Source organism: Hevea brasiliensis, chromosome 1, assembly GCF_030052815.1.
Source record: "Hevea brasiliensis isolate MT/VB/25A 57/8 chromosome 1, ASM3005281v1, whole genome shotgun sequence".
NCBI classification, from domain to species: Eukaryota; Viridiplantae; Streptophyta; class Magnoliopsida; order Malpighiales; family Euphorbiaceae; genus Hevea; species Hevea brasiliensis.
The window spans coordinates 110319333-110381731 of NC_079493.1; the positions used below are offsets into that span (position 1 = coordinate 110319333).

At 36.1% G+C, this 62399-nt stretch overlaps 1 protein-coding gene across 3 annotated transcripts; it reads right to left on the reverse strand.

The window, feature by feature from the left end:
- Positions 1-11187: 11187 nt before the first annotated feature.
- LOC110647781 (protein CHROMATIN REMODELING 35) lies at positions 11188-18537 on the reverse strand. Of its 3 annotated transcripts, none has more exons than XM_021801760.2 (7): positions 18315-18537; positions 18150-18212; positions 17231-17673; positions 16260-16445; positions 14541-14699; positions 11522-13272; positions 11188-11432 (listed from the first exon to the last, which is right to left on the reverse strand). In XM_021801760.2, exons 2-7 carry the CDS (start codon positions 18184-18186, stop codon positions 11429-11431), a joined length of 2580 nt encoding a protein of 859 aa, XP_021657452.2. In that variant the 5' UTR covers positions 18187-18212; positions 18315-18537; the 3' UTR covers positions 11188-11428. The 3 variants fall into 3 exon arrangements, with proteins under 3 accessions (XP_021657452.2, XP_021657451.2, XP_021657453.2); XM_021801759.2 differs by having other exon boundaries at positions 17231-17676; positions 18315-18518; XM_021801761.2 differs by having other exon boundaries at positions 17231-17540; positions 18315-18517.
- Positions 18538-62399: the final 43862 nt, after the last annotated feature.

Here is a 62399-nt window from a genome sequence, read left to right on the forward strand (position 1 = left end):
AAGAATACTGAGGTACGTCAAAGGTACTATCAATTTTGGACTTATGTACAAGAAAGTGGGAGCCTACAGGATTATTGGTTATTGAGATGCTGACTATGAAAGCGACTATGATACAAAACAGTTTAGTACTAGCAACGTATTCACTACTGGATCAATTGCAGTATCATGGTGTAGTAAAAGGCAACCTGTAATATCATTATTAACTACCGAAGCTAAGTATAAAGCAATAGCAATGGCATCTCAAGAAAGTACATGGCTACTACAATTGATGAATGATCTACATCAGGTTATTGATTATTTTGTGGTGCTCCATTATGATAATCAATCTGCTCTATGCCTAGCGGAGAATCTGGCGTTCCATGCTAGAGCAAAGCAAATAGAGGTACACTATCACTTTGTTTGAGTAAAGGTGCTACAAGGAGAGATTGAGCTACACTTGATTAAGACACAAGACTAAGTTGCTGACATATTCATAAAGAGTTTAAGCCCTATCAAATTTGACGAGTTTCGATAACAACTTGGTATGAAAAGGAGAGTCGGTGCTGAGGGGGAGTATTAAAGGAGTTCATCACTGCCTTTCAAGTTCCAAGAGATTCTTCAAGAGCCTACAAAAACCTGGTGTGTTACAGAAGCTTCATCACTGCCTCTCTTCCTCCAGAGAATTCTACAAAGTTGTAGAGTTATCAAGAATGTAGGAGAAGCATCGTCACCGCCATACCAGAAGCTTCATTGAAGCTCCTTCACCTACTTCAAATTATGCACAAATCACTTTAGTTGCCAACCTATTGCTACTATAAATAGGCGAATGTGTGTGCAGGTGGTAAGTATGAGTGAATGTGTGCAAAGTTTGAGTGAGAGTGACTAGTGTGTGAAGTGTGAGTGTAAATAAGTGGTGTGAGTGTTTTGAGTGAAAGTAGCATGCACATGTGTGAGTGAAGAAAGTAAGTGTGTACTATGGTGTGGTGAGATACACCAAAGTTTATGCGTGAGTGAGTTGTAAATTTCAGTTTAGTCCTTCCTAACAAAAAGTTTTCTTCACTCAAGTCCTTCTCAATTTTGGGCTTCCTATTTCTTTTGCTCCCAATTTTTCCAACATTAAATACCACATTGATACAATGCTTTAAAGTTCAAATGCCATGGAAGAGAGGAATATGATATTCAATCTAGGCTCTCTTCTCTTCTCTTTTCTCCTCTTTACAACCTTTTCCCTTTCACCATTTCCTTAGCTTAAGGGTGGATTTTTTTTGTCTATTAACCACTTTCTCTCTTTCCTTTTCTCTTAAAATTTTTTATGAATAAGTGTTTTTACCTAAATCTGACTCAAAGCTCTCTTATCTACTTTATGAGTGAGTTTATCTTCGCTTCAAAGAGTAAATATAGAGCTTATAAAGTAGGAGAATACCTTCCAATAAGAGATTTGAATCACAACTCATTGGTATTAATTTTAAGGTGCTACTAGAGATCTGATTAGACTCTACTTCCTCCTGTGTGTATTCAGAGTAAAACAATGTTCTCACTAAGTGACGTTCATACGTTACTGATTGTGGACTGTGCCCATTTCCTAGCTTTAGTTGAGTTGTAATTATATTTTTTTTTTCTTATTTTCTTTATTGTTCTTAATGTTTATATGTTATATCTCATGTAATTTTCTCCAATAGACAAAAAAATAAAAAGATAATTGTTTGTGCCATTTCCTTAAAGATCACATACTTTCCTACACATTAAACTCATCAAAGGCTTTGAAGAGAGAGAGAGAGAAAGTGTCACACCTTACCCCTCTGTAAGGCATAACATGTTCCCGTAGAATACCTAATGAACTACCGAACTTCACCTACCGATAACTCATTAAGTACCCTACAAGGGATTTTAAAACAATTTTCTTATTTTTTATAAGTGGTGAGCATTTTCTAATAAGTATTTAAAACATTTAGTTAAAATTAAAACTAGTTAATATTTTTGGTCCATTTTATTTTTTCGCAAATTTTATAAAAATTTTGACAGAGTTCTGTCTGTATTTTGAGAAACCAGTTCTTCAAATACCTGTAAAAAAAACACTTCTAAAAATGTTTTCTCAACAACTACTTCAATTTCACAATCAAACTCAATCCATTTCAACAACTCCATAATCATTTCAATCAATTTCTCAAGTTCAAAATTTAATAATCCTCAAAATACTAGCAATACATTTCATTCAAATTAAATAAAATAGTTCCACTCATATTTCATTAGAGACAAAACAATTTATATACATCCTTGCAAAATTTACATCAAAAGAAATACAAACTAAACTTTATTACAAACTTCATACAAATTTTGTACAAGCTGCTCAAGACCCATTTACATGTCCATACAATTATATGCAATACATACATCAAAAGAAATATTTACAGTTAGGGTATAAATTATACCCGATGACTTCAAGCTGATAGCTCCTCACACCTCAACAGCTCAGTCTGCTGCTCCTCTAGTCTCTAAATCTATGACAGTAATAAAAGTTATCGCTGAGTACTAGGACTCAGTGGTGCACAACATACTAAAATAATCTTTATGCAGAAATAAAATCACATTTATTCAAAATTTGAACTGAGCATGCGAGTTAAACACAAAACATAATTTATGAGATTTTAATCCCAAACAATTTCATTTTGAATTATCAAATCACATTTCATAAAACCCACAGTTAGTTTATGCCATTCGAAACAAATAGAATCTCAATAGCCAGAGACTAAAGAGAAATCACATCACAAGGCTAGCTAGCTCAAATATATGGATATCCATTCACATCCTCTTCTACTGGCACACCTCAACACTTCTCCAGAGAAGGAATCAAAATTTGAAACTAATTACCCCCACTAGTCGTGCTATTGAGGTGTTCAAATATATGGTCATGACACTGTGGTTTCAAAACTTATCTTAACAATTTGCTAAACATTATCATTTCAAATATACACAGTAACTTTCACAATTTAAATCAAAACATCATAAATAGGGTCACAATACTTTCAACAATTCAAAGCAAAAGTAAAATGCATATTTCATTCACTTAATTAATAAATTTTAAAGCATAGTGATGTTGTGCACAAACCTCAAACGAATCGCCTCTTGGCATTGACTAGGTTCCTCGGGTTCTTTTCCGGTATTTTTTTCAACTGAAACACACAATTTCACAGTGTTTCAGTACCATAACTTAGCATAAATCCAAAAATAAATTTAACTTCACTTTTACCTAGCTCTAATGTGCTAAACTCGACGTTCTTGAAATTTTGTGTTTCGGGTTACTATTCACTATACTATTCAAGTCAAATTGTTGACTTTCTAAGGCTTAATAGGTATGGGAACTCCAACTTCACTCACATACCACATTTTGGTCACTAAATTTGTTGGTTTTGGTCATTTTCTCAAAACTTAGGTCTTTTAGGCAAAATTGCCAATTTTCAATTTTGGAGTCCTAAGTTGCACTGTTTCATTGGTCACTTTACTGTTGAAATTTGGCAAAACTTTCTTCACAGAAAATGTTTCCTAATGTCTTAAGTTTGTTCTCCTTTTTGAATCACCCCAATTGGAGTTTTTTAGCTCAAGTTATGGCATTTGAACCATGGCTGCCAGATTGGACACAACCCAGAATTCTGGGTAATTTTCTGGTGCTGGCAGATTTGAGTCACCAATTTAGGGTGGCTAAATGACTTGGTTCATGGCATAATTTGGGTTTGTGTTCTTCATGAAAGTTTTAGGTTTATATCTCATCTAACCACTGGTAAAATTTCAGGTCATTTAGACCTTCCTAGCTCAAGTTATGATCCAAATACAATTACTGTTCATGTGTACTGTTCATACTGCAGATTTTCAAGTTTGGTCAGTTTGTTCACTAGGTTTTGGTCACTTTTTGGGCATGCTTCCTAAATGAAAATTGAGTCATTTAGTGCCTATTTTCAGTCCCAATTGGTCTCATACCAATTGGACTTGTAAAATTTCATTTTTGGTCCCTCAAAGTTGACTTTTGGTCATGGTGCATACCCAATCCGAATTTGGCTTTGATTCAAACACTTCTAACACACTTAATTAGGTCACAAATGACAAATTCTTTCCTTAAACTATGTCAAAGACATCTTTTAGCACTTCTTCACATTTTTGGTCCCTAAACCCTAATGTTCAAAACCCTAATTTACCAACCTTATGCATTTAACTACCTTCAAAGCTTTTAATCCTAACCATTCAACTAACTAAAGTTTCTAAACCCATTCAAACCATTCAAATCATGTAAATCACACTCCCTAGCATGCTGGCTGAAATTTCATTATATTCCTAAATATGTTGTTTTTATTTTATTTTCAACAATACTAGTTCACTTAAAGTGCAAATTCATGAATATAAGGAGAATTGAGAGGATTCTTGACTAACCTTTCTCTTTGAAATTCAACCACCCAAAACCTTCACTTTTCTTTCAAAATTTCTTGATCAATCTTCTTTTCTAGTTTCCCAAATAAGATTTAATCAACAAAATTAGGGAATTTATGGGAGATTTTTAGGGTTTATGGAGCTTGAAATCAAGCTTCAATGGTGGATTTTGAGAGAGAGGTGAGAGGTGACGGGCGTGGGAGAAGAAACCAATTTTTTTTGTTCTTTTCTTTTTTTTTTTTTTTATGTCTTAGGAAGACCATAATTCTAATTAAATAAATTTTTAATTAAAATACTTATGGCATCATGCATGTGTCACCGCATGATGTCATTACCTTTTTAACTTTTTTATTTTTCTTTTTTTTTCTTTTTATTTTTTTATTAGTTCTTTAATTTAATTCCCGACTCTGAAATTTTTTTTTCTCCAATTTTATTTGACAGTCAGGTCAAGAGTCAGCTCTCAGGGTCAATTGACCAAATTGCCCCTCGTCGGTTCATCCTGGTTTGCAATTAATTTCATATTTCTTCCGGCTCTCTAACCTAATTATTTGACTAGCTTAACAGTTTTTTTTCATGATTGTCTCTTTTCCACTGTGTTTATAAGGGTCCTAAGGACCGCGGCGTCACATTTCCATCGCTCAAATTTGAGTTTAAAATGGCTTCAGATGCTTCTCGAGAAGGTCACCCATCGCTGTGACTCTCGGCTCGTTTAACTTCTTATGTTCTGTTTTTCTTGTTTATACTTAACTAATTGGACATTACTAATTATTTGTGTTTATGGTTTATCTAGTTGTCTTAAGTATGGTTCTAATCCCCTTAATTGCCCGGACCGACTTCGGTCACCGGAGCAGTGAAATATACCAGGCTATACAAATAGGGGTGTTACACACACACACAGAGAGAGAGAGAGAGAGAGAGAGAGAGAGAGAGAGAGAGAGAGAGAGAACTCATCAAGGGACTAGCTATATATGGGCCAAGAGGAGCACTAGGCTCCTCTGAATTTTTAAAATTTTTTAGAAGTATAGTGATAATTTCTCAAAAAATTAATAATTTTTATTATTGTCATACAAATTTTATAAGACACTAGCCCCATAAAATTTTAATAAGAAATTTAAAAAATTTTAGGAGTACAGACATAGCAGCAGTTTCTCAAAAATTAATATTTTATATAGGGCTATGCACGGTTCCTAGGGGTTCCGAACCGAACCAAAAAACCATACTAAACTGAACCAAAACCGAAAAAGAACCATTATATAAGAACTGAACTATACTGAATTGAACTTAATTTACTATTTTAGTGCAATTTTGGTTCTTCATGAAGAACTAAATCGGAACCATACTGGAACCAAACTGAACCGAAATGAAACCGAAGAATCGATTTTATATATATGTTTTTTTTAATATTTTTTAGATATATTATACAATTTTAACAAAATTATATACTTTTATATGCAAAAAAAATATATATATAACCTAATTTATGAAGTGACTTAAAATTATATTAGCTATCTTAGTTTTAATTTTATTTTAATTATAAAAACTCTATCATAACTATCTTTAACTTTTTTTATCTCATGACTTTCTTACAAATAGAACAATATGTTAAATTATAATATTTTTATTGATTAAGAAATAAAAATAGTATAATCTTTGTTTAATTAAAAATAATTTAGAATTCAATTTTTTAAATAATTAAGATAAATTAAACCTTATTAATCTAATAATAATTTAAAAACTTTTATATTAAACTTTTTACATTATAATATAAATACCCATATTAACATTGTAATATAACAAGCTTTAGGTTAAGTTTTTATATTATAATTTAAAAAGATTTCTATTGTAAAAATAGCATTTTATGCATATTTTACTTTTTTAGTAAAACTACGTCGTATTGAGAACTCACAATTCACAAATAAACCTAAACATATCTGTCTTATTCTTATTCTCTTATCTCATAGCCTCTTTCTTCAGCAGCCGCCTTCCATTTGTGTTTTAAAGATCCCACAAAGACTTCCATCAGTCTCTCTCCCAAGTCTCAACCTCAACCTCCCTTCTTAGATCTTACGCGGCCCAACCCACAAGTGACAACCTCTCTGTCACCACTTTGCTAGCCAAGTGTCCATTTATCTCACTTCTACTGTCGAATCTACGACCCTCAACCTGCAAGCTCTCTGTTATTGCCACTCGCCAGCCTAACATCATAGGTGAGTTAAGGAAATCTATTCCATCAAGTGGAGGGTTTTATTTTAGGCAGAATTAATTGAAGGACTTAAGAGAATTTAGAACTATTTGTATGCAATTTTTATGTCAAAAGCATATTGGATGATTGGCAATACATGCCTTCTATTTATGAGTAACCATAATATTGTCCTTTATGATATGTTGTTTATGGCTTAATGAAATTCCTATCTTAGGAAAAAAAAATGCATGCCTTCTATTTTGGTTTGTGGTGGCCACTGTACATATTATGGTTGTCAATTTATGAATATCCTATAGTAAATATTGTTTGCAATCACTATCAGTACATGTCATATTACTTGATCTGTTCATGTTTTGGTTAGAACCTAAGTTTAGGTTTCCTGTATGTATGTATGTGTATATATATATATATATATAATCGTTTTTCATCCCTATTTTTTTTAATAATAATTATTAAAGTAACTGATTTTGAAATAATAAATACAAGTTGTCCTTAAGAAAATGATATTGACATAAAAGAAACCACCATAAAGGAGAATGTTTTACTTATGATATCTTTTTGGACTTGATATTATTAAACTAAAATTTTAAAAGTATTATAAATATAATATAATTTCAATTATTATACATAATCATTACTATGAATGAAGAAGGAATGACATGGACTTCTTTAATTTATTTGGAATTCAATTTTCAAATGTCTTGTTCATATTAATATATTTAGTATTATATTTATTGAACACTGAATTTAAAAATAAATGATTTTCCACTTTTCAAATTTTCCTTAGAAAATGAAGGGAAACAATTCGAAAAAATTAAAAAGGGCTGCCAGTCCATCCTTGGATGGATCCTTGGATGGAGACATTGGAAGTACGAATCTACATCAAACACTTATGCCTGCTTCAACTTCAAGTACTAGCAGGTCCTTATCCAAGGATTCTCAATGTGCATTTTCTACATCAAGCAAGCCACCAATGCTTCCATCTCAAACTCCATTGGATGTGGATGAAAATGAAAATGTGCACCAACCAAATGCAAATGAAACTAATGAAGGTAACATAACACAATCTGCTGCACTTCTTAAGTTGAAATGTAAGAGTGGGGTTTGGGTTCACTTTGAGAAATTGATTAATTCTGAGGGTAGTGAGTTTGGTAGGGCTCAATGCATATGGTGTAAAGGAGATCTAAACTGTAAGAGTGAAAGTGGCACTTCGGGAATGTGGAAGCATTTGAGGGAATCTTGTAAAAAGTACCCATATAAAAAAGATTTAAATAAAGAAAAGTCTCAAAGAACCTTGTCTTTCCATAAGGGTTCTAGGGGTAAGGATGTTAAGTTGACTTCCTGGCAATTTGATCAAAATGCTTGTAGCGAGGCTTTAGTTAAGATGATAATCAAAGATGAACTTCTTTTTAGGTTTGTTGAGAAGGAAGGGTTTATAGAGTTCTTACAAGTTGCTGTGCCACAATTCAAAATTCCATCTAGATATACAATTGCAAGAGATTGCTATCAGTTGTTTATCTCTAAGAAGAAGAAGTTATCTGCATTTATTGCATCTCAATGTCAAAGGGTTTCTTTAACCACAGATACATGGACAAAACTTGTCTTACTTATGTTTAACTGCACATTTTATTGATTCTGAATGGAAAATGCAAAAATGCATCCTGAATTTCACTATTATTAAGAGTCATAAAGGGGTCAATATTGGTAATGCCATTTATTTTTGCATAGAAGAGTGGGGTTTGTCTAAGGTTATGTGCATCACTATTGATAATGCATCTTCTAATGATTCTGCTACTTCACAATTGAAGAAAGGGCTACTTAAGAAAAATGCATTTGTGTTGGGCAGGGATGAATTTCATATGAGATGTTGTGCTCATATCATTCAATTAGTTGTGAGGGTTGGACTTGACGCTGTGCAAGGATCTATTAAAAGGATTAAGGATGTGGTGAAAGATACAAGGAGCAATCCACAACGCTCTGAAATGTTTAAGAATTGTTGTCAATTGGCAGGACTCAAGTCTTAATGATCTTTGCAATTAGATTGCCCAACTAGATGGAATTTGACATATTTGATGTTGGAATCTGCATTAACATATCAGAAAGCCTTTGATAGATTAGAGCATATAAACAATTGATTTCAAGTTGAATTTAGGGATGAGTTGCCTAATGAATTTGATTGGCATAATGCTAGGATTCTTTGCAAATCCCTTAAGAAATTCTATGACGTCACTTGCAAGTTGTCTAGGTGTTTGTATTCCAAATCTAGCATTTACTTCCCTGAGATCATCAAAATTTTAAAGGGATTGCATAATTGTGAGAATAGTGGAGATGAGAGAGTAGTTGAAATGGGCAAGCAAATGAAGGCAAAGTTCAACAAATATTGGGGTCCATTAAACAAGATAAATGTGATGCTATTTGTAACAGTTGTCCTAGACCCTAGATACAAGTTGAATTATATTAAAGCCAAATACATTATTTATTATTCTGAAAGTGAGGCCAAACTCTAGGTTGATAGAGTGCTAAATGCTTTAAAAGAAATGCTGAAAGAATATATGAGTTCAAATGATCAAGCATGTATGGGTGATAGTGGTTCTGGTCAAAATGCTAATATTGAAATTTGTGATAATCCAATGATGGAAGAAGATGAAAACATTGATGATTACTTTATTCAAATGAAGAAGCAAAAGTTGGCTTCTGAATCTGTGTTGGATAGGTATTGGGAAAAACTTCCTGAGAAGTTCACTTTGGATTTTGATTTATTATTATGGCGTAAGGTGAATTTAGTAAGGTATTCAGTTTTATTTAAGGTTGCCAAGGATGTTCTAGCTATTCAGTGTTCGACTATGGCTTTTGAATCTGCATTTAGCATTGGAGGGAGGACTTTGGATCAATTTAGGAGTTCTTTGTTTCCAACTACTATAGAGGTCTTGATTTTTTACTAAGATTGGTTGAGAAGTATCCAACTTGAAGAATCGATTGAAGAGCTTGAAAGTCAGGAGTCAGGAATAATTACTGCAACAATTATTATATGATCTTAGTTATTCAATGTTTGAAATTTATTTTCTTTCGACTTATTTTCTTTTTTATGTAATGGAATTCAAAGATTATTCAAGATGCTAAAGTTATGGATATTATTATTCCAAGAACTACAGTGGATTGCTAAATATTCTGAGTTGTGAATTGACTTGATATTTTTTCAACCTTTAATTAATTCAAATTATTCATCTATTGACATATTTATTGTGTGAAAATAAAGATGACATCATATTGGAGCAAGGCTTGAAGAAGTTCTTTTTATGTGAAAAATGTAGCTATAAGAAATGTGGAGGCTAGTTGTTGTTTTTTTTTTTTCCGAAAAATGTGGGAGTGAAACTTTATAATACGTTTTTTTTTTTTAATTTTGATACTAATTTGCTGTTATTTTATAATTTGGAATATGGAAATATTAATGGGGCTTATTATAGATATTTATTATTATCATGTATTTTTATGTGAAAATTATTAGTTCAATTTTATGTTATATTATTGATATTTTATTTGGATATTGCTATTGTTATTTTAAGATTAATACAATAATTTGAATGTAGGAATCGGAACTGGAACTAGAAGTAGGATCGGAACCGAGAATAGAACCTAACCAAAATTAAATGCATTAAGAATCGAATCGAAACAAAACCAAAATTCAATTCCGATTTCGGTTCCAAAAAATCAAAAGAATTGACCTTCGGTTCCTATTTCAATTCCTGAAACCAAACCAGAATCAGAACCGTACACCCTTAATTTTATATTATTGCTTATTAGATTTGATTGGCCACTAGGTCCAATGTTTAAAAAATTTTTAAAGGTTTATTAATAATTTTATAAAAAAACTTTATATTTTTTAGTGTCCTATTTAAAGAATGACATTAACAATGAAAAGCAAATCCTTTAAAAATAAATGATAAAAAACATCATTGCATATTGATCTCTTAATCTTTATCAATTATATTTTACCATAATCACTAATTTTTATTCTTTAAAATTTAAATTATTAAATAAAATCTTCAAATGAAAGTCTGAACACAGCTTTTTTCATATTCTTTTCATTAATTTAAAATTTTAATGACTTCCTTCTCGTTGAAATCTCTCTATTACTATTGTTAAAATGTCTATATTGTTATAATTTCATCATACTTAAATTAAAAAAAAATCTTTCACAAAAACCATATCATTTATTTTATTTAATTTGTAATTTTAATCAAATTTATTTTCATGATTACTTTAAAAAAATTAAATTCAAAATAAATTTAATAATCTTTTTAATTTTAAATCATCAATATATTGTAAATTTAATAATTTCTAATATTAAATATTCATTATATTTTAATTAACAACAATTTCATTTAATTTTTATTAGTTTAGTTTTATTTTAAATATTTTATATTTATTTTATATATATTATTTTTATAAATTACGATCCCTCCTAAATTAAATTTCTACCTCCGTCGCGTAGGTCGTAGGCTAATATTTATAAAGATATTTAACTAAAACTTGTGAAAATTAGGCAAAACATATAAGTTACCGGTGAATCTAGGGTCAAGATTCTTAGCTTCAGTGTACATTCTTTCTTTCCAATTGGCTCCCAAGAAGAATAATTAAATTTGAACTTTACAGAATTTAACAAAATATTATTGATCCTACAAATATTTGACGTTTAGAAAACAAAAACAAAAACAAAAAATTTCTAAAATTTATCTCTTCACTGTTCTTCTATAGTTTGACTGTTAGCCCAAACTCAACATTTCATTCCTCTCTTATGTCCCCAGCGTGCAACTCATCACATTGCAGTTTTTATCTGAAATATAGAAAACAAATTCAAGGCAGAACAATTGAGAGATCTGTAAATGGGAATACAATAGAACAAGTATAGATGAGTGTGCTAACCTTTTGTACAGTTCCCTCACATCTTCACCCAATAGCGGGCTTTCCAAGAAGGGATCACCGCACTCTTTCAGGTCAACAGTCTCCACCTCAAAATCCTGATAACCACAGTACTCATTCCATTCAAACCACATTTTTGCAATAGCTTCCTTCCTGAAACAAGCACTATGATCTTCCTCTTCAGGTGAATCGGCAGCAACCAATCTATAAGCATAGACTTTCTTCTTTTGGCCTGGACGGAATGCACGCCCTATAGCTTGCCGAGTAACTGAAGGATTCAGATGAACATCCAAAATAAGAACGCGGGATGCCCCAACCAAAGAAATTCCCTCTCCACATGCCTTAATAGATCCAAAGAACACTTTTGCTTCGGTTGAATTGTTAAATCGTTCCATAGACCACTCCCGGTGATCAGAACTTGATTCACCGGAGATCACAAAAATTTCTCTTCCCAGCAACCAACCCTTCACTTTCACTGTCAGTCTCTCCAAAAATTTTAATGGTGTCAGATACTGACTGAAAACCAACAGCTTTTCCCCAGCTGAGTCACATAAGTTCAACATATTAAGAAAGAATTTTGATTTTGCTCCGTCTCTCACATTTAATTCCTCCAAAAACCCATCCATTTTATCATCAGTCAAGTCAGAATTTTCAGAGATATTGTACAAATTTGGGTGCATATAAACAGCACTCCCAACAGAACTTCTCTTGAATTTCCTAGCCCACTTCTTCTTCAATTTCTCAACTTCTTGCTTTTGTCTAGAACTAAGCTTGACCACTACGGTGAAATCAACAAGACCAGGGAGCTCATCCAAGAAATCTCCTTTGTAATAATGAAGGACCTTACTGGTCATCTCTCTAAGATCCTGTATGATACTCACTTTCCTTCTAAAATCTTGATCTTTCTGCAATGAGTGCTCAACCAAGTCAAAGAAAACTGTTTCCCCAGTTTTGAGATGCTTCTTCACCCCATGGAACTGTACCTTGCTCATAATACGCTTAACAATGGCCCGGGAAGTATCCAATCTCAGAAACTTTGGACGAACGAGATTCAATATATTGAATACCTCCTTGACATGATTTTGGTAAAGGGTGCCAGAAAGCACCACCTTCCGAGGTGTCTGCACCTTAGCAAGTGACTGCAGAACGTCAGTATTCTCATTCCTAGGAGTGTGACCTTCATCCAAAATCAGAATTGTAGGTCGCTTGAGCAATATTTCTTGACAACTAGCTGCAACCTTATTGTTTACATCATCACAAACAATAGAGGAGAATTGTTTGTACCCTAAGAAAAGGATACTCTTATGCTCCACCCACTGTTTCAAGACTTCCAGTTGCTGCATACGACTGTCTGCTTTCACACTATAAAAGTCATGCAGTGGAATATCCTCAACTTGCCATGTCTGAAACTCCTTTTTCCATGTGGCTAAAATTCCTTTTGGAAGCACCACTAGTGGTCTAGCATGTGGATATTTGGCTAGGAAACTTTGCATGAAACTGATGATCATGAATGTCTTTCCAGATCCAGGAGCATGGGCCATGATGCAGCCCCCAGGATTATCAACCACAAGGTTACTTCGAAGGAAATTGAAACCTTCCACCTGATGAGGTTTCATTTGCTTCATGTGCCTTGGATGAGCAGAGATGTCAGTCACCATCAAATCTTCCTCAGATAATTCAATTCCAACCATCTCATTTGAATCTCTGTCCTTGGCATTCCGAGACTCTGATGCATATGTTCGTGTACTCTTTTTCTGAAACGAGATGAAAAATCAAAGTCAAAAAAGAATTCCAGACAACCAGCAATTAGCTAAGACAACAAAATCCCAAGTACATGATATGTGCAAATGTTGCAACATACCAAACAATATATAAAATTGGTCAATAGAGAAAAAGGAAAAGAAAACATGCAAAAGTAATAATTCCAGAGAGCACAGGAATTTGACAAGGTTCCACTTAAAATCTACATTCATAGCAAAAATGATAAAACATTTCAACTACAAAATTGGGAGAACACAAAGAGAATGCAAAACACTTAGAAAATTGGGAGGACACAAGGCCAATCAAATGCTAATTACTGAAATACACCAAATTTCCCTCACTCACGAGCTTGATATTCCATGCTTTACTTTTGCTCATCATTGCCTTTAGTTGAGAGAATGTTTCTCATGTTACTTATATATGTTTATATGAAGTCAAGACTTGATCTCCAATGCCAAGATCTGGACTTTGCATTGAAGAACCTTGTCACTAAGTTGATGTGGTGAATACTTGAAGCATATTTCGTCAATTAGTTTGAGCATATTTGATCACAATTCCAGACATCAGTCAATGGCAAATTTAGATAAGTTCACATTTCAAAAGGCAACCAATAGATCATATTGTATGATGTAGTATAGCAATTTGATGAAGAAATTTATAATGACGAAAATAGAAACCAAACATGCTTACTGATATGCCCAGTTTTTTTTAAAAAAGCTATCTTGCCATACAGCAGGAATTTTTCTTTTTCAAAAAGCTCCTCATGGTATCACAAAGTGCCATACAATGCTTAAAAAAGTAAAGATATTAGGTTCAGTTAATAAGTAAAATATCTGAATGTCCACGCTGAAATCTCCAAGAAAAGCAAAGGTTATGTAAGGATAATTTGTTTAAAGAGCACAGTAAGACAACCCAAATTTGAAGCCCCAACCTATATTTGAATTCCTACCATAATCCCTTCATAGCCACCATAATGATTAGTCCAGTTTATTGCCTGCTCTGTGCATAAACAGACGACCTCATGCACTAGGGCCACTATTCGGTCTCAACTAGCATAGGATGCCTCCTTAACCAGGAAAAGTAATAATAATAAGAATAGAAACACAAAGAACAGAGTGTATTACTTAAATAACACAATTAACTTAGTACAGATGCATTACTTGGCATTTCAACTTCATATACGTGGATAAAACTCATCAAGATTGAGAACTAAAAGTATTGCATCATGAGATCAACAAGAATACAGAAATGATGACCTTACTTTGTTAAACTGAACCTCAATTATGGTCTCAATTCCTCTCTCAATAACCCCACAAATGCGACAAACATAACCAAGATCATCCTTCAAAACAAAAGAGTGATCACAATATTCTTCATCTTCTTGCATGTATTCATCAGATGACGAATATTCAGCAACATCCTACAAAAAACAGTGGAAAATCATATATGAAAACAAAAAGAACATTGAAAGGAATATTCTTCAAACCAAAATTTGAAATTACTAGTTCTGACAAACGAAAAAGAAGGTCTAAAACAAACAAATAAAGCAAAATTATCAAGAGTCATTAGTGAATTCTATCCCTTAAGCTAGGTGGTGTATAAAAATAATACAAATAAGAAAGGAACTTCTGCAACATGAATGATTCAAAGAATAAAATAAAAATGATGCAAACAGTAAGGGAACTCCATATGGGAATCCTATTAATGATTTGGCAGGCTATTGTTCACAGTTCAGTAGCTCAGGAATTTTTAATAATCAGGGGAATTAAGTAATAATTTTCTGGAATGGACTGAGCTAAATTTTCTTGGGTCCTTCATTTTGAGTCTTAGCACAGAGTCCTAAAACAAGTCTAGTAGTTAATTTTAGTTTTATATTTGGGGTTCAAGTCCTAAAAGGGTTAGGATTCATCTTAAGTCTATAAACACCTAAGCATGTAATGTTTTATTATTCAGTTTCCAGTGAATAAATTCCAGCAATATAACTTCTTTGAGCAGTGTGATGCAATTATAACCCAGAAAGTGTGAGGCTTTCTTGATAGGAGTGAGTCCTAGATCCTCCTACCACGAGGCTAAGAGTTTTGTCTTGCTTGCTTAATTTTCTCTTTAATTTAACCAGACCTGCCAAGTTACAATTTAAGCCATAATTCTTGAGTTCTAAAACCCCAGCCCTAATCTCTGAGAACAAAATTTCCCCTAGTCATTCTACACCGAAAGATCTATAAATCTTAGTATGAGTTTTAACTACTTTGAGCCAATATATTACTTTACCTTAACTGTTCATAGCTACTTCCATAATAATCAACTGGTCATTTACATTATTTTTCTTTTCACAATCAGATATTTAGATCACTACCTTTTGCTAAACTATCTTTTTCTCTTTTCTCTTAAATAAACAAGAAGTCAAGAAGAAAAGCCAAGAACATGCAACCCTATATATATATATAGAAGTGGCAAACAGGTTGGGTCAAGCAGGTTTTGGTCATTAAGGTTTCTAATCGGATCACCATACAAAAGGAATTTTTGAATTAGATTCAGGTCGATTTGCTGGTTGTGGGTCATTTCAGGCCACACTATCAATTTTTATCCAAAAAAGTTATTGATTTCATTTTCGGGTCAAAATTCGGGTTGAATGGGTCTGGTCATTTTGGGCTTTGTGTTGTGGGGTGACTTTTGGTCATGCAGATTGGGTCAAGACATATCTATATATATATGCGTGCGTGCGTGTTTCTAGAAGATCCAAGCTTAAATCTAAATAGTGATAAAATTTATAATGAAACCAGAATCTGCCTAGAAAACAGAACAACATGGAACCAAGCATTGAGTTAATAGAGTTAAGTTAGGAAACTTAAACATGAATCTGTTATATCATAGTTATATCCACTGTAGTCTGAGCTAGACCTTAAACATGATGGTCATGAAATAGTTACAGTCAATTACTTTTTCTTTTAAACCTCCAGTTTTGTTTCCCATAAATAAGTACCTTAGAACATTCCAATGCCAGTGACATTTCATTCCAAATATCTCCAAGACCATCATCTTCTCTTTTGGATAGATCATTATCATCAAACTCCTCTGCACCAACAAAAACACCTTTATCTGTCATCTTGGTTTCACCAGCCAAACTCACTAACTTTTCATGATTTTTTCTCTCAGCATAGGTCCGAATCTGAATACATATAAACCATTCAGATAAACCAAAAATGACATTAGAACAATTAAGTATAAAATCATAGTGAAAGAAATGAAATAAACACAATAAGAACAAAAGAAAATAAAACATGGTAGTGTCTATTTTTCCACCATTTGATACATGTGGTGTTTTATATAACCCACCTATCCTCTTCGAGGATGGTTCATCAGTTAAATTAAGGTGACTCCCTTCACAAGCAAGACAAGAAATCCTAGCCTCTTTACATGAAATGTCTCCCTAACTACCAGGCAATGTTAAGTAATGGAATCAAAAGACACCCTAAATGTAACTTGTCAAAATCCATTTACATTCACTGACACCTCAAAGAGGAAGCAGTTGTCTTAGAAAGCACCCATATAAATACTAATTTCTGCTCTTTACACATGCAGACAGCAGATGAGCAACTTAGTCAGCAAATCAAGAATCATCCACTTCCATACAAAGAAGACCAGCCATAGGATTCATCAATAGAGCACATCTTGTTGTAACACTATTAACAAAAAAAAAAATTATACATCAGACATGCATAGTTGCATACATGTTAATAGGATTAATTCTATAGATGTAGCCCTAAACAAAGTCGTATAGAGCCATAGAGGAAAATAACCTAAGTAGCAAACCCAGCTAGATTGGGATCAATACTTGTTGAATACATTTAATCTTTTTATCATTACTAATTAGTTGAGTTGTATTCGTCTTTTTAACATTAGTCGCATTTTCAAGCACACAACTTCAAAATTACATATGTAATAGGAACTTACTGGTGGGTCTGCAATTAATTGCCCGGTGGACCTTGGCAAGACAACCTCCTGGAAGGGATAAATCGACCTACGATCTCCATCATCTTCATCATCTGAATCCAAAATCACAACAGGTCTTGGGGTTGTTGGAGGATTGTTTGTAACACTCTCATCCTCCAAATCAATAACATTTTCTTGCGGCCTTGAAGCATCTTCACTGAGCTTCTCTTTCCCATCAAATAAGATAGTTGAAAGCATAGGATACTTCTTCAAATAAGGGCCGAGCACTTGAAGCCTCCGAGAAATGAGAGCTTCAATGTCACTTGTAACACTGCCATATTTACCAGAATCCAACTTATCTATGAAGCTAGATATGGCAAAAGGATCAGAATAATCAATAACGCTACCACATTTAACACCATCGTCAGATAGTTTTATCCTTTTGTGTCCCTTGGAAAATGACTCTGCTAACATCAAACACAGAATTACAATGGAAAGCAGTTACAAAATCGGATAGCTTAGTTAAACTGCTACATTTTTCTTACAACAAAGCACAAAGGAAAACAACAGTAAAAGGGAACATCAAAAGGGAACTAGTACACTCTGAACAATTTAAGAAGTTATAGATTTTACTCTGGTGATTGATTTAAATCAATCAACCACACAAATTAAGAAGTTAAACATCTACATTTTAGTATCTGTACAGAAATTAAAAAAAAAAGCACTTAATAACCACAAGTTAATATAAAAACAAAATTTTGCACCCAACTCCCAATTCCTTAAAAATTTTGAGTTCTTGGGAAAGGGCTACCACACCCTATTTGTACAACTAACAAAATAGGTGCATGCAAATGCTCCATCATCATGAAATCCCTAAATAACAAATAAACGCACACAACTTTTACACACGAAAACAGCAAGCGAGAGAAAGAGAAAGTACCACTAGGAATCTTGTGAACAGTCAAAGTAGTCTCCATTGACAACCCAAATCAAAGCTTTAAAACTACAAACAAAGAAACAAATTGAGCAAAACAAAACCAAATTCCAGCAAAACAAATTCGTAGAAAAAAAAAAAAAAAAACCATACTGATACAGTGATACTGACCACTGCAGACAACTCAAAACCACACCGAGAATCGAAAACCTAAATTCAATCGACAAGCGAACTCAGCGATTTTTGAAGCGTAATTAAATCACATTCGCATTTATCAATCTTTTCCTAATCAATCCTCTTTTCGTCGGTGAGTATGCTCTTTGTTGCCTCAGGAGTTTGGGACTTGGAGCTGATCGCAACAAAGCAACACTTGCTTGAATATTACCCATGCTTTTTCAACTGCATCTTGTAATAAGTGGAAGAGTTTAATTGGCTCAAGCAGCCATAATGAAACGTGGTCTAATAAACAGTTTCCACGTGGATAGACAGGTAATGGTAAAATAGTGCTCGGACGCAGTGAATGTTTGCTACAGCCTACAACACTTCTTCGTCACGCGAGGCGTCCCACATTTCTACAATTCTATGTTTGGATATCAGGACTACTCTGCTCTTGTTTCAGAGTGGAATAATGCTGCTCCTGTTCGAGAATATTGCACATATTTTATAATTTAATAACTTAATTATGTAAATTGAACTTGTTGCTTGTAAAAATATTCTGAGTATGAAGGTATTTTAACTCAAAAAATATGGTTTGAAATTTTGATAATTTATTTTTAAATAAAAAATATTGAAATTTATTTAATTAAAAATATAAATACGTTCAATTATCATATTATAATGATACTGAAAATAAATATATATTTTAAATATTTTATTTGTAATATTATTTTTAATATTTTTTTTATTTTAAGAGACTCCATTGTATCAGGTATGCATTAATTTTTTTTCAGTTTAATTTGATTTAAATTTTTTTTATACATTGAATTTTTTATAAAAAAAAATCAATGGAAATTATTAATTGTGATTAAAAAATCACAAATAACACAATATAATAAAACCCAAAATTTCACTCAAATAAAATAATAAATTACACAAACTCCAATTATTTCAAAAGAAAACAATTGTACAAAATCATTAAGCATAGAAACAGGGAAAGCCATAAGGGACAGAACAGACTTAATTAGAAAGGAAACAATTAAAACATATTTTTTAAAAAGGAAAGTAATAGAAGGAAAAATAAATGAAATTGTAAGGAAAATATAATCTTTATGGTAAAAAAATTATTATTTTCTTATAAAATTTTTTCCATGTAAAAAGGGAAAAACTTAATTAAAAAAAAATATTTAGAGCATATTTTGTAAAAAAGAAAGTAATGAAAGGAAAAGTAAATGAAATTGTAAGAAAAATAAAATTTTTATGGAAAAAATTATTATTATTTCCTTATAAATCTTTTTATATAAAAAAAAATCAACTCAACTCAACTAAACCTTTATCCCAAGAGTTTGTGATCGAGTATATGAATTCTCTTTATCCATTCTAAACGATTTTGGAGAAACCTTCAGAAATATATGATGCTTTTAAGTCATGTTATAATACTCTCCTCCAAGTCAGTTTAAGTTTATCCCTTTTTTTCTTTCTATCTACTAAGCTAATATGCTCTGTTTATCTAACCGGAGTTTCTGTAGAAAAAAAAAAAAAGAGAAAAAATAATTTATGTATTTTTCATATTTGAGGAAAAAAAGTTGATGAGATAAAATTATTATGTTTTTATTATTATGTTCACATTAAATAAATAAAATTATATTAAAAAGTAATTAAACTGAATAGTATGATATAATTTTATAGTTAAATAGCATGATAGATTATTTTTAATATAATTTCATAATTAAATAATTTTTATTTAATATAGTTATTTATAATTTAATTTTACTTATAGTAAAATATATACCAATTGAATAATAATTTATTCTCACATCAAATACATGTTTTGCTATATATATTTGAATAAATATTTTAATTATGCATACTTTTGATTTGAAATTAAAATTAAAATTAAAATAAAATAGTTTATAAAATTAAAAAATAAAATAAATTAAAAATTAATTTAGAGGAAAAAAACTTAAAAGGAAACTAGAAAAACTAACACTGTTTTCTTTTTTTTTTTTCTCAAATTGACTACAAAAATAAAATAATTCAAAATATTCTTTTCACATAAATACTCATAATTTTTTTTCTTTCTTTTGTAATAGGGGAATTTTAGACTTTTAATGTCATTTCTTCCTTTTTCCTTTCAACAGGTAATTGATTTTTCCTTCTTTTTTTTTTTTTCATTTCCTACCATTTTTCTCTCCTTTTTCCTCATTGCAAAAAAGGCCCTTAAACGAGAGGCCAGATCAACATCTGGACATGAGGATAAACTAACCTTTTGTTTTGGATCATAAGTAAAAAGACAATTTATGTAATTTTAATATAAATAATATATTTATTCTCATATTTTTGAATATAAGAAAATAAGAAAATTTGAATATAAAATAATAAGTAAAAAGACAATTTTTTATATTATTTAGATATATTATTAGAATATAAAAAAATATATAATTTTTCTCTTAAAAGAATAAAGGGAAAATAATTATTATATCCTCCTTTTTTATATTTAAAGACATTTATATAATTTTAATATAAATAATATATTTATTCTCATATTTTTCTCCATTTCACTTTAATTTGAAGATAAATGTTTTAGTCAATTAAAAGATTTGAAAAATAAAATTTTTCTTCTATTTTCTTCATTTTTTTCTCCTTTATCTCCTTTATTTAGTGTCTAAACGGTAAACTTTTGAGAAATAATCTTTATTTTTCCTTCACTCCATTTTCCTCAATGAAAAGAAGGGTAATTATTAATATAAAACTTGTTCGAGTAATGGGTAATGCAAAAATCTGAATATATCTCAAACTCAATTATATACTACTTAAACTCATCAAATTAGAGTCGGTCGAATAAATATAAAAAAATAGCTAATCTGTTACCATCACTGTGTTTGACATGGATTTTATGATAAAATATTATTTTTTACAAAAAAAAAAAATATTTTAAATATTGTTGAGAGAAATTGTGTTATTATTTTAATATTTTTATAAATTAAATATATTAAATTTAATTTTTAATATTCTAATTAACATATTTAAGTAAGTATTTTTTAATATCTAACTTTAATAATAATTTTAAAAGAAAACAAAACGAGGGAGGAATTTGATAAGGCCCATACAATGTCAATGCTAAACTTACCATGTGATGTCTACTAAGAGGAAGATTGTGATGACTGTGTAGGAATGCATATAATGATTAGAAGCAAATGCTTGCCCATCAATAATTTAGCCTCCAACCTTTATATGAAGTCAATTTAAGCCCTTACAATTTAATTTAAGCTAATTAAATCTAATTTTAACAATGTTAAATAATTATTGTTAAAACAAATTAATAAATTAGATTATCAATGAATAAAATATTTTTTTTATATTTAAAATATATTTTCAAGATTCTAAAATCTTAATCATTTAAAAAATAAAGAAAAGAGAAACAAAATAAACTCTAAATCTCTTGTGCTTCTTTCTTCCTATTATCCTTTTACTGTTCTTCATTTTCTTTCATCAAATTCTCCATGTTCAAAATCAACATTCTTCTCTATCAAATTAACCGTCATCGAATTTATCAAAAAGAAACTTTGTTTTACTCTTCAAAACCCTAATTTCACAAGTGAAAGAGTATGATAAGATCCACGATTGTTCATTTTGTTATTTTTAATATAACAGAGGGTGATTAAGGTAAGTAAAAAGTCAAATTGGTGTCCATCTATCAAACGGCTGATATATAGCTATGGTTCCTTAAGAGAGGCAAGTGACTCAGTGAATTGGGTCTAGTACCCTTGTCTCTCAGTTGTTTTGGAGTATCTTACAATTAAAGTTGGTTCATTTTATAGGTAGGATAATTTACTATTTTAATCCATAAGTTTTATTATTATTAACATTTGAATTCTTGCATTTTAAAAATAGATTATTTAATTTATTAGTGATATTGTCGTGAGTTTCTTTGACCATCTTGGTCATGATGTCAGCTTACAAAACAAACAATGGGTGAGGTCGACTGCTTATGACGAACTACTCCGATACTCAAGTTAATGGATTGCTTAGAGAAAGTGAGAGTAAAGATAATGGAACGATGTAATTAATTTAAGTAAAGTAAGTGTACCTAACTTATGGTACTATTATGGTATTTACATACAAAAACCTTTATAGCTGTTGTAGGTGGTACAGAGAATCTCATATTATTTGGTTGTGATATTGAGATTCTTGGTGAGTATGCCCATCATCATCTGAATGATCCTCGCTGATTACTTACTTGAGTTATTCGAGCTATTTAGCTAAATTTGACCATCGTTTGGATGGTCGTTGCTTGGTTAGATAACTAAGCCATCTAATGCTTAAGCCCATTGGCCAATTGTTTTTACCACTTTACTTCCTTAACCAATCCTCTTGACCTTTTCATTGTGCTTCTTAATTGCTTGATCAAACCAATTGACCTTTTGACTCTTGACTGAGCCATTCGATCATCTAACTCTTTGATCAAGCTATTTGACCATTTGACTTTCTAACCAAGCCATTTGACTAGGTTTTATGGATAAGTTATATCAATTAGTTTTACTTTTATTTAAAAAAATTATTAGTTTTACTTTTATCACATATTTAGATCATTTTTTTTCCATTTTAATAGTTAGTATTTAAAATTAATTATTATTTAATTCCCTAAATTAATTAATATTTAATTCCCTCTCTCTCTCTCTCTCTCTCTCTCTCTCTCTCTCTCTCTCTCTCTCTCTCTCTCTCTCTCTCAACCTTTCTCCCATTTTTGTCTCTTCCCCAGTTATGTTTGTCTCCCCCTCTCTTTTCTTTCCTATTTCCCTTGTCTCTCTCTCTCTCCTTCTCTATCCTATCAGGGAGAGACAAAAGATTAAGAGAGGGACAAAAAGAAATAAGGAGAGAGAGAGAGAGAGAGAGAGAGAAACCAACGAGAGAGAACAATAAGGGAGAAAGAAATTGGAGAGCCATATATAAATAAGAAAAAGAGGGAAAGAAATGCATAAAATGAGGATAGATTGGGAGAGGTGAGGAGAGATGGAAAGAAACTATAAATAATTTCTAAAAAATAATTATAATATTTATGAATTAAATAATAATAATTAATCTAACATACTAATAATATAAAATGAACAAAAAGACCTAAATGTGTAATGAAATACATAAACTAAAAGTAGTGAAGTGCCTTTATGAGTAGTAAGAATTTTTGGTGGGGTATGATTTCCTTCAATTAAAGGGAATTAGAAGATTTTAGGTTTATTCTTTTAATTTAAGATTTTGAATTCATATTATGATTTGGATATGTGTTATTTTTTTCTTTTTTTAATTGTGATTATTTTAATTTTTATTAATTTTTGTTGATATTCGTTTTTATTATTTTTAAATGGTAAATTTTTAAAATATTTATTTACTTTCAGGGGTCTCATATTTTTACTGTGATGGTCACTTAACAAATATTATAGTCACATGAGTTCACATGATAGGTGGGATTTAATTCACAGTAATTAAAATTTTGAAGACTTAATTGACTATAAATAAATATTTGGAACTAAATTAATAATTAGGCCAAACTTTAAAGACCAAAATGGGTCTGGATGCACAGCAAGGAATAAAAGTTAAGTGAAATTTTTGTAGGGAAAGAAAAATAAAATAAATCTTTGTGATTTTTTATAATTTTACCTCTATTTTTTTATTTTTACTTTTTTTAATAATTTCACTCCAATCTATAGAGACTGAATTAATTGCACCACACCGTTAACTTATTTATTAACGACAATTAATGAAGTTCCAATTAATTCATTATTGACCGTACAATTATTATAAAAAAAAATAAGATACAATTGTAAAAAAAGAATCAAAGTGTAATTATAAAAAAAAAGATATGGTTCAATTGTAAAAAAAAAAATAATTGTAATTAAAAAAAAATTTAAAAATTTCTTATTATAAAATTTCATACAAGGTTAGAATTAATTGAAATTAATTATTTTGCATGCATATTATGAAGATTATTTATTATTTTATTTTAGTAATATAAATTAATATATATTTTTATATTTTATATTTTCATAAGCATAATATAAAATTATGTTAATGATAAAAATTTTAATTAATTATAATTTTACTTTTAGGTGATAACAACTAAATAGGCCTATTAAAAGAATATTTTTTAAATTATTGAGATATATCAATAATAAAATGATAAATAAAGTAAAAAAATATATATTAACGTGACGATTTTTAAAATAACATTATTAAAATTTTTATACTTTAAAATAAAAAATATTTTTAAAAATAAATTTTTAAATAAATGTTTATATATATATTAATATAATTTTTATATAAATTTTTAATGATAAAAAATAATTCACTTCTTTACAATTATACCATTTCCTCTTTTTTAACAATTACACTCTAACCTTTTAATATTGAATTAAGTGTATCATGTCCTAAATAGCCCCATTAATGATAATTAATGTAAAGCCCTGAAAAATTTTAAAATTTATTTATAAACAAAAATTTAATATTTTAATTGTTATTTCTTTTAAACATATTTTATAAAATCTTTGAATGTGTATCATACTCTTATAATCAGAGATACGTATGCTCTACACTTGCCTCTTTAAGAGGATCCTGTGTATCAGAAATATCTTTGTTTTGACATTAAGGTGCGACGGTCCCATTATCACTTGTATAATGAACAAAAGGGCACAGCCAGAGAGTACCTATGAATAGGGAAGAGGCATAGCATGAGTTCATTCTATGAGTGGTAAGGGCTCCCGGCTTATCTTGGTATCAGAGCCTGGTTATGTTTGTATTATACATACTTCACTGGTGAGTAGGGGAGAACTTTTCCAACTCTGGTATTTTCTCTTAATCTTTGTATCGTTGTTTTCTGCCATCTTCTCTTACCTTGGTATATCGGCTGGAAACCAGTAACTGCTTAATTCCTTCCTAGAAGGTAGAGCGATCTCTGGCCACAATGCCACGTACCAAATATGGCTTGCCAAACACCTAACCCTGTTTCTGAAACTCATATCCAAACCCCTTCTCCCTCTGAGATTGTTAACCTCACCTCTTCTCTTTCTTTCTCTTCACCACTTCGAAGAACACTATCCTCCAGAATTGATAATCTCGTAGAAATATCCACTTTACCTGAAGATGCTCAGGTTGGAGAATCTCTCCTTCCTCTTCTCAGTCCATACAACATCTACAGACGATCTGGATCTTTAACCAGATCTATCAGATCTCTCATTTCATCTAGAAGATCTTTGTCAAAAGAATATGTTCAGGCCTCCAGGATGGATCAATGCTCTCTCCAGAGTTCATCTGCTGAACAATATGTGACTTTAGAAATCCCTCCTCAACTCATTCCTAGATGGAGACAAGAAGGGTTTTCTCATCTTCACTTTGGAGCTGTTCGACTTATCCTCAGTCTACATGGGAGACGAGGGATTCGATTCTGACCAGTGTCTCTCCTTGATACACGGTTCTTGCAGTATGAACATGCGGTTATAGGAACCTGCCTCACCACCTTACATGCTGGGAGTGTGGTGCTGACATTCTTCCCAAACTATAATCTCTCGCTAAGAGATCCACATCTTAGCACTGCCCTTAAAGTTCAGGTTCAACTCACTGGCGCCGCTCAGGTGACCTCTTCGATGATGGCCACCTTACACCATCAAATTATCTACAGATTACACGATCATGCTGTAGATCTCTCACAGCCATCTGTTTCCAATGATGCTCTGCTTGTATTAGCTGATACTGAGACCACCCCAACAATTGTCCAGATACCTAGGCAACTGCCTAGAAATGAGCTTGAACAGCTCATCCCAAAGGATTGGTTAACCAATTACGAAAGGCTTCATTCAACCTCTCAGCCTATCCAGATCACAGAATCTTCCTTCAGACGGAATCCTGATGGAACAGTACAAACTTCCTTCCAGCCACCACGGCATTCTACAGGATCTTTGCCTGTATTCCAGACCATGATGGTCCAGCCATTAGAGAAGGAACAAAATGACTATCCCATTGGAGCAGTAACACCAGACAATCATTACATCTATCCTCATAAAATAGATGGCCACTGCCCTTGGGATCTCCCAGGATCTGGAGCATGCGACGAAGATTGTGATTGTCGTGACAATTACTGGGAAAATGAGTATGATCATCCTCTGTCTGACAAAAATTGGAGGAAGCTCACCAAACAAACAAGAAGAGCCTCTTGCAAGCCACAACGAGTTCTCAGAAGAGACTATCCAGATAGTAGCCCATGGATTGGTATCCATGAGGAAACCAAGCAGAAGAAGCCTCTTCCCATCTATGAGCTTGCCCTTGAGATCATCAGAAAGGAAGAAAAGAAACTACCCCCTCTTAAACCAGTTTCTTCCCCTCCTCCTGCACTTCCTCTGGTACAACCCTGTATGATGTTCTCACCTACCTCTTATGAAGCAGATTTTCCTCCATTAGCACAACAGACTGACCAGCAGACTAAAATCTCCACCAGGCCTTTCATTCACTCAACTAAGGTTGATAGTGAAGGTCAGACAACCCCGATCACTCAAGCTGAAGAAGTTTTGAACTGGCAAACCAAGAATGCTGCTGTCCAGAATAAGGCACTACAACGTATTGATTCCAAGATTGACCAGGTCCTCACCAGGGCTCAGCATGTTGATCAAAAGATTGACTCTTTCACTGCTTTTGCCCAAAACATGTACAAGGACTTACAAAGCAGAATTACCCAGCTTGATAGAGATCTGAAGGCTTTGATCCAACAACGGAGATTTGGTGCAGAATTCAACCAAAAGGAACAGGAGATAAGAAGGCTGAAAAAACAGTTGGCCCAAGTTGAGGCAGACTTACATAAGCCCACAGAAGCTCCGGTCTCTTACAGCCCTTTCTTTGCTCAAACAACTCCTAATCCTTTTCTTCCTACTCCTGAACCTGCTTACTCCCCTTTTGGACCTTTTAACTATTCATATGAACCACCTCCAACATATCACCCGTCTCCTTTGTTCAAACCTGCTCCAACACCTGCCAGATATGAACAAAAGAGTCCATCTTCCTCAGAAGAATCCCATCCTCCAAAAAGAAAGATTGATAAAGGGAAGGACAAAATGTATCCTGATCCTCCTCCTCAGCATATGGTGTCCATACCCTCTGAGCCAGAACCAGAAGAAGATTCTTCTGATGACTTGTCTGATGACAGTGAGGACGGACGAATGGATATCACGACACTGCTCATGGCTGATCCTCAGCCAACAGCCTCCCAAACAGGTCCTTCACCAACCACAGATTCTACCAGTGGCACTACAGGCCCTACAGGACCTCCCCAAGACCCCCATGTTGAAATCCCAGATGATGAACCAATTCTAGACTTTGGACTACCAGGCGCTCCACAACAGCCCAGGCCCAGTTCAGGCCCATGGTTCACCTTAGATGATGTTCCCCCATCAAGGTGGAGAGATCGCCTTGCAGAATTTAAAGCTTGGCTTGATGTTCAAATGCTCCGGAAAGGTGCTGACTCCCACACTATACTCAGAGAATTCATCTCTCGAACTGTTGGCACATTGCAAGATTGGTTTTCCTCCATTGGAGAATATCAGAAAGCCCAATTTTGCCACCTGACTCCCTTACAAGCAATCAACGCTCTCTTTCTTTGAGTTTCTGAGATGCATCTTTATACTGAAGCGCTTAAGACAAGAGTTCTTTGATATGCGCCGCTGTTCTTTAAAAAGATCAGACATTGAGAGACACTACCAGCGCATGACTCAACGCTATTATCTGCTTAATGGATATAATGATGTCAACCTCAGGCATACCTATATTGCCTCATTGCCAGAAGCATTACAACCAGAACTCCACAGAAGTATTGTTGCTCCCAGAAGAGCAATGAATGCTATCACTATAGGGGAAATTCATCAAATGACTCTGGCCTGTCTTAACAACATGTGTGAACAACAGAAGTTGTTCAAAGATATCATTGACAACAGCAAAGCTTTGAAGAATGTATGCCAGAAGTCTCACCTTGCCATTAAATGCAAGGAAAAGAACTGTGAATGCAAACCAAAGAAGAAAGCACATTACAAGAAGCATCCCTCTGGATTCAAACCCCCTTTCAAGCAAAAGAAAGGAAGAAGGTCAGTAAGATACTTCCGAAAGAAAAGGACGGGTACAAAGAAGTATGACAGATGCTATATTTGTGGCAACCGAGGCCACTATGCCAAGAACTGCCCTAAGAACCCCAATAAGGCAGTTAAGCTATTACAACACATACAACAGGCTTCTCACATCTCCCTGGAGCATGATGATGTCGAATCCTTGTTCTCTGAACAGGATGAGCCCGATGAAGATACAGTCTTTGCCCTTGGAATGGACACTGGAACAGAAGAAGATTACTCAATCACTTCAGAAGAATCCAGTTCGGATACTGAAGCCCATTACCCGTCTTACCTGGCCCAACATATCCAATCTTCCCAATCCACTTATGGCCCAGACACTATTCCAATTCCTTTAGTCCCGATTCATATTCTTCCCAGTAAGTATGAACGGCCCATTATTGTCATTGGCTTCCTGGATACCGGGGCTCACAAAAGTATGATGAACCCAGCCATCTTACCCTCAGAATACTGGATCCCTCATGAAGAATACTTTAAGGCTGCAGATGGAAATGTTTTCAAAACTAGCCTTATCACTAAGCACCCAATTGGAATCCAGTTCTTCCCCACTTGTATCCTTTGGACTAAGGTCATCGGGTCGGATCTTCCTGACAAGGATTTGCTGATAGGCTTTGACTTGTATCAACAGGCGAAGCATTTGAAGATCCTCCCCACAGGATTGAAATATAAGAGAAATTTTCAGCCATTTACTTCTGTCCCAAGGTTATATTCTCTGGCTGATGCCTCAGCTGAATTCCAAGAGCACAAGGAGCTCCTTTTAAGGTCCTGTGCTGACTCCCATGCACATTTTTACCATCACAATCCCCTATGGAAAAACCCAGAATTCTTTGTCAGTCTTCCATTCAAACTCAATGAAGATATCAATCCGAAAAAGGCATCACACCCGGGAATGAATCCTACAGACTTGGCTTTAGCCCAAGAAGAGTGCAGACAGCTTCTCCAACAAGGCCTCATAGAACCCACTTCCTCCCAATGGGCCTGCCAGGCCTTTTATGTTGAAAAAAGATCGGAACGACTAAGAGGGAAGAAAAGGCTTGTCATAGATTACAAGCCTCTGAATCATTTCCTCCAAGATGACAAGTTCCCATTACCAAAGCCTGAAGCCTTGTTCACTCAACTACACGAAGCCCATATTTTCTCCAAGTTTGACCTTAAAGCCGGTTTTTGGCAATTGGGTATTAATCCCTCTGATAGGCCCAAGGCGCATACGCATTCCTACTGACCCAAGACCAATGGACAGTCCTTCCATTCGGCCTTAAGACGGCCCCATCAGTTTTCCAAAAGGCCATGACAAGGATATTCGAGCCCATACTGCATAGTGCTCTTATTTATATAGACGATATCCTTCTTTTCTCCAAAGATGTTACAACCCATAGGGCACTCCTCTCCACATTCCAACAATTGGTGGATTCCTATGGAATTATGCTATCAGAAAAGAAGAGCTCACTGGCCCAAACTGATATCGACTTCCTTGGAATGAGATTCAAGGATGGAAAATACCAACCGGGACCTCACATTGCAGAAGAATTACTGAAGTTTCCTGATAAGGACTTGACAGTAAAACAAATACAACAGTTCCTCGGGATTATCAATTACATCAGGAAGTTTATCCCGCATGTGGCCGCCCACACTTGCCAACTGTCAAAGATGCTTAAAAAGGATTCCCCACCATGGAGGGAAGAACAGACATGTGCAGTCAAAAAATTAAAAGAAGTGGCTTTAAACCCGCCACCACTAAAGATTCTCAGCATTGGACACTGCATCCTTCATACTGATGCTAGTGACACCCACTGGGGTGCAGTCCTCATCGAAGAAATTCAAGGAGAAAAGCATATATGCGGACATGCTAGTGGAGAATTCCCAGAACCTCAGAAACATTATCATTCAGTCTATAAAGAGATATTAGCTGTCAAAAATGGGATAAAGAAATTCGAATTTCATCTGATTGGCCACCACTTCACTGTGGTTATGGACAGCTCATCCTTCCTGTCGACACCATATTTTGGCCGATCCCCAAAATCAACAAGACTTTGAAACCGATCCCCAGCACTAGGTCTCCCTGGGCCAGCCAATGACATTTCCGACTTCTCTTCATTTTTCTTTACCAGATGACCATATTTCCGAGCTCTCCTTAAAAGGAATTGAATCAATGCTAAGTCCTAACATTCGTTAAAGCCCTGCCGATCTCTCAAATCATTTACCGATCTCTCAAACTCTTTGTCGAATTTAGGACCGTCGGGTATATCCCTGATCTCTGTTGATAAATGAAGTGAACTAGCATTAGATCTTTTCTTACCAGTTTTAGTGCCGATCTCCTTTTCGGAAGATTAAGAGCTAAGGTTTTGGTTCGGTTTAACGAGGGTTCCGATCTTAAGTTTTCAAGTTAAATTTTCAATTTTAATCAAGTCCCGTTCAGCATTTCTTCCCCACCGATCTAATGCTTATTGTGCTTTCCGATCTCTTATACTTAGATTAATAATTGCATTTTTGTCTTGCTGTGCTCATACAATCAAATACTCAGACAAACAATGGTTTAAAATTTTCCGATCACAACCCTTCATTGAACAAAGAGGCATTCCATTTCATTTCATAATTTGTACAAGTTATTCGGCTGGGGGATCACCCCCAGCCTGATTTACATTCTGCTCACTCTCTCTCTCACCCTCGGCTTCCTCCCCACTGTCCTCATCGTCGCCCTCAGGAGCCAGGTCGGCCATCCAGGAGAAGTCCTCTTCAGGGTAGCGCTTCTGGAGTTCGGCCAAGAGGTCCTTGTGAGCATTCACATAGGCTCCGGCTATCCCTGTCACCATCTCTTCATCCTTCTCTTTAAGCTCCTCATCCTTCGCCTTAAGCTCCTCGTCTTTCTCCTTAAGCTCCTCGATGAGTTGGGCGACCTGAGCAGCTTCGTTGGCGTGAAGCGCCTGGACTTCCCCAAGAGCACGGTCCCTCTCAGCCAAAATATGATTCTGTTCGGCCAGCCTGTCTTCATGGAACTTTGCCCGTCCCTCGACTTGAGATATATAATCCCGAGCGGATGAGAGTTGGGATCGGAGGGAAGCCACTTCCTCATTCTTCTTCCCGATCTCCTTACCCAGACGCTGAATCTTTTCCCGAACCATGGTCTGGTTCACCAGACACTCTACGTTTAGGCTCATGGATCGAGTCAAGATATCATCGAGACCATTCCGGGATAGCCTGTCCCGATCCTCCTGAAAGAAGATGGTAGACCCCAGGACTTTGGCAAAATCGGGGTTCTCTCTAACAGTCCGGTTATTCTTCAAGGAGTCGATCAGTATTTGAGCGCCACGAGAAGAGGTCCTCCCAGAAGCTTGAGTAGGCCCCCTTTCTGTGCTTGGAACAATTGGGAGAGGTGGAGGCTGCTCTTCCGTTCTAGGAGGAGATCGGACAGCTTCTGAGGTCGGCGGACCCGAAGGTTGAGGCGGGTCTCTTTGTATCTCCCCAGGCTCATGACCGGGTGTTTGAAGTCGTTCCGAACGCTTCATCTCCTTTATCTTCCGGGAGATCTCTCTTTCCTTCTTCCGTTTCCTAGAACCCTCACCACCCGCCATACCTGCACAAAGAAAAGGTTAGTGAGATCGCTAAGGTCGTGAGAACTGAGATATAGAAAATACCAATGCCGAGGTCAGAGAGCGGAAGTTCGCGGTCTTGGCCGGTGAGCAATTGAATAGTCCAATGGTGCAGCTCGGCAGTCACCGCATCCAAACAAGAATACTTTTGAGTGGCTGCTTGACTCTTGGATCCTTCACTATTAAACTTTCCTCGACTCAGGTAATGTGCTTGAGCAAGGGCCCCTGGTACCACAGCTACTGGGAAGTCCTCAGCGGCTCGGATCTTTGCTCCTCGGAATGAAGAAAGCGGTTCTTCCAATTCTTAAGGGATGAGGGCAGATCGGAAAAGAGCTCGCAATGAGGCTTCGCTGAAAGAACCAGTGTTCGTCATCCTTTGTGAGTTAGTGCATGCAGCTCAGCGAACACCTTAGCCGTAGGTCTGATTCCCTTAGCTCGGCATAGACCTCGGAAGGCTACCAAGATCCGCCACGAGTTGGGGTGAATTTGAACAATGCATGCTCGGTGAAGTTTTAAGACCTCCTTGTAGAAATCGTCTAGAGGGAACCTCAGACCGGCCTTTAACTGTTCCTCGTACACCATAACCATGTCATTCTCTTCAAAGGAGTGATCGACACGAAGATCGCCGTGGCACTTGATTAGCTCGTACGAATCAGGCCGAATATTATATTCTTGGCTAAACGATTGTAGATCGGATTCTCGAAGAACCGACGGTAGCTCGTCTATAGGGAGAGTCTCTCTCCCTGAAGAAGGTGCGAGCCTTGATGGTATGACCCGCCCCCGAGTTGGAGCGGAGGCCCTGGGAGGTTCTTGTTGAACGCTTGGCCCGACTGCCTCTTCTTCATCAGACGATGACCACGAGAACTGAATCGAAGGAGGGCTCGCCGCTCTCTGACCTTCGGCACCGTTCATTTTCAAAAGAAACAAAGAATTTAAATTAAAAAGAGGATCAAAGCCCTTACCGGAGTCTGATCGGCGTCGGAAGAAACTTGAGAAAACGAGAGAACTTTGAAGTTGTGAGCAGGGGATTGAAAATGAAATGAGAGAACAACTGGCTAACCCTCCCACCCCTATTTATACTAGTCCGAGCATTTAATGCTCGCGAGGTTCTAGGCAGCGCATCGATTGGTGGGACTCGACAGCTGTTCTGACACTTCTCTCAAATATCCGAATGTTCAGAGATGGGTTAATTGGAGATCGGCATAATAAGTTAAATATTTTGAATAAAGGATCAGTTAAGTGTCATTCAGGTAAAGAACCAGATCGGATAACCACATTAGAGATTGGAAAAATAGTCAATAAGATGATAACCGATAAAATAAAGTCTTTATTTTCAAAAGATCGGATTACATCATTTGGGCGATCTCTAGAGATCGGATTACACTAACATTGGATCACATCATTTCTGTGATCTCTAGAGATCGGATTGCATTGAAAATAAAATACATCATTTGGGCGATCTCTAGGGATCGGACTACAATAAAGGTCTAACTACATCATTTGGGCGATCTCTAGAGATCTGATTACATTTTAGGATTACATCATTTGGGCGATCTCTAGAGACCAGTGGAACATCCTATCTAAAGGACCTATGTCAAAGCCTAGTCTCGTGGCTGAATCAAAAGAGGTGTTCGATCAGGAGACCGGCTATTGACATCGGATAGATGTACAGCTCAGATGGGGTGACTATGACTCCCATGAAGATGAGAGACATCGTCACCGATGTTACCACTCGAAACCGACCCGCTGTCGGAACACCCAATGTGGAGGAAAGACGCTGTCGGAACACCCAATGCGATGACAAGCCGAATGAACTCAGTTGAGCGACTCGAGATTGGTACAACCAAGGTCCGCAATACAGATCGGTCAAATCCAGTCCTCTCACCATCGTCAGTAAAGGTCATTCGATCATCGGGATCGTGAATTTTCAGTCGGTGAGTAAAGAAGTTCATCGGAAAAAGATCAAAGCCACGATTATAGCGTAACTTCCACCGAGCAAATGAACAGGGAAAGTAAGAAAAGAAGAGAGGAAAATCAGATGAAAGAAATGTCTCTGTCGACAAGAGTATATATAGGGGAAAATGAGCATTTATTGCTGAGCAGAAAACGAAGCGAACGCTTCGGGAATCGAGGGACAATTAATACTTTGACCAGACCGGACCTGAAGAAGGGAAAAGATCGGAATAGTAGATCGGAAGGTGGGAGACCAGCATGAAAGGTCGGAAAGAACATGTGAAAGAGATCAGAAAGAGGAGGGATCGGTAGGCAAAAAGAATAAGACAAATTCCAATAACCGTCGTCAGAATCAGAGCCGAGGTAGTTAAGGCGTTGCAGACGAGATCTCCACCGCACGCCTAAGAATCGCCCGCAATGCTGACAGGTACCAGGGTATGTCATGACAGTTCTGTACATCCCAATCTCCACCGTTGATCCCACTTGTAAGGACAAACCCGGAACCCTTAGATCAAGAGAGAAGACGACAATACCAGCGTCTTTCGCTCTTAACCCTCGGATCGTTCCGGACAAGGAAATTTGGGACCGTCAGATGGAAAGAAGAAAAGGACAAATATTATGAAGAGTGATCTCAACCATTCATTTTGATTCTCTTTAATTCCTGAACCTCCGATCATGTCCTTCGAAATCTCGACCCTCCATCTCCCTCAAATAAATCCTGACCCTTCACGAAGAGCACCCGATTCCTATAAATACCTGCATAAAAACTGTTCAACGGACGGGCAAGAAAAATAGACAAGAGGCTGTTATTATAGCAGAGGAACTCTGAGATTTCATTTAGTTTACTACTCTGCTACTTAGAAGTGTCAATCAAAAAGACTTTTGAAACAAGTTTTCTGAAGTGTTTTTCTTGAAAAGATTCTGAATACTGGAACTCTACATTTCCAGTTTGTTCATTATCTGGTCACACTCTCACTTTCTGCCTTTTATCACCTCGGTTTTCATTGTCCAAGCTCAACTTCACTCCACTCAATTCTTTTCATCTTGATCTGATCGCATTTTAGCTAAATACCCTCTAGTTTACGAAGAAGACCACCCCCAGGCTAATCAGTCCACTGTCTTATCCCTGTTTGCCACCCTGTAACTATTTTAGTAGATCCGGCTCCTCACAGGTAAGAGTTCATACTGCTGTTTACGTTTATTTCCTGCACTTCCTTCGTTCTTCATACATCTGCAACTTTCTTCAAGATTATTTTGTACAAGAGAACCCAAGAAAAATGTTGTTGTAAGAGTTCATGCTACTGTTTTATTAAGTGTCTACGTTTATTTCCCGCATTTTCCTTGTTCTTCTCACATCTGCGATTTTCTTCAAGATCATTTCTGCACAAGCAATCCCAAAGAAAGTCACTCTCAAATCATCTTTTTAGTGATCAGTTCATTTTATTGATCTCCGTCATTTCTGAAAACAAGTTTTCTAACTCCTAGTAGTATGTAAATGGTTGGGTAAACGTAGGTAGCTGCAACTTAGAGGTCTCCTTTAAAAGAGAGGACCTGAATAACACGTCAGGAAGATAGCCAAACTATTAGGTTGACGTAAACAGCCATTTGACAAAAATGTCATAAATTGGAATAAAACCAAAGTAAACGAAACAGAATAGGTCGGGCATCAATAGATATTGGTAAAATGAATACATGGAAGGTCGGTAAATCAAGTCTAGTTTCCCCCATCTAGCCAAAAGGTATCGAGAAATCTTATCCCCAACCTCTTTAAATTTAAGGATCCTTATCCTTAGGTTCTTAGGACACCAAAATTCGGGAGATCGGAAAAATCCCTTTCAGGCTCCTTTCTAATTTAAAAGAGATCGGAGGAGAGTTCTTATCCGGTCTCAATCCAAAATTTTAATAACTATTAAAAAGAGATCGGAGGAGGGTTCTTATCCGGTCTCAACTCAAAATTCTAATAAACATTAAATAGGGATCGGAGGAGAGTTCTTATCCGGTCTCAACTCAGAACATTAATAAATAACTCTAAAGGAGATCGGAGGAGGGTTCTTATCCGGTCTCCCCTCAAAATTTTAATAAATAACTTAAAAGAGATCGGAGGAGGGTTCTTATCCGGTCTCCCCTCAAAATTTTAATAAACAACTTAAAAGAGATCGGAGGAGAGTTCTTATCCGATTCTCACACCCGTTCACTAAGGTTGTCTCATTTACTTATGTATCTGGGTGATCCAAATTTAGTGAAAAATCAAATATTCCTTCTACCAAAAGGATTAACATTGCCGTCTAAGCCCTCCTAACTAATTTATGAAGGATGCAGAATTAAATCTACTTACCCTTATTAAGGGACGAGGTGGGGTGCCTAACACCTTCCCCACCCGTTTACGGACCCCGAACTTAGAATCTCTGTTTTGAAGTGGTTTCATTTTTAATTTAACTTCTCAAATGGTTTTCTTTAGTTTCCCTCAAAACTAAGGTGGCGACTCCTCACTTTTTCCCACTTCGGTGAGTGATCGACCAGGCGACCGCAAAATCTATTGCGACACTTCCTAAAGGTTCTAGACTTCAAAAACAAGTCTCTTCCTGAACCACAATTACTGAGGCTTAAGGACTGGTTCGCCAAGTATAAATTCTCAGTTCAGCATATCAAAGGAAAACACAACTTGGTTCCTGACCTCCTATCCAGGCCCAAAAACCTCCACCTGATTCAGTATTTCTCCACACTTCCTTTGATCCTTATGGCATCATCCTCTTCCTCTCCACATACTCCTTCTCCAATGCACAATTTCCTGGTTCCTACTCCAGACAGTTTTCCTCCTGGATGCTCACCCAACCAGCCTATCACGAAGATGGCTAAGTTCGCAAGAGATCATCTGTTTCACTACCTGAGTGCAAGAAACACCCTAAGGGGATTACTCCCCTCCTCGACTGTCTTTATCCCTGACAACCCTTTCCTCACCTGTTTCAGTATCCAACCTGGCAGAGAACTCATCCTAGAAGAACTATGGCTCCTCTGGTGCATGGTTACACTCTATTCCATAGAACTGGAATTCCCGCTCATGGCCCTGTATCAGTATGTTATAAACAATACTAATAGGACTCTCCTGTCCAGGTTTCTAGAATGGTTCAAGCCCATTTCAGCATGGCGCTACAGCCTGAAACGCATCATAGACACCCATGGAATAGAAGACAGGCCCATTCTTTGCTCAACATCGAACCTTGTTCATTTTTCACAGGCCTTTCTCTAGAAGGCCCGATAGACTCCTCTGGACCCAGAATACTGAATATGAGTGGAGGACTTACGAAGGGTCAATTATTGACAAAGATGCCATGGGACCCTTGAGAAAGCAACTAGCTGAGTACCTGTGTGAAATCAACAGCTATTATTGCCTGGTGCCTCCCCATGTGAATTGTACATCACTTGGTCCCATCCGGTCTCTCACTGATGAGCCCATTGACTGGACCCATCCCATGTGGCAAAATTCCCAGGATCCAATTAACACAGAGTCACGAGATGCCATTCAGAGTGCTGACCCACCATCTCCTGTACACCGACAGTGGCCAAAGGACTTTTTTGGAATCGACTCTGATGACTCTGACTTTGACACCCTTAATCTGTCTGCCACTCCATGATAAAAGTTAAAAAGTTTGACAGTCAATAATGTAATAATGTAGCCGGGAGCCCTTACCACTCATAGAATGAACTCATGCTATGCCTCTTCCCTATCCATAGGTACTCTCTGGCTGTGCCCTTTTGTTCATTGTACAAGTGATAATGGGACCATCGCACCTTAATGTCAAAACAAAGATATTTCTGATACACAGGATCCTCTTAAAGAGGCAAGTGTAGAGCATACGTATCTCTGATTATAAGAGTATGATGCACATTCAAAGATTTTCAGGGAGAAGGAGAAGAGTTTAGAAAGCCATAGAAGAGAACTTCAGAGAATATTATTGAAAGAAAAACTGAGTCTGAACACAACTAAAGAGAGCAACTCCTTATATAGGCGAGGAGGCTCTTAACATTACAGGCAACCGGTTAGAAACTGGCTACCGACACTCTTAAAGCAACATAAAGAAAAGCAAATAAAGACAGATACATTATTACATTATTGACTGTCAAACTTTTTAACTTTTATCATGGAGTGGCAGACAGATTAAGGGTGTCAAAGTCAGAGTCATCAGAGTCGATTCCAAAAAAGTCCTTTGGCCATCGCTCGCGTACAGAGATGGTGGGTCGGCACTGAATGGCATCTCGTGACTCTGTGTCCATTGGATCTCGGAATCTTGCCACATGGGATGGGTCAGTCAATGGGCTCATCGGTGAGACAGGATGGGACCAAGTGATGTACAATTCACATGGGAGGCACCGTGCAATAGCTATTGATTTTACACAGTACTGGCTAGTTGCTTTCTCAGGGTCCATGGCATCTTTGTCAATAATTGACCCTTCGTAAGTCCTCCACTCATATTCATGCAGGTCGGAGGAGTCCATCGGGCCTTCTAGAGAAAGGCACGTGAAAAATAAACAAGGTTCGATGTTGGTGGCAGCAATGGGCACATCTTCTATTCGGGTGTCTATGATGCGTTTGTTTGTAGCGCCATGCTGAAATGGGCTTGAACCATTCTAGAAATCGACAGAGAGTCTGTTAGTATTGTTCATAACATGCCGACAGGCCATGAGCGGAATTCGATCCTATGGAATAGAGTGTAACCATGCACGGTAGAGCCATAGTTCTTCTAGGATGAGTTCTCTGCCGGGTTGGATCGAACAGTGAGAAAGGGTTGTCGTGATAAAGGCGAGAGGAGGAGTAATCCCCTTAGGGTGTTTCTTGCACTCGGTGTGAAACAGATGATCTCTTGCGAACTTAGCCATCTTCGTGATAGGTGGTTGGGTGAGCATCAGAGAAATCGTCGAGTAGGAACCAGAAATTGTGCATTGGAGAAGGAGTATGTGGAGAGGAAGAGATGATGCCATAAGGATCAAGAAGTGTGGAGAAAGATCGGTGGAGGTTTTGGGCTGGATAGGAGGTCAGAACCAAGTTGTGTTTTCTTTGATATCTGAATCGAGAATTTATACTTGCGAACCAGTCCTTAAGCCTCGCACTGTGGTTCAGAAGAGACTTGTTTTTGAAGTCTAGAACCTTGGGAAGGATGAGTCGTCCATAACCACTGTGAAGTGGTGGACAATCAGATGAAATTCGAATTTCTTTATCCCTTTTTTGACAGCTAATATCTCTTTATTGAATGAATGATAATGTTTCTGAGGTTAGGGAACTCTCCACTAGCATGTCGCATATATGCTTTTCTCTGAATTTCTTCGATGAAATTTGCACCCCAATGGGTGTCACTAGCATCGATCTGAAGGATGCGGTGTCCAATCTTGAGAATCTTTAGTGGTGGCGGGTTTAAAGCCACTTCTTTTAATTTTAGCGCACATGTCCGTTTCTTCCTCTATGGTGGGAATCCTTTTTAAGCATCTTTATCCCGCATGTGGCCGCCACACTTGCCAACCACAAAGATGCTTAAAAAGGATTCCCACCATGGAGGGAAGAATGTACATGTGCAATAAAAATTAAAAGAAGTGGCTTTAAACCCGCCACCACTAAAGATTCTCAAGATTGGACACCGCATCCTTCAGATCGATGCTAGTGACACCCATCAGGTGCATTCTCATCAAGAAATTCAAGGAGAAAAGCATATATGCGACATGCTATCGAGAGTTCCTAACCTCGTAAACATTATCATTCAGTCTATAAAGAGATATTAGCTGTCAAAAATGGGATAAAGAAATTCGAATTTCATCTGATTGGCCACCACTTCACTGTGGTTATGGACAACTCATCCTTCCCAAAGGTTCTAGACTTCAAAAACAAGTCTGTTCCTGAACCACAATTACTGAGGCTTAAGGACTGGTTCGCCAAGTATAAATTCTCAACTCAGCATATCAAAGGAAAACACAACTTGGTTCCTGACCTCCTATCCAGGCGCAAAAACCTCCACCTGATTCAGTCTTTCTCCACACTTCCTTTGATCCTTATGGCATCATCCTCTTCCTCTCCACATACTCCTTCTCCAATGCACAATTTCCTGGTTCCTACTCCAGACAGTTTTCCTCCTGGATGCTCACCCAACCAGCCTATCACGAAGATGGCTAAGTTCGCAAGAGATCATCTGTTTCACTACCTGAGTGCAAGAAACACCCTAAGGGGATTACTCCCCTCCTCGACTGTCTTTATCCCTGACAACCCTTTCCTCACCTGTTTCAGTATCCAACCTGGCAGAGAACTCATCCTAGAAGAACTATGGCTCCTCTGGTGCATGGTTACACTCTATTCCATAGGACTGGAATTCCCGCTCATGGCCTCAGACAAGATGTTATGAACAATACTAACAGACTCTCTGTCGATTTTCTAGAATGGTTCAAGCCCATTTCAGCATAGCGCTACAGCCTGAAACACATCATAGACACCCATGGAATAGAAGATGTGCCCATTGCCGCCTTTCAACATCGTAACCTTGTTCATTTTTCACAGGCCTTTCTCTAGAAGGCCCGATGGACTCCTCTGGACCCAGAATACTGAATATGAGTGGAGGACTTACGAAGGGTCAATTATTGACAAAGATGCCATGGGACCCTTGAGAAAGCAACTAGCTGAGTACCTGTGTAAAATCAATAGCTATTATTGCCTGGTGCCTCCCCATGTGAATTGTACATCACTTGGTCCCATCCGGTCTCTCACTGATGAGCCCATTGACTGGACCCATCCCATGTGGCAAGATTCCCAGGATCGAATGGACACAGAGTCACGAGATGCCATTCAGAGTGCTGACCCACCATCTCCTGTACACCGACAGTGGCCAAAGGATTTTTTTGGAATCGACTCTGATGACTCTGACTTTGACACCCTTAATCTGTCTGCCACTCCATGATAAAAGTTAAAAAGTTTGACAGTCAATAATGTAATAATGTATCTGTCTTTATTTGCTTTTCTTTATGTTGCTTTAAGAGTGTCGGTAGCCAGTTTCTAACCGGTTGCCTGTAATGTTAAGAGCCTCCTCGCCTATATAAGGAGTTGCTCTCTTTAGTTGTGTTCAGACTCAGTTTTTCTTTCAATAATATTCTCTGAAGTTCTCTTCTATGGCTTTCTAAACTCTTCTCCTTCTCCCTGAAAATCTTTGAATGTGTATCATACTCTTATAATCAGAGATACGTATGCTCTACACTTGCCTCTTTAAGAGGATCCTGTGTATCAGAAATATCTTTGTTTTGACATTAAGGTGCGACGGTCCCATTATCACTTGTATAATGAACAAAAGGGCACAGCCAGAGAGTACCTATGGATAGGGAAGAGGCATAGCATGAGTTCATTCTATGAGTGGTAAGGGCTCCCGGCTTATCTTGCTATAAGTGGTATCAGAACCTCGTAACATTCCGGGGGTCTCGGGTTCGAGTCTCGCCCCTGCGTAAAAAACAGCTCTGTGCTAAGAGTGGCGAACCTGCAGTGCGCAAGTGGAGTCGTGGTGGGCTTGGGCCTTGGCCGTGCGCGGCCCATGGAGACTGAGAGCTTATGAGGAATTTGGTGCGCTACCCTTAGCCCGAAAAGGATATCCTGCCCGGGTAGCGCACCAAATTCCTCATAAGCTCTCAGTCTCCATGGGCCACGCACGGCCAAGGCCCAAGCCCACCACGACTCCATTTGCGCAGCACTGGTTCGCCAGCCCACTCTAGCGCAGAGTCGCTTTACGCAGGGGCGAGACTCGAACCCGAGACCCCCGAAACGTTACGAGGCTCTGATACCACTTAGCCCGAAAAGGATATCCTGCCCGGGTAGCGCACCAAATTCCTCATAAGCTCTCAGTCTCCATGGGCCGTGCGCGGCCAAGGCCCAAGCCAGGCACTACAACGTATTGATTCCAAGATTGACCAGGTCCTCACCAGGACTCAGCATGTTGATCAAAAGATTGACTCCTTCACTGCTTTTGCCCAAAACATGTACAAGGACTTACAAAGCAGAATTACCCAGCTTGATAGAGATCTGAAGGCTTTGATCCAACAACGGAGATTTGGTGCAGAATTCAACCAAAAGGAACAGGAGATAAGAAGGCTGAAAAAACAGTTGGCCCAAGTTGAGGCAGACTTACATAAGCCCACAGAAGCTCCGGTCTCTTACAGCCCATTCAGCCCTTTCTCTGCTCAAACAACTCCTAATCCTTTTCTTCCTACTCCTAAACCTGCTTACTCCCCTTTTGGACCTTTTAACTATTCATATGAACCACCTCCAACATATCACCCGTCTCCTTTGTTCAAACCTGCTCCAACACCTGCCAGATATGAACAAAAGAGTCCATCTTCCTCAGAAGAATCCCATCCTCCAAAAAGAAAGATTGATAAAGGGAAGGACAAAATGTATCGACTATTTCAAGTATTAAAATAATAGTATTATTAAATGAAATTACTATTATTATTATTATTATTATTATTATTATTATTATTATTATTGTTGTTGTTGTTGTTGTTGTTGTTGTTATTGTTGTTTTTATTGTTGTTGTCGAATTTTATTAAAAAAAATAACTAATTAAAGTACTATTGGACCCTATTGAAAAGAGTTTTGGACCTATTTGAATGTATTTAAAAAGTTCAAGGATTGAAAAGGTAATTAAAAGTAAAAAAAAAACTATAAATATCGAAACAGACCCAGCTACCCCCCCCCCCCCTATTATCTCTCCCGTCGTCCCTCACTAAGCCACTCTTCCCTTCCCCGTTTTTCTTCTTTTCAGATGGACAAGCAGCACCGGCAAGGCCCCCAAGCCACTTCAGCACGATCGGCCGTCCTCCAGTAGCCATAGACGCCAGCAAGGACTCCCACAGCTGTGAGAATGAAGAGAGAGAGAGAGAGCAGGACTCATTTGTTGAGGCAGCAACTTCTAAGCCTTATTTCAATGTCGTTTAATGGTTGTTTCTAGCAAGCAGGGCTGGTTCCCCTTATGGCACAACAAGCTTCAAAACCAGATCAGCCTTGCCTCCAGTGGTGGCCAGAGAGAGAAGATCCGACGAGAGAAAGATGAGAGAGAAAATGGGTTTGGCAACATATTCCTGGCTATTTTTCTGGCAATCAGACAGTTGGATTGGCGATATGAGATTATTGTTGAACTCGAAATGACAAAACCTTCAGGATGGAACTAACCTCACTCCGATTAGACACTGTTTAGAAAAGATGATCATTGGACGGTCCATATTGCTTGGTGAGATTTTCGACCTTTTTTGATGTTCATAAATTAAATATAATTATATGATAATTATTAATAATTTATGGGTTTTGTTTAGGTACAATTAGATCGATGATAGCTCACCCGTACTCGGGACTGAGTTTTCAGGCCGGTCTGACCACCTAGTAGGCTATCCCAGAAGGTGGTCATGTTTACAGTCGTTTTCAATGATTTCAGACATTCCAGACGCATTTTAGGTAGCAGATTTTGTAATAGTAGTTTCAAACTCAAGTTGTGTAGTTTTTACTTTAGTTAATCTAGTTAATTAATCTATAAAATATTCTTAACTAAGTAAAATTAAGTAAAATGACTTTAACTAATACAAGAATAATGTAAAGAACCTCCAAGAATATTTTTATAATTTTTAAAATGCTGAAAATAATTATTTGGACTGTCGAGGAGTTAGAGACTTGAGCTGAGGTTTGGATGATTGAATTTATATTAGGTTTCTTGTAGACCTCGGATAGGCATTATAATTGTTATTGCGGGCCTGAGGCCCTATGTATTGCTGTTGTTGCATTTTCTTGCAGGAGGGTTAGGTCCAATTATAGGATCCACTGAAATTTCAGCAAGACCTTATAAATTATTCATACTTCTTTAATTAAATTAATTAGTTAATTCTTTCAGTAAATTGATAAAGGTCATTATGTCTGTATAGGTGATCAGTGCTAGCTAGCCTTTTATCTCTCCAGCCGGATCAGTTGCAATCGGATCACCAATCTGTGAGTTAGATATCAATTATTTTTGTAATTTCAATATTATTTATATTCTTGGCATACTCATGCATTGTTTTTGTGTGTGTGTGTGTAACATCCTAGGCAAATCCCACATCGACAAAACACGGGAGAGATGCTGGGTTTATAAGTTGGTGGTTCGTAACTCCTAGTAACGCGTTTTAAAACCGTGAGGGCTTCGGCCCAGAGTAGACAATATCACTAGTGGGCCAGGCCATTACATTTATGGTATCAAAGTCACTTCGCGTGCAACCTTGAATGATGGTGGGGCAAACCTCAGCGAGGACGCTGAGTCCCATAAGGGGGGTGGATTGTAACACCCTAGGCAAATCCCACATCGACAAAACACGGGAGAGATGCTGGGTTTATAAGTTGGTGGTTCGTAACTCCTAGTGACGCGTTTTAAAACCGTGAGGGCTTCGGCCCAAAGCGGACAATATCACTAGTGGGCCGGGCCATTACAGTGTGTGTATATATATATATATATATATATATATATATATATATATATATATATATATATATATATATATGAAAAGTCAGGGTGAGGCACGATTTTAAGTTGATCTCGCTGGCCTACGCACTTGGATTTAAATGAAAGTCCGGCTTGAGTTGAACTCGCTGGCAAGATTTGAATTGAGAGAGCTGTATAGGGGATCAACTCTCATTTTTTTTTTTTATGCAGTGATGTGATACATTGGGTGCGTGAGTAGCTCTAAATTATTTTCTTATGTGAACATTGGATGGATTAATTATTTTATGTGATGGATGTGCATTTTATAGTAGGTTTAAGTAGTTTTAGATAGTTATAGAAATTGTATCTATAATCAATATCTAAACTCTCTGAGTCAAACTCTCATTCCTGTTCAAATATTTTTTTTAGGTTGCAAAATGAGCAAGTTTATTTTTGGGTATAACCTGTGACACTATTGTATTTATGTATTATATTAATTAATGGAGATTAAGTGGTTTGTGCATGATGGGTATCAAAGTTAAGCTAGGCTCCCCTAGTTTTTATTTTTTGATAGTTTTTAGGTTGAGTTGACCCAAATAAATTTATAATATTTTATTTTATTTTGTTTGCATGTTAGGCCTTGAATTTGGCCCTAATTATGGGTTTGAAAATAGTGAGGCTTACTACAGGCCTCGGAAGCTTCATACCGGCCAAGATCCTAGTGCCGGTCTGACTCATACAGTTAGGTCGTGACAAATTTGATATAAGAGCTTAGGCTCTAAATTCATAGAAAAGTGTGTACCTAGAGTTGTCACATGTGGAGTATAGGATTTTATTTCATCTTCTTCTGTAATTTCTTATTTCTAGATTCTGTGTTTTTTCTTGAGTAGCATAAGAATGCTTCAGTTTAATGTCTCGATTTCATTGAGTACATGTTGATGTGAACTTGAGCTAGTAGACATGTTAAGGTCTGCCATGGGGATATGTACTCCAAGAAATGTTGTGTTTCTATCAAAATGGGGCTAATTGGCGTGCCTATCTTGCGTAAGGCATGAGTACATGAAGGTGAGTTATGATAGTATAACTACGATAGATGGGGGTAAGGGTACCACTGTTGGCAGTTATCAGTGGATAGCCCAGTCAGGGCAAGTTAATGGTATCAGTGGCTTAAATAGAGATAAAAAGTTAGGAAACGTGGTTTATTGGGACGTACCGTAGTGATCTATGCAATGTTCTCATTATTTGTGCTGTAAGCTACAGATTATAGCACTGACATGAGATTATTATGTAGAACTACGCGCATCCGTAATGTGTTTTATGCAGATGTGTGCAGCTAGGTTCTGTTTTGTTATAGTTATACCAAACTAAAGTTCTATTTTTTAAGGAGTTTGGAACTCCAAGTCAAGGGTTTAAAACCCTTGAGCTAGAATTTGTAAGGTCACTATTATGCGTTAACTAGAGTCATTGACTTGGTTATCCTAACTTAAGTGTAGCATTGTAGCATGAGTTACCAAGAGATTAGAGGCTTTATATGGTTGTAATGTAAGGATGGCACCTGCTAAGTGAGATCATTTGATCTTTGGTATGGGATTTTTTGGATAATTTTAGCATTATAATGTACGTTTTGCCTAAAGTTTAGTGAGAATAGTATCTCCTTTGTGTGGCAGCAAGACGCAAAATGCGACTTTGCATCCTAAAGGAGACTGGGTGCTATGAATGATGTTCATAGCCTGTGAAATGATGTTTGAGGAAAGCTTGTAGTATGATAAGACAGCAAATAGCTTTACATAATTGTGGCAATGTAGTAGATATAGTTCCTTTTTTACAGTCAGTTGTGCTGCAGAGTATGGTAATGCCCTTTTAGGAAGGACAAGAGTATACTCTAATAAAATAATGTTAAGGATAATAAGTCAATGGAGACAAATCACAGAATATTAGTAAATAGAGGAAGTACAAAAATGAGAATTAAGATAATTGGCTGCAGATGCAGCATAACCCAAATGTTAGTGGCAGTGCTAGCCATAATGTATAAAGGATAAAGTTCGAATAGCACAGAGGTGTGACAACCTGGTAGAGACATTGAAGGATAAAGTTATCTAGTATAGCTATCAGGTCGTCAAGAAGAAAGTAGCTAGGAATAAAATAGTTAGAGTTTTGTTTGGGATAAGATAAAAGAAATATATTAAAGGATAACTTAAAGGGCCAGAATAGGGAGAACATAGTTAAGATATAGAGCAGGCTAGGTGTTGTTTTCGATAGGGTAAATGATAAAGATGGAGACACAAAATGGGACAACTTTAGTGAGAGTAGTGATTGAGGTATAGAACCCAGCAGTGTTAGACTCAGAGCATGACGCAGTTAGGGCAGTGTAAGGGGCCAGAATACAGAGCTTGGAGTTGCAAGTTTGGATTAGACTCTATCTATTTCCCGTTCCTAAGGTGAAGTGAGTAGCAATGAGGCAAGATTCCTTTAATTTATTAATAATACGAAAAGAGTTAGGCACGGAATGCAACTTGAGCAAGTTGCAAGTAAACAGTGTATAATGGTGTCCTAAACTGTCTTGTCAAGCTAAGGAATCAAATTAATAAATAATAAGTTAAATAAGGTCAATGTAATGGATCATTGAGAGAATAGAAGGATGAATATCTTTGAGAGGAGATGCACAAGGGTGAGAAAAGACAAGGTTAAGGGCAGACAATATGGATAATTACTGATACTATGAGTTTAAAACTCAAGACAGAGGTTAAAGAGAAGGTACAATAGGTGGGGAAAGATATCAATAGCAGAAGAAACAGAAAAGAGAAGGCAAATAAGACTTGAAGGGCAATGGAAAGGCTTAAGAAGAGTGGGTTACAAGGATGAGGACAAAAATGAATGCTATTAGAGGGACACACTAAGGGATGTTTAGGGTAGGTTAGGGTGTTATGGCAAGGAAAAGAAGTAACGTTTGGTTGACAAACAATAGGGGTATAAACGAACTGAGCTGAGCCAAACTTTGAATAATTCAAGCTCAGCTCGTTATATTTTTTTGGAGCTCGAGCTCGATTCAAACTTTAATATTCAAGCTAAAGTTCAACTCGTTATATATATATTAAGCTCGAGCTCGATTTGAGCTTGACTCATATCAAACTCATTTATAATATAAACAAACCAAGCTCGAGTTCGACTCATTTATAAACTAAACTCAAGCTCATTAATATTATTATATTAAAATAAAATTTAATTTAAATAAATGTCAAATAAAAATTAAATCAATTATACTTAAATTATATTTAATCTTAATTAAAATAAATTTAAAATTAAAAAAAATATACTTACGAGCCCATTTGGGCCCCACCTGTTGGCTTGCTAGCCAACTAACAAAAAACATTCAAGATGGGATGAGGGGTGAGTGGCTTCCCTTTTTTAAGGAAGCCACAACTCCCCCCCACCCCTTTCTATCCGATGTGGGACAAGTCCCACATCCTATTTCGTTTTTTTTTTTATTATTTATTAGCTTTTATTTCTAAATTTTAACTTACTTTTATTTTATATAAATAATTTACTATAATAAAAACTTAATTGCACAATATAATGTATAATTAAAATTTTATTATATTTATTGTTACATTTATAAATTTTTAAGGTTTAAATTTGATTAAAAATCATATTTATATTATACACACGCTTAATCTAATTTTATGGCTCTTAGCTAAACTCAATAGTATTATGATTTAATTAAAAAGACTATTATGTGATACAAATTCAAGATATTATACGATATCAATATATTAATTATAATTATAATCAACTCAATTACATGGATACATATATACACACATACAATCTAATCTCATGACGCCTAGCTAAACTCAATAGTATTATAATTTAATTAAAAAGATTACTATATGATATAAATACAATATATTACATAATATCAATATATTAATGACAATTATAATAAACTCAATTACGTAAATGTGTATATACATATATATATACACACACACGCATAATATAATTTCATGGCTCTTAAATAAACTTAATAGTATTATGATTTAAATTTAACTTATTAACAATTTAATTTTTAGGGAATAAGTGGACAATATCAAGTAGAAAAAGATTTATGAGAGATAGATTTTTAAAGGATGTATAAAGAGAAAGTGCTTAGAGAGATAAAAGAATAATAATAATGGATAAATAGTTTAGTATTAAAATTGAATATTAATCTTTTAAAAGTTTAAATTCACATAAAAAAAAGTAATTAAAGAGATTGGAAGTGAGACTACACATAGAAAGACAGTAATAATAATTGTTAGATATATTAATGTTAATTTTGAAACTTAATCTTTTAGAAGTTTAAAATTTTAATAGAGAAGAAAGAGAGGGAGAGATATATGCTTCATGTTTCAAATCACATTAGTGCCAAAAGTATGTAATTTTAATTTTTTTAATAATTTCATATAGATAAAAAGTTTACATTAATTTTTATGTATTTATTATCTAATATTTTAAATTTATTCTCATATAAAAATTAACTTATTTTTTTAAAAAAAATAAATCTGAAGCATAAATAACTATATAATTATAACTATATTTTATATATTGTTTATATCATATTTTTGAAGAATATATTATTTTAAAAATAATTATAAACAAAATAAATATATTTATAATATTATAAAATTATAATAATTAATATAAATATTTTTGTAAATGAGCCTATAAACGAGTTTACTCACGAATCTATTTAACGAGCCAGCTCATGAGCCTGTTCAATGAGTCAGCTCGTGAACCTGTTCAATGAATCAAGTCACGAATCTATTCAACGACCCAGCTCGCGAACTTATAAATGAGCCGAGCTCGAGTCAAATACTGTTGAGCTCGAGCTCGGCTTGTTTATTAAACGAACTTAAAATTCGAGCTCGAGTTTGGCTGGTTTAGAAATTGAGCCGAACCGAACAGAACCGAGCTTTTATTGAGCCAAACCTTGAGTAGCTCATGAGCAACTTAGTTCATTTACACCCCTAACAACAGAGATTGAAGATATAGAAGACAAGAGGACTAGAGTCATAGGAACACACATCAATGCACATGAAAGAGAAGTAAACATCAAAGTTGATTGGAGTTACGAGATATCACATCAAAAAGCAGTGGAAACATAGTGGGTGTCATAGCATACATGAAGTAGTCAATGAGTGATCAAAGGTAAAAGCTTCACTACATAGGAATAATGGAACATAGAATGTTGCAACAAAGTCAGAAGGAAGTGGAATGTTTTTAATAGTTTATGTAAGGTTCAAGGAGAAGTACTCGCACTTGTCTAATCACATTCTTTTCAATATCTCCTATATGTTTAAAAAAATTTGGGGATGAATTTTTCTTAAGGGGGATAGATTGCAATGCCCTGAAAAATTTTTAAATTTATTTATAAATTAAAATTTAATATTTTAATTGTTATTTCTTTCAAACATATTTTATAAAAGTATTTTAAAGTTTTATACTATTTTAAATATTAAAGTAATAGTATTATTAAATGGGATTATTATTAGTATTATTGTTGTTGTTGTTGTTGTTGCTGTTGTATTTTATTAAATAAATAAATAGATTTAAACCAATTAAAATACTATTGGACCCTATTGAAAAGAATTTTAGACTTAATTGAATGTTTCTAAAAAGTTCAAGGATTGAATAAGTAATTAAAAGTTAAAAAAAAAATTGCAAAAATCAAAACAGACCCAATTACCCCCCCTTCTTCTCTCTGTCGTCGTCGCTCACTAAGCCATTATCCCCTTCCCTGTTTTTTTTCTTTTCCGATGGATAAACAGCGCCAGCAAGACCCCCAAGCCACCTTAGCATGACCGGCCATCCTCTAGCAGCCATGGATGCAAGCAAGGACTCCTATAGACGCGGGAATGAAGAGAGAGAGGGAGGAGGACGTGTGTGTTGAGGCAGTAACTTTCATCCCTCATTTCAATGTTGTTCACTGGTTATTTTTTTACAAGGCAAGGCTGGTTCAACTCATGGCACAATAAGCTTCAAAACCCGATCAGCCTCACCTCCAGTGGTGGCCGAAGAGAGAAAATCCGGCAAGGGAAAGATGAGAGAGAAAATGGGTTTGGTAGCATTTTTTGGTCATTTTTCAGGCGATCCGACTGTCGGATTGGCGATCCAAGACCACCGTTGAACTCAGAGCGATGAAACCTTTAAGATGGAAACAACCCCACTCCTATTGGACACCGTTTGGAAAATGTGATCATTAAAAGGTTCAGATCATTTGATGAGATTTTTTATCTTTTTTGATGCTCGTAAATTAAATATAATTATATGATAATTATTAATAATTTATGAGCTTCGTTTAGGTGTGATTAGATTGACAATAGCTCACCGACACTCAAAACCGAGTTTTCGGGCCGATCCGAGTATCTAGCAGGCTGTCCTGGAAAGTGGTCATATTTACAATCATTTTCAACGTTCTCTAGACATGTTCTAGGTACCAGATTTTACAAAGGTAGTCTCAAACACAAGTTATATAGTCTTTACCTTAGTTAAGCTAGTTGATTAATCTGTAAAATATTCCTGACTAAGTAAAATTAAGTAAAATGACTTTAATTAATACAAAAATGATGAAAGAACCTATAGGAATATTTTTATAATTTTTAAAGTGCTAAAAATAATTATTTGGATTGTAGATGAGTTAGGGACCTGAGCTGGAGTTTGGATGATTAGACTTGTAGGCCTGAATGGGCATTATAATTGTTGTTGTGGGCCTAAAACTGTAACGCTCTCACCATAGGTAGTCCGTATATTTTACTGTTCCGACGACTAATGTCTGTTCAGACAATTAAAATGTCTGGAACTACACCTAAACTATAGTGAGGAGGTATAAATTGAATAAATAAATGTAAAGAAAATATAGGAAAAAAAATTTAGAGAATTTATTAATTTATATAAAATAATAAAAATGACCCGATATGCATTATGAAGGGCATTTTGGTCATTTCACCCCTAGAGGTGAATTTTGATCTAAATGTCAAATTAAAATTTAGAGAATAAAATAATTTACATAAATTAAAATTTATGAAATAAATTAGGAAAATGAGAAGAGAAAAGAAAATAAAAGAAAAGAAAAGAAAAGAAAGGAAAAGAAAAGAAAAGAAAAGAAAATGGCTTAAGAAAATTGAAAAAAAATAGAGTACACATATAAATATATAAATATAAAGCATAAGAGACAAAACTCACCAATTAAAGTCATCTTCTCCATCTTTTCCCTCTCTCCTTGCCATCCACCATTGTCTCCCATTTCCTCCATTGTTGTCAAGCTTCCAAGCTTGATTTCCTAAGCTTTCACACACAAAAACTCATAGCACACTTCACAAAAAATACTTCCCACACCCTAAGGAAGCTATAGACACCCATTGGAAGCAAGAAATTTGAAGTTAGGGAAGCTTAAGTAAGGTTAGTGCACTAATCTCTCTTCTTCTCTTCATTAAACATGAAAACAATGTTTAGCCAAGCATAAATATCATTAAAGCAAAAAGAAAATCTTGAAGAAAGAACCCTTGAATTTTTGGCAGCCATGGAACTTGATGTTTGTTGCTTTTAAGTGATAAAAAAAGGTTCTATGAGAATGTGTGATGAGTTGAAATGTTTGGGTGTTTGATTGTGTAGTGTTTGTAAAAATTTAAAACTTTGAAAACTAGGGTTTGTGTAAATGCTTGAGAACTTGGTGTAAATATTGAAATTGACCGATTGAGTTGAGATTGTTGGTTATAGAAGTGTATTGCATGCAAATTGAAGTAAGGAAGTTGAAGGAATTGAGATATTGGGAGTGTTCAATTTTCTGCAGGTTTGGACTCAATGAGTCCAGTGGGTTTATTGACCCATAACTGAAAATGTGTGACTCCAATTGGTATGAGGCTAATTGGAGGTGAAAATAGACTCAAAATAGCCCATTTTTCATGTAGACACCCAAATTTTTCCAAAATCATGACCAATTCTCTATCCAAACCCGGATGACGAAACACTGAAACTCAGAAAATGACCAAATGAACAGTACTTGTTCATTTGGTCATAACTCTCTCTAAACTGGTCCAAATGACATAAAATTTACATCAATAGAAAACTTAGACATAGGGCTACACTTTTCATGAAGACCACTTGATCCAGTTTTGTATTTAACCAAATCAAATTGTTAGCACAAGTTGAGTCACTAAAACTGCCAACTCAGAAATTGTCCAAAATACTGTTCCTTTAGTATGCTTGACCAGTTTTGGCAAAAATGCCATAACTTAGTCTCCAAAGCTGCAACTTGAGTGAAACTAGTGCCAAAAGTTTTATAAGACATAGCACAACAATTTTTATGTTTTGACCAAGGTCTAGAAACCATTGTATCATAGGGAAAATATTAGCCAAAGTTAGGAATTGAAATCTGGAAAATGTTAAGTTGAACCCAGAATGCCATTTGATATCCGTGTATTCATTTAGCTATAACTCCCACTAGGAAATTCCATTTGAGATGTGCTAATATGATATGGAAACATGATACTTAGGGCTACAATATTGATTTAGACACCTTTGCCAAATTCTATGTGTAAAGACCCTAAAAAGAGGGTCAAACATACTGCCCTGAAGTTAGTTATTGCCCTTATAGGACTGAGAGTCCAGGTTAATACATTGACTATAACTCACTATACCATGCTTGAAAAATTATGAAATTGCACCTAGGAGTCTCTAAGACATAGAGGAACATATCTTGTGAAGGAACCTAAGTCTAAAAATGACCATAAAATGATCAAATGACTGGTCAAAATTTATTGACCAGAAATTGTAAATTCTGGACAGCTTAGAGGCAAAGGGACCAGTTATGGTATTTTGACCATAACTTGAGTTCTATAATCCCAAATTCAGTGATTCAAAAATTGAAATTTAAGTTTAAACATATAGGAGTATTTGTTATGAAGGAAGTGTGACCAAATAGACATCCTAACCTAGTCAAATTCCTAGATAAAAATAACACATCAAAATGAACCTAAAGAAAGGTTCATGGGAAAAATGCTATATATGATAATTAAAATACTCATAAGGCTAATTAAATATTAAAAATGATATGAATATGTAAATTGAGACTAATGTCCTATTAATATGAAATTAATGGTATTAATGAATAGTACCAGAAAATAGTAACAGTAATAGTGCTAAAATAATTAAAAATGTTTAATTGCCCATAGTATACATAGAATTATTTATTTAGTTTGGATAAATTGGTATACCAGTTAGAGACTACAGATAGCAGTACTGCCTACTGAGAAAATCATGAACTGACAAAATATGTCTGGTATGATTGTTCTACAGGCTATATGCCTACTTACTGGCCATTGTGCCTACTTTATTTTTGGCTTTACAAGCCTGACAGTAGGCTCGTGCCCGACAGCTGGCCTCGTGCCTGACAGACGTATACTGAATAGACATATAGCTGTCTAACTAGTATACACCCGTGCATTTAGCTTTTATAATCTGTTATAGGTTTCTTGGGCACTAATAAAAATTAATTAAGACTTAAAATACAATAAGTAATCATTAAAGATCCCGATAATGTTAATTGCTTCCAAAGAGCAATAAAATTGTAAAGACCCAAAAATTATGATTTGCAAATATTATTTCAATTATTAAATTATTGTTATTATAAATTACACACCACTAAACGTTATGCTTAGCGCGTTGGTTTTCCATCGCATAGGCACTGGAGATCAGTCCCAGCAGCCGCACCAGCAGCACCAGTAGTGCACTGACAGAGCTCTGACCAGATCTGCCACTGTCCAGAGTCACCTCACCGGTCTTTTGTATTTTGGTGGGGCCCATGCATAGACTAGTATTTTGGTTCATTATGTCTAGTCATGATGTATTTCATTTTGGACTTGTAATTAAACTTTGAGATTGAAATTAAAACTTGTAATTTATTATCTATGAATTTCTATATGAATGCAATAGATGATATTTCATTTTTAGATCTCATAAATAATTGCAAATGATATGATACAAGAGAATATGATATGGAAATGTGTGAAATGAATATGGACATGTTAATAGGTGATTAGTGGAACTCGCAAGATGCTAATAAAACAGGAGAGGCTATGTCCGGGTCTCCATAGAAATAAGTTATATATATAAAAAAAAATTCTACCCATGGATTACTACTTTTAAATGATATTAAAAGCTTACAATAGATATGATAAAAACAAGATAGGGTGCTCCGGCACCGAATGTGGCACTTCTTGCTCGGCTATACAGTCGACGGGTAAGGGGTGTCACATTTAGTGGTATCAGAGCCGAGGTTTAGGCGGTCCTAGACCTAAATAGTTAGAAATAGATAAAGTACATCACATGCATGGGCCTTTAAATAGAGTCGAGGTGACATTAATGTAGATCTATTTCTTTGTCTATTTTATAGGATCGATGGCATATGATCCTTCAGAGCACGGACCTCTAAGACCGATAGAGGAGGAAGTAGAGAGTCACACACCTGCTACTAGTCGGGGGAGAAGTGGTAGTAGAGCAGAGTCATCTCAAGGTACTGTGAGTAGGGCATAGCAGGCCTTTTATGAACAGATGACATAGCTGTTCCGTCAAATCACCGGAGCCATTCCTTAGCCACAGCCACAGCCACTACCACCACTACCTGTACAACCACCTCCACCCCTACAGCCGCAACCTATACACAGATCTCCACTAGAGAGACTGCGGAAGTATGGGGCAATTGACTTCAAAGGTAAGAGGGATGATGATCCAGCCACAGCAAAGTATTGGCTGGAGAGGACAAAGAGGGTATTGCGAAGCCAGACTGCACCTTGAGCAGCAGCTTGGAATGTGCTCACATCACATTCAGGAGGATGCATATAGATGGTGGGTGATAGTATCTAGAGTGGTACAGCCTGCATAGATCACCTGGGAGTTCTTTCTGGCTGAATTCAGAAAGAAATACATCAGTCATATGTACTTGGAGGCCAGAAGGAGAGAATTTCGCACCGAGATAGAAGCGGTGGCGCCTCCGAATATGAGCGGGAATTCATGAGACTTAGCGGATATGCATTGGAGTTGATGCTGACAGAGGTTGATAAATGCAGAAGATTTGAGGATGAATTGAATGACAACATCAGGTTGATAGTGACATCTCACCACTTTACAGATTTCTCTTTGTTGGTAGCATCAGCCCTTGATATGGAGAGAGTCAGAAATGAAGAGTAGTCCAGAAAGGATAGGCAACGCAAGAGGGGTTCTGGGTCTGGTCAGTCCGGTTCAGCAAGCACAGGTAGTAAGAGGCCCAAAGAGTCTCAGGGCCAGACTCAGGGTCGGGGCAAGAAACAAAAGTCTCGGTTTACTCCAAGGAGAGGAAGAGGACAGTCTGGTGCATCAGTGGGTAGTTCACCTGGTGCAACTACACGAGGATCAGCCCCACCATCTGCTTGTGTACATTGTGGTAAACCTCACAGAGGAGAGTGCAGATTGTTGACGGGTGAGTGTTTCAGATGTCGGTCTATGAATCACTTCCTCAAGGATTGTCCACAAAGGAACACTAGTGCTCCCACTGCTCCACCTCAGATGGAGAGGTCTGCCCCAGCAGCACAGAGGGGTAGAAGACCTACGAGGCCTGATATAGCTGGTACATCACAGAGGCTTACTGCAGAGACAGTGCAGAGGCAGGAGACTAGGGTAGCACCTCGTGTTTATGCTATGAGAGCTCGAGATGAGCCAGAGCCAGCTGATGTCATTAGAGGTACATTTTCTCTTTATGATATGCTAGTATGTGCATTGATTGATCCGGGTTTCACACATTCATATGTGTATATCACACCGCCAGTTGATAGAGAGGTACAGATAGAGGAGTTAGAGGAGGACATACAAGTCACAAACCCTTTAGGGCATAGTGTCATGGTGAAAAAGGTCTACAAGGGTTGTCCTCTGAAAATACAAGGGTATAAGTTTTTAGCTGACTTGATTGAGCTACCATTCCATGAGTTCGATGTGATATTGGGTATGGACTAGTTATCACGTCATCAAGCGATGGTAGATTGTCGGCTAAAAAGGATGTAACTACAGACAGTAGATGGGGATGAGATTATAGTTATGGGTGAAGGAACGGGTTATCTTTCTACCATTATATCAGCTACAGCAGCCAGGAGATTGATAAGAAAGGGCTGTGAGGCTTTCTTAGCACATGTGGTTGACACTAGAAAGACTAGCCCAAGCATGCAGGAGATCCCCACTGTATGTGATTTTTCGAATGTGTTTTCGAAAGAGTTGCCCGGTTTGCCACCCGATAGAGAAGTGGAGTTTGCCATAGAGGTTATGCCGGGTATTGCACCAATGTCCATTACTCTATATAGGATGGCACCTATTGAACTGAGAGAGTTGAAAGTTCAGTTATAGGAGCTACTAGACAAGGGCTTCATATGCCCTAGTGTGTCACCCTGGGGAGCACCAGTGCTATTTGTGAAGAAGAAGGATGATACCCTTCGGCTATATATAGACTACCGGTAGCTGAATAAGGTGACTGTGAAAAACAAATACCCTTTACCTAGGGTAGATGACCCGTTTGATCAGTTGAGAGGAGCTGGAGTATTCTCTAAGATAGATATCAAATTAGGTTATCACTAGTTGAGAGTGAAGGAGACAGATGTTCCTAAAACTGCTTTCAGGACCCAGTATGGACACTATGAGTTCCTAGTGATGCCATTTGGGCTGACAAATGCACCGGCAGCTTTCATGGACCTAATGAACCGCATCTTTCATCTCTACTTGGATCAGTTTGTTGTGGTCTTTATAGATGATATCTTGGTGTATTCTAAGAATCGGGAAGAGCATGATGAACACCTGAGAGTAGTACTACAGACACTGCGAGAAAAGCAGTTTTATGCTAAGTTATCCAATTGTGACTTTTGATTGGATGAGATATCCTTCCTTGGACACATTGTGTCAGCAGATGGGATCAGGGTAGATCCAAGGAAGATTGAAGTAATAGTTGAATGGAAGCCTCCCAGAAATGTAACGAAAGTCAAAAGCTTTTTGGGGTTAGTTGGATACTACAGGAGATTTGTGAAGGGATTTTCCCTTATAGCAGCCCCACTGACTAAGTTACTGCATAAGAATGTAAAGTTTGACTGGAATGATAAATGTTAAACCAGCTTTGAGAAGCTGAAGGCTATGCTTACAGAAGCTCCAGTGTTGACGCAACTAGAGTCAGAAAAAGACTATGTGATCTACAGTGATGCCTCTCACAATGGGCTTGGGTGTGTTCTGATGCAGGAAGGGAAAGTAGTTGCCTATGCTTCTAGATAGCTAAGGCCACATGAAAAGAATTACCCAACTCATGATCTGGAATTGGCGGCAATAATATTTACATTAAAGATATGGAGGCATTACCTATATGGTGAGAAGTGTTACATCTACACTGATCACAAGAGTCTAAAGTACTTGCCAACTCAGAAGGAACTAAATATGAGACAGAGGAGATGGATTGAATTCCTTAAAGACTATGACTGTGTGATTGACTACCATCCTGGAAAGGCAAATGTAGTGGCTGACGCCCTAAGTAGGAAGTCCATGATGGCTTTGAGAGCATTGAATGCTCGGTTGTCTTTCGCACAGGATGGGACACTTTTGGCTGAGTTATGTGTAAAGCCAAGTTTGTTACAGCAAATATAAGAAGCATAGTTAAGGGATGAAAAGTTGCTAATTGTTATGGGCAGAACTTAAGAGGGGAAGGAGACTGATTATGAGTTGAAAGGAGATAGGTGCCTGTACTATAAAGGCAGAATATGTGTACCAAGAGATGAGGAATTGAAGAAGAATATCTTAAAAGAGGCGCACAGTAGCTTCCATGCTATGCACCCAGGAAGTACCAAGATGTACCAAGACCTGAAAACACATTATTGGTGGCCTAGAATGAAGAAAGAGATTGGTGATTTTGTGACTAGATGTTTGACATGCCAGCAGGTTAAGGCTGAGCATTAGGTTCCATCAGGGTTGTTGTAACCTATATCCATACCAGAATGGAAATGGGACCGCGTCACCATGGATTTTGTGACTGGGCTACCATTGACATAGAGGAAGCATGATACTATATGGGTGATTATGGATAGATTGACCAAGTCAGCTCATTTTCTACCAGTTAGAATTAACTACTCATTAGAGAGATTAGCAGAAATTTACATAGGTGAGATAGTCCGGCTACATAGAGTGCCAATATCGATCATATCTGACCGAGACTTGAGATTTACTTCGAGGTTTTGGAAGAGGCTACAGGAGTCTTTAGGCACTCGACTACACTTCAGTATGGCTTTTCATCTACAGATGGATGGACAGTCAGAACAGGTGATTCAGGTATTGGAGGATATGTTGAGAAGCTGCATCATTGATTTTGAAGGAAGTTGGGAGAAGTATCTTCCTTTGGTAGAGTTTGCTTACAACAACAGCTACCAAGCCAGCATAAAAATGACTCCATATTAAGCATTGTATAGGAGGAGATGTAGGACTCCCTTATGCTGGACAGAAATGGGTGAAGAGAAAGTAGTGAGCCCAGATTTAGTGAGACAGACTGAGGAAAAAGTGAAACTCATCAGAGATAATTTGAAAGTCGCATCGGACAGACAGAAGTCATATGTCGACCTGAGGAGGAAGGATATAGAGTATGAGGTTGGCGATAAGGTGTTTTTTAAGGTATCACCTTGGAAGAAAGTGTTGAGATTTGGTAAGAAGGGTAAGTTGAGCCCTAGGTTTATTGGTCCATACGATGTCATTGAGCATGTGGGTCCAGTAACCTACAGGCTAGCTTTACCACCTGAGCTGGACAAGATCCACAGTGTATTCCATGTGTTAATGCTCAGAAGATACAGATCAGATCCTTCACATGTCATTTCAGCAGAGGAGATAATTGTGCAACTTGAGTTGACATATGAAGAAGAACCAGTTAGAATCTTGGCACGGGAAGTGAAAGAACTCAGAAATAAGAGGATCCCACTAGTAAAAGTCTTGTGGAGACACCACAACACGGAAGAAGTGACATGGGAGAGAGAGGAGACGATGAGGCAGCAATTCTCTCAGCTCTTCACATCAAGTAAATTTCGAGAATGAAATTTCTATTATAGGGAAAGAATTGTAACGCCCTCACCATAGGTAGTTCATACATTTTACTGTTCTGACGACTAATATTTGTTCGGACAGTCAAAATGTCTGAAATTACACTTAAACTATAGTGAGGAGGCATAAATTGAAGAAATAAATGTAAAAAAAAAATATAGGAAAAAAATTTAGAGAATTTATTAATTTGTATAAAATAATAAAAATGACCCGATATGTATTATGAAGAGCATTTTGGTCATTTCACCCCCAGAAGTAAATTTTGTTCTAAATGTCAAATTAAAATTTAGAAAATAAAATAATTTACATAAATTAAAATTTATAAAATAAATTAGGAAAATGAGAAGAGAAAAGAAAAGAAAAGAAAAGAAAAGAAAAGAAAAGAAAATGGCTTAGGAAAATTTAAAAAAAAATAGAGTACACATATAAATATATAAATATAAAGTATAAGAGACAAAACTCACCAACTAAAGTCATCTTCCCCATCTTTTCCCTCTCTCCTTGCTGTCCACCATTGTCTCCCATTTCCTCCATTGTTGTCAAGCTTCCAAGCTTGATTTCCCAAGCTTCCACACACCAAAACCCATAGCCCACTTCACAAAAAATACTCCTTACACCCTAAGGAAGCTATAGACACCCACTGGAAGCAAGAAATTTGAAGTTAGGGAAACTCAAGTAAGGTTAGTGCACTAATCCCTCTTCTTCTCTTTATTAAATATGAAAAGCATCTTTAGCCAAGCATAAATATCATTAAAACAAAAAGAAAATCTTGAGGAAAGAATCCTTGAATTTTTGGCAGCCATGGAACTTGATGTTTGTTACTTTTAAGTGATGAAAAATGGTTCCATGAGAATGTGTGATGAGTTAAAATGTTTGGGTGTTTGATTGTGTAGTGTTTGTGAAAATTTAAAACTTTGAAAACTAGGGTTTGTGTAAATGCTTGAGGACTTAGTGTAAATGTTGAAATTGACCTATTGAGTTGAGATTATTACTTATAGAAGTGTATTGCATGCAAATTGAAGTAAGGAAGTTGAAGGAATTGAGATATTGGGAGTGTTCAAATTTCTGTAGGTTTGGACTCAATGAGTCCAATGGGTTTATTGACCCATAACTGAAAATGTGTGACTCCAATTGGTATGAGGCTAATTGGAGGTGCAAATAGACTCAAAATAGCCCATTTTTCATGTGGACACCATGCTCAAATTTTGCCAAAATCATGACCAATTCTTTGACCAAACGCGGATGACCAAACGCTGAAACCCAAAAAATGACCAAATGAATAGTACGTGTTCATTTGGTCATAACTCTCTCTATACTGATCCAAATGACCTAAAATTTACATCAATGGAAAGCTTAGACATAGGGCTACACTTTTCATGAAGACCACTTGACCCAGTTTTGCCTTTAACCAAATCAAATTATTAGCACAAGTTGAGTCACTAAAATTGTCATCCCAGAAATTGTCTAAAATACTGTTTCTTTAGTATGCTTGACCAGTTTTTGAAAAAATGCCATAACTTGGTCTCCAAAGCTGCAAATTGAGTGAAACTAGTGCCAAAAGTTTTATAAGACATAGCACAACAATTTTTATGTTTTGACCAAGCTCTAGAAACCATTGCATCCTAGGGAAAATATTAGCCAAAGCTATAAATTGAAATCTGGAAAATGTTAATTTGAACCCATAATGCCATTTGATACCCATGTGTTCATTTGGCCATAACTCCCACTAAGAAATTCCATTTGAGATGTGCCAATATGATATGGAAACATGATACTTAGGGCTACAACATTGATTTAGATACCTTTGCTAAATTCTAAGTGTAAAGACCCTAAAAAGAGGGTCAAATATATTGCCCTAAAGTTGGTTATTGCCCTTATAGGACTGAGAGTCCTGGTTAATACATTGACTATAACTCACTATACCAAGTTTAAAAAATTATGAAATTATACCTGAGAGTCCCTAAGACATAGAGGAACATATCTTGTGAAGGAACCTAAGTCTAAAAATGACCATAAAATGATCAAATAACTGGTCAAAGTTTATTGACCAGAAATTATAAATTCTGGACAGCTTAGAGGCAAAGGGACCAGTTATGGTATTTTGACCATAACTTAAATTCTATAATCCCAAATTCAGTGATTCAAGAACTGAAATTCAAGTTTAAACATAGAGGAGCATTTGTTATGAAGGAAGTGTGACCAAATAGACATCCTAACCTAGTCAAATTTCTAGATAAAAATAACACATTAAAATTAACCTAAAGAAAGGTTTATGGGAAAAATGCTATATATGATAATTAAAATACTCATAAGGCTAATTAAATATTAAAAATGATATGAATATGTAAATTGGGACTAATGTCCTATTAATATGAAATTAATGATACCAATGAACAGTATCAGAAAATAGTAATAGTGAATAGTGCTAAAATAATTAAAAATGTTTAATTACCCATAGTATACCTAAACTTATTTATTTAGTTTGGATAAATTGGTACACCAATTAAGGACTACAGATAACAGTACTGCCTATCGAGAAAATCATAAACTGACAAAATTTATCTGGTATGATTGTTCTACAGCTTATATCCCTACTTACTGGCCATTGTGCCTACTTTATTTTTGGCTTTACAAGCCTGACAGTAGGCTCGTGCCCGACAGCTGGCCTCGTGCCTGACAGACGTATACTGAATAGACATATGGCTGTCTAACCAGTATACACCCGTGCATCCAGCTTTTATAATCTGTTATAGGTTTCTTGGGCACTAATAAAAATTAATTAAGACTTAAAATATAATAAGTAATCATTAAAGATCCCAATAATGTTAATTGCTT

What these genes read in the sequence shown, in the direction of transcription:
- LOC110647781 (XM_021801759.2), bottom strand. Translation starts at nt 18,186, where the DNA reads ATGGAGACTACTTTGACTGTTCACAAGATTCCTAGTG. An exon ending in TGTTCACAAGATTCCTAGTG is followed by an intron (nt 17,677 to 18,149) that starts GTACTTTCTCTT and finishes GTTTGATGTTAG; the next exon opens with CAGAGTCATTTTCCAAGGGA. An exon ending in AATTAATTGCAGACCCACCA is followed by an intron (nt 16,446 to 17,230) that starts GTAAGTTCCTAT and finishes ATATGTATTCAG; the next exon opens with ATTCGGACCTATGCTGAGAG.